At 43.4% G+C, this 60,948-nt stretch overlaps 2 long non-coding RNA genes and 1 pseudogene across 2 annotated transcripts; 1 reads left to right on the top strand and 2 right to left on the bottom strand.

Moving 5' to 3' along the window:
- Positions 1-2,022: 2,022 nt before the first annotated feature.
- Positions 2,023-4,855, bottom strand: LOC139079098 (uncharacterized). Its single transcript, XR_011532404.1, has 3 exons — positions 4,745-4,855; positions 3,787-4,028; positions 2,023-2,231 (listed from the first exon to the last, which is right to left on the bottom strand). It is a non-coding gene; the product is annotated as an uncharacterized lncRNA (long non-coding RNA).
- A 357-nt stretch (positions 4,856-5,212) lies between these two features.
- Positions 5,213-35,109, bottom strand: LOC139079099 (uncharacterized). Its single transcript, XR_011532405.1, has 3 exons — positions 34,387-35,109; positions 5,774-5,982; positions 5,213-5,537 (listed from the first exon to the last, which is right to left on the bottom strand). It is a non-coding gene; the product is annotated as an uncharacterized lncRNA (long non-coding RNA).
- Positions 27,723-28,490, top strand: LOC103555349 (bridging integrator 3 pseudogene; annotated as a pseudogene).
- Positions 35,110-60,948: the final 25,839 nt, after the last annotated feature.

The following is a 60,948-nucleotide window of genomic DNA, read 5'->3' as shown; positions in this document are numbered from 1 at the left end:
TTTATCTCCATATCTGACATGCCCAAGGGGCTTGTGATTTCTCTACTTCCTGTAGCCAAAGAGGGGCAAAGTCTTCAAATGATGCCAACATTGTGATAAACACAAACTCGTGATGGAACTTGTCCTTAGAGTGGACAACCTCTTTTTTAAAGATTAGGTTGTTGAGGGCTCTTCTATTTACCTTCCCAGAAGCTCAGCAAGATCGAGGACAGGAAGGCCAGATAGAATGACCAGGCCCTGTTGAATGGGCCTTGGGGCTTCTGGGCAAACGTCCCTGCAGTTCAACACCTGCTGTAGGAGTTGCTCTGAGGGGAAGAAGTAGACCTCGATGTGTGCGAATTCAGAATCACACCTTGAAGCATCAGCCACAAAGAGCACTTTGTTAGTAACACCGTGAGTGTAAGGCATGGCTTTTGTTTTTCCAGTTTGAAATGTTCTCCCCATTCCAAACCCATATAGACCTTGTGAACTCTCACCTGTCTTTTAAGACCTGCTTTTTTTGCTCTTGAAAAACCTAAGTTGTCAAAGAAAAATTCATCACTGTGCTTGTTGAGCCTCCACTCTCTGTGCTGACTTGACTGTAGAATGGCCATGGGAGCGTTTGTTTCCACGTTGGTCTTCCTGACTCCACTAGGGGCTCTTTCTGGATAAATCCATGTCTTATTCTTCTGCAATGCCCACTGCCTGGCACTGGGGTTGATGTAGAGAAAGTACTTAATAAATTGCTAGATAAATAATTATTTATACGGTTTTGAGAAAAAAATAAAAGCAGAAAGAACTTAAATGACTTTGAGGAAGAGAAGGGGAATATATCCAGTATTTATTGAATGCCTGATATATTTGTGACTTAACACGGGATAATTTATTTGTTCCTCACAGCACCTGTAGGAAAAGTTTTATTGTCTTTACTGGACAGAGGAGGAACTGAAGCTCAGAAAGTGTAATAAATATACTGAAGTCACACAAGCAAGAATTGGTGAATTCAGAATTCGATTGGGATCTGTGTCATTCTAAAATCTTTTTCTTTTATACTGTTCTTCCCTGCTTCTCATGAGCATGGAACTCGTGGCTGGTCTGTGCTCCCAATGGACAGGCTTTCTGGAAGTCTGTTTTACTCTATTTTGTCAGAAGAATATGTTCAACCACCTCTCAAACATCAGGCCTGTCTTCACTGGTGACTTCCTGGCTTCCCAGCTACTTCTAGGATAAAAATGGGTAGACCTACTGTGGAAAGCCCAAGATGTGATCAGGCTTTGGTTACTAGTGAGTGAAGAGACTGGCCTAAGTGGCACCTTTTTTTCAAACTTTATTGAGGTGTAACTGATGCACAATAACCACACACATTTGAAATGTTTACTTTGATAAATTTACAAATTTATCACAAAAAAATTTCCACAATCAACATAATGAAAAAAATCACCACAATCTAGATAATTGAATACCTGTCACTCTTAACTCCCTCAAGTTTCCTCAAGCCTCCAGGTAGAACGTCCAGGAGAAAGTGGAATAGAGGTCCAGGGTGGCCCCTTGACTTGTTCCTCATCCTGGGGGAAGCATTCAATCTTTTACTGTTAAGGACAATGTTGGCTTTAGGTCTTTGTGGATGCCGCTCATCAGGTTGAGGTCACTCCCTTTCATGCCTTGTGGGCTGAGACAGTTTTTCCCTTTTTTCAGGGTTGAATATTGGATATCATCTGAAGTTTTTTTGAATCTGTTGAGATGTTGTATGTTTCTTCTTGTTGATCTGTTAATAGAATGATGAATTACCCTCAAGACTTTTCTAACCTTTAAATTCTATGTATTCGTGATTACATGTTATTTAAAAACTTGGGTCCACCTTAGCAAAATTCTAGTATTTGGACACCATAAACATCTAGCTTTGGACATCATAAACCTCAAGGCTAATAACTAAAGATGGCATAAATACACATGTCTTACGTAGTGTAGTGAATCCATAGTTACAAGATACCTAGCTGAGTTCTTCTCATCACATCATGCAAACAAATAACACGGACTTTAAAGTTTTTATTTTGTTTTACATAAAATATAATTCAGAGCCAGCCTTGACAACCTAGTGGTTAAAGTTCGGTGCTCTCACTGCTTCAGCAGCCTGGGTTCGGTTCCTGGTCCTGGAACCACATGGTGCATCTGTCAGCTGCTGTGCTGTGGTGACGGCTCACATAGAAGAACCAGAAGGACTTACTACTGTGATATGCAACCATGCACTGGGGCTTTGGGGAGGAAAATAAATAAATCAATAAAGCACATCTTATAGTAAAAAATATACAGTTCCTTCCTGACTGTGTACTGTTCTGTGGGTTTGGTAAACATATGGAGTCATGCAAGCACTCCTAGCGTCGTGGTGGAGCCTCGTCTCCCTCTCTCCACCAAATTTCCTCTGGTGGTTTCTTGGCACACAAGCCCAGCACCCTTTCCAACCCTGGCAAACATTGGTGTGTCCTCTGTCCCCACAGATCTGCCTTTTTCTGGATATTGTGTGCATGGATTCACACAGTGTGTGTTCTTTGTGGGGGGGCTTATATTGTCTGGAAAAACACAGTTAAGATCTGTTGATGTTTCATGGATCGATAGCTTAGGAGAACATCTTCCCACTAACTTCCTGAAAGAAAAAGAGAATCAGCTGTTGGGAATGTAGTATATTTATCAAAAGAAAATGGACTCATACATGTAAGTGGTAAAGTGGGGAGGTGCCATTTGCTGTGCCTTAGTACAAAAGTCACATTTTTTTAATATGTGAAAAACAAAACAAAAACTGTGAACTTTTTAGCCCAACAGGTTGTAATATCCTTTGATCACAGTCAGGAGAGCCCTGGTTCAAATCCTTGTCATTGTCTCTGTCCATGCCCTGTGGTCACTCGCTGCCTATTTTGCACACCTGGTACTAATTCATTAAGTTCCTGCTTGGTGAATTCCACTGGATTAGATAGCACTGCTGTGCGTGTGGCCTCTACGGTATTGAGAACAACAGTTAAACAGAGATGGGGTAGGTGGGGTCACATTTAGAAAATGGATTTCTGTTTTTCTCCCCAAGGCAGGGATGTTTTCAGCTCAGGCCCACATTGGTCAGATGATCTGACAACAGGCAGTGAGTGAAAAGCGCAGCGTGAGGCCCAGAAGAAGAGTCTAAATAATGACATAGAAAAGGATAGATATAGGAGATCTCACTAACCTAGTCATTCACTCAAAAGTTTTCTCCAACCTTTTGGGGAAGTTGAATAGGACATAAATATCAGATTCCCATTGTATGTTGTGTACCACTGAATGTAAATTATGCTTTTGCTAACAGTATTGCAAACTGTTTATTTCTAGTTCATGATATTGATTCAGCTTTCAGCTGGTGCTTTGGTTTTATTTATAAGGTCTTGCAAAAAGCAAAGATCTCTTGGGCCAACCCTGGTTGCCTAGTGGTTAAGTTTGGTGCGCTCAACTTCAGCACCCCAGGTTTGGTTCCCAGGCACAGACCTACCCCACACTGTTCAGAGTGGATCTTCCTCAGCTGAAAAAAAAAAAAAAAAAAAGGCTCTCTAGATATTTCTGAAGTCTAGCAGGAGCATCTCAGGAAAGGCCTCACAAACACAGTACAAGTCACATCTGACCTGTAGCTAAGAGGCCTTCAGGTCAGGGCGCTGGTGCTGGTAGGGAGTGGCAAGCTCTGGGTGGATTAGGAGATGGACACTGACACTTTGTAGGGCATCTTGGAAAGTAAATTTCCCTCCCACATGACAGCAGGGGGCAAATTACGGGGCAAAAGAAGCCCAAACTTACAACAAAAGCTGCCAGGCTGGTTCACAGCAAATGCCAGACTCTAGACACCAACTGCTGCTGTGCCGGGAAACGCCGTGAGGATGACTGCAGCCGCTGTGCACATCCTGTCACCACTGTTAGGGAACTCTGAAGTGAGTTGATTCTCTTCCCACCAGCACTTGATGTTTTCTCTTGTACATTTCAAATCTGGGAGTGTCCACATTTACAAAATTCAGATGAGAGATATATTTATAACAAATACACTGTAAAAGAAAGAGCCAGGTATGTAACAAATACAAGCAGCAACTTTAGATCATATGTAGTGCATTAATTTTGGAATTGATTTGTACTATTTACATAAAAATAATATCCCTCTAACCTGGGTGAGTTCCAAGAGGGTGGAATTTTAATTTTGTTTTGTCAGTTGATATAAACCGAGCCCCCAGAACAGTTCACTGCATGCAACAAGCTCTCAGTAAATGTTGCTGAATTGAAGTGGAGACCAGAAAGTAAAGTAAAAATATAAATTTGCAAACCAGAGGGCTTATATAGTTGCTACAGTTGGACAAGAAATTTGACTCTAAAGTTCCTCGAAGGTAAAGTGCAAATGAAATGATACTTGGTTATATAGCTTATATTGTCAAGAGGAGAAAGAATTCCAATTCATCAAGGGGAAATTAAGCTTTCCAAGGGCTAAACTCCACAGAACTCCTCAGTGGAGAAATTTGGAAGAAGCAGCAGTGAATTTTAGGGTGATTTTTTCATAGCAATTTTCAAGAAAGTTGCGAGCACATGCTGAACTTTAACATATCAAAGATAATCATGAACGGGTTTAGGAAACATCCTTCCATAAGAAGATGGGGCGGTGTAACGGGGCAGTACAGGCAAAACTCTACTGTGGCTGGAAAAAAAAGGAAATTGTTTCCCATTTGTCTGTTTAGCCATTTCATGATCAATCTTGTTTTAACCATTTACTCACTCAAAATTGTTTATCAATCCCTTGTTATGCCTCAGATGCTGTGATGGATGCTGAGATATAAGATAAATTCAATGTAGTCTTGTCTTTAGAGAGTTCTGAACCTGGTGAGGGAGAAAAGCAAGTGGAGTGGCCCTTATGGAGAAGTGCAGTGAGTAAGGTTCCCAGGGTTTGTAGGAACAAAGAGGAGAGGCATCTATATTAAGCTGGAGTCAAGGCGGGCTTCCCAGAAGAGGAGACCATGGAGTCGATTTTCAGAGAGACGTTTGAGGTAACTGGATGAGAAAGGGGAGAAGTCACCCTACTTGGAGGAATGGCAGGGGTAGAGGGAAATTGCAATTACAGGCTGGGTGGACAGCAGTGCTGCAAAGTGAGATGTGATTCCGGGGATTAAACACAGAGGAAGGCAAAGGAGTAGGAAGACAGGTGATGAAGGGCCTTGTTGGTTAAAGCAAGAACTTGAAACTTTACCCTGAAATCTATGGGCAGCCATGATCATTGGAAAATGGAATCTTAGCGATTGCAAGGCACTTTTAATTCAATGATTAGTGGTTTTAATCTTGGTCAAAGAGGGGTTTTAATGCTGGTCCTTTGGCTCTGAGAGGCAGTCATCAACAATTCTTCTCACGGCAGACGAGCAGAGAATTCTTCCTCTTTGGTGTGTCACGGAACTAGAACGGCCCTGTTGTCTATCCTCAATATTTTGTAGAGAAGAAAAGGCTCAGAATGACTGGCTCGATGAAGGACGTCCAGCTGCCAAGAAGCAGAACCAGGATTCCAACCTCATAAGGAAACACTGTAATATGATGAAAAGAAGAGAAATATGAGTCAGGAGATATGAGTTCACATTTCAACTTTGAAACAAGTTTGTGACCTTAAGAAAGTCATGCAACCTTTCCTGGCTTCAGTGCCCCCATTATAAAATAGAGTCACTAACGACTGCCTTAGAATACAGATTTAATGTTGAAATAATGCGAAACAGCTCAGCTTACAGTGGCTGCTTAGTCAGTATTTGTTGATTCTGAAACTCACGTGCTCTGATTTCTCCTTTGGAGTTGGTTCCTGCAGCCTTCTGGAGGGCGGTGCCTATACCATGACCTTGTCTTGGCTCTTCCATTTAGTCCACAGTATTCCTGTGCCTCTGGCCTCACGTTCCCTTCATGTCTAAACGGATCCTTTGAGCTGGGGGAACTCGGGTCTGCAGAGAGTTTCTGAGGAGTCGCAGTGAGGCAGACGAGTTACTGGAATTAGAGAAAGCAGCAAAAACACGTGGCTCTCATTGAAACCTCTGGAGGAGAACATTCCAAAGTTCAACACAGCCAGGATCTGCCAGTGCAGCTGTGGATGGGGCCTGAGGTCATGAGGAACTAGACACTGCTCATTCAACATGAAAGCGCCACGAGAACGTGCTTTAAGGGGGAGGAGGGGAGAGTGGCTATGACTTAAATACGGACATGGAGGCAGAGGTGTACTTTTGAAATCAGTTTTCCTTAAAATCAACCCATCCAAGCTGTCATAAAGCTAACCAAGGATCACAGCTCTAGCAATCAAATCTTTTGCCTTCACAGTTGAGTGAAATCTTCCCTTTATAACCAAAACTGAGAGGGCAGTTTAATTTCCCAGTTAGAGGCAGGAGTCTTCTCTTGATGCCTTGCTCTTCATCTCCGCTGAATAGTTCACCCTATTTTAATGTTATGCTTTATTATTCCTATTATTATTTTTTAAATTTATTCCCAAAGGAAGAAGAATATAATGAGACTGTATCAGGCTTTTTATTTGAATTACTAATCAGATTTAAAGAAGACACACCAGTGTGCTGTAGGGTTTCTGGGCTAGAATGATCTGTTCCTCCCATGGTTATGGAAGTAGGTGTTTAACAGAGAATGAGTTCTGCTGGCTTCAGAGCGAAGGCTCCGAGAGGGAAGTGGAGGGCTCAGAGAAGGAGGTGGAGGGTCCTATTTAGTGGCAGCAGGAGGAATACCAGGCCCATGTTAAGGACATTCCCTTTTGAAAAACTGAATTATTATCCTAATAGCCGCAGAATATTAATTCTTCGATCTCATCACTGGAAGAAGTGAAGTTGTTGTGGAAGAGCTCTGCCTCAGAGAGGGTACCTGCATCTCAGCCAAGACAGGTTGATTTGGGTAACAAATTACACGTGGCATATTATATTTCACAAAGTGCACAGTACTACATTCATGAGACCAAATCAGATTCAGCCACATGCTAGGATCCCACCCATAATGGTCAAAAAACTGGCAAGAGAATGCAGGGTTCCCTATCTTATGTTGTGTAAGTATTTAAGAAGTTCCAAAATGAAGGTGAACTGAGCTTTCTGAATAAATACCTTATCTTCAGGACTTGAAAGAATCAAAGAAAGTGGTTAATAGGGCCTTCATGTTAAAACTAAAGAACTGGAGGCTAAAGATGGTATGATTTGCTGAAAGTCACAGAGGTTGTTAGGGCTAGTGACAGACTGAGAGACCTGGTCCTCAAATTGCAGTGCCAGCCTCTTTCTCACATTGCATTCTGGAGGAATTCCTTAACTATTCTGCCTTACTAAGGTCGTAACTTTGAGGGGTAGAGTAGAGAAGGAATCTAATATTTGTTGAACAGTTTGTAGATACTTAGAATGGAGTTTGAGGGTTTTAAATTTAGTATCTAATTTAATCCACAATAATCCTGTGAAATCATTATTACGCTCACTCTACAGATGTGGAAACCGAGGCTCAGAGAAATTAACCTGGTCCAGGTACCAAAGCCAATCCATTGACACTGCAGTCAGCTCCGAGGTCAACCAGGTCCCAAATTGTCACAAACCACTACCTAACACTCGGGTGGTATGAATTTATGAAATCACATGTTCTCAGAGTCGAAATTGAAATTAGAAGTAACCAACTTCTATTTTAAATTCAATGAATATTTTTCCCTACAGAATTCCAGACAGATTTTTGCTAGTTTCTGCTTTAGTATCTCCAATCATGAAGAACTGACTCCCTCACAAAATATTTAACCCCTGTAGATATATGGTAACAAATATTGCCACATTTGATTTCTTAGTTTATCCTTTTAAATCATATCCCCTGGATCATCCTCTGATATTTCACTCTTCATAATATACTCAATCATTCACTTAGTAATTCGAAGTAGTTATTGAGTATCTATTACATGCCAGATATTATGCCCTATTCTGAGAGAACAATGATGAATAAAGCAATTATCACCCTATCTTCATGGATTTTGCATTGTTTAAGCAAGGATTTGGATATAATTCATATTTGAGTAACTGGAAGAGGAGGTCATCAATAACAGAGCACATAGAATTTTTAAAAAGATAACCCAGGCTCTAAAATTTGGCTGCTCAACCCTATAATAAAATGTTTATGTAGAAGGCAGCTGACATGCCTTTGAGGATGACTAGGAAAATGATATATGGGGAGAATTTTTTCTCTGGGAAAGCAATGAAAAAGTTTGCTTAGGGCATCTAAATGGGTCCACAGAGATCTGGCTGAGTTATGGTGAGTGAAACAAAAAAATCCCCAGCAAACAAGGCTGGATGTTTGGCCACAGGCAAACCATGCTACATACTGGACTTTCCATTGTGAAAATATTGACTCCAAAACTTGGTGTGAACAGGGCCATGGTCTGATCCTGAAGTTGCAGGTGCTTAGAGTGACGCTCAGAGGACTCAGGAAGAAAGCTCAATTGATCCCAACAAATAGGATGCTGGCCTGGGGAAGGCTTGAAGGGGGCTGCGGGGGAAACACCTTCACATGGCACGACTGACAATCACTAAGCACCTACTATGTGCCAGGACTCCAGGACCCTATGTAGTTACCTCAGGAAATCCTCCAACAGTCCTCTGAGGGAAGAGTTACCATCCCTCTATTATAGATGAAGTAGACTAAGTGTCCTGTCCAAGGTTATAACTAGTAAGCCGAGAAGCTGGAACCCCAGTGTGTATCTGACTCCCAATTCTATGCATTTTGCATTACATCATGCTGTTCTCTTCACGTTTCTGTGAAGGCAACTGGCAGACTCCCTGAAACTCTGAGTTGAGATTCAATGAGAGGCAGGTTGAAGCCAGAGAAATTGAAGTTTCAGGGCCCTTCCTTTGCATGAGGACCATTCAAGGTCTTGGGAGGAGCCCTAGCAATAAGGTCTTAGAGTTTTGTAAACTCTGCAACACTGATATATTTGTATATTCTTTTTCTTAAAGAGAACCTCCAAAATTGCAAAAGCCTTTGGTTCCATAAAACTTGTTCTAAGCCTTAATTAGAGAACAGTAATTCATTCAACAAATATTTCTTGAATGCCTAATGTATGCTAGGCGTTGTGCTTGGTGCTTGGGATACGGCAATGAACAACCCAAAATGGAGATCTTTGTCCTCATGGAACTAATGGCCTAGAGACCAGGTGCATTGGCAGGGTCCTGGCAGGAAAGGCATGCCGCATTTAAACTGGATAATCTGAACAAAGTTTAATAAAGAGACTATTTGCCAAAGTGTGGTTGGGTACAGGTACACCACAAAGAACAGTGCAACGTTCTCTGGTTAGTATCAGGAAAGCAGTAGCTTGATGGGCAAGGGAGGGTGTGGTTACTAACCTGGAGACTGAGATAGCTGGGTGAAGAGAACTACTGGGTAGGGAATGAGACCTTCGATTGATAGCAACTAAACAGTCGTAAAGGGAGGGAGCAGGGCAGTAAACACTCATCCTCACTTTGCTCTTGCCCTCTGACATCCTGCTGGTGTTCCCCATTGACCCAACCCGATTGGACGTTAGAGAGTAGGTTAGCGCATTCATATATTTACTAGATCAGCCTCCTGGATCACACGGTGCAGAAGGGTGGAGAGTAGATCTGGAGGAGAAACATAACACTCAACACAACATATGTGTTCAGCTCAACCTTTAGAACTCCAGTGAGGATGTGGTCTGGGGAGAAGGGTTACATCAACTAGAATGCCAGTTCTCTGTGTTGATATTGCTCTTGAGAATAATAAAATAATAATAATAACAACAGCAAGAGAAAACGTTTATTGAAAGCATACTGTTGTAGACGTGAGCTAAGAATTTACAGCATCTGATATCACATAAGCTCTTGCCTTCAAAAATATTCCAAAGGCTCTAGAAGTTGGTCTTTTGCTAACTTTGAAGCATTTTTCACCAATATAGGAAGTTAAAGTTCCTGAGGGATCCTTTCATATTTCTTTGTGTTTTACATATTACAGCCTGTAAGAAAAAAAGAAAAACCATTGGGTAACTGTGCGTATGAAGAGTTCACATTAAATCAACCATAGTAAGGGTAATAAAAGATGGAGAAGCACTAACCGCTGAATTCAAATGGATACTCATTTGCAAATGCCTTAGAAATCCCCTGATTCTCTCTCAGAGGGGCACTTGCTAAAGGTCCATTGGACATAGGAGGCAGAGTGTGAAAGACACAAGGTATTGAATGGTTCCTATATCCTTCTTAAAATATTCCTAAGCAGAAAGGCTATTCCCAAAGAGAACCGATAGGGACTGACCTGCTTTTGAGAAAGAATTAATTTGTCCACCTGAGAGACTTGTTTCAAATCATTCAGGCCACTGAGATGGGATATGCAAATGAGTTCCCCAAAGGGACCAAAGTAAACTTTGAAAAGTTCACAAATTTCTACAGAGTTAACAATTCCTTTCTCCATGCCCATAACATCAGACATACATTAACCATACTTAACATCCAGAAGGTCTATTTTGGAGTAAATGAGGTGCCTGAAAGTATCAGAGAACTCCAGACCTCAAATTGCGCTTTGAATTAAGGAAGCTTTAAGCTGTAAATTGAGCTTACACATTATTCATTGAATGCTTTCATTTGGCAGACAAGAAAATTGTGACCTAGAAAAGGAAAATAACTTTTCAAGGTCACAGCATGAGTTAGTGGCAGAGCCGAGATCAGCAGCCTTTGGGTCCTGTCTCCAGCCCAGTGATCCTTACAGTTCCATCAGCCTGACTCCCAGAGACACAGACGGAGACCAGCAGTCCAAGGGTCCCTGGAGGTTACTTAGCCCATGGGAGAAGGAATATTGATCCCTTGTCTGATAATATGGAGGGAAAAAAAATCCAGTGTTAAGGACTTCAATTGGAAAAAAGTGAAGAAGAAAGGAAAGCTCCTAAAATAGTCTCATCTGTCTACACTAGAAAAGGAGGGTTTAACCATGCAACCTTTTTTAACATGACCAGGTGCTTTGCTTGATGGAATGTGGGCAGAACAATATTCACTTCTAGGCTATCTATCATATGGGCAAGTGACCTTGCTTCAAAGAGATGCTAAGAAGTTTAACAGCAGATCATACCTTACAACACTAGACTAAACAAGAAATGAATAAATGGAATCTAGGTTCTGATAATTTCTGGACAACTTCGCTCTTCAAGAGCCATTCAACTACACCATTGTATACCATTCAACTAACCTGCACAATTGATGCTTTGCTCCTTTTCCTGAGCAGGCATGGAAAACTTGAGAACTTTCTGCGTTCAGACTCCAGCTTTACCAAGACTCCACCATGTGAATTCAGCTTTGTAAAAAATAAGAAAATTTAGCTGTGCCCCTTTTAGCCACTATCTTTCCATTGAACTGGTTCCAGTCCCACTGAGCTGGCCTGAGCTGTGATCCAGTCACCCCTTGCTTTCGAAGGAACACTGACCTCACTAGCTGTTATCTGCCTAGCATCAATTGCCAACCGAGGCACAGATATTATGGACTTTTTGTCTGACATCACCAGGGATGAGAGGCACTTAATTGCTTTCATTGATGGCTAACATCTTGTTTATCTTCATATCTTTGTTGTTTTTATTGGCCAGGCAGTCATTTTCTATTCCTATGGAGTTCTCTAAGAACCTCCCTGACCACTTATTCTTCCAATAATCAATGCTCCCAATGTATTTTCAATTGGTTGGTGCTGACAAAGTCAACTTATATTAATGCTGAATCTTGAAACAGATTAAATGGGACAAGAATACTTCTGCCGGAATGGAGAATTGGTGAACTCCCTTCTACTGCAGGTTGTTATTCTCAACATTAGTTACATATGGAAATACTGTGGGGTAACTAGGAAGTTTCTCAAGAATCCTGTATGGCAGTTCCACATTTTGATGGAGAAAACTAATGTCTTTCTTAGTACTCTTTTGCTATTTTGAGTCCATGCCAGTTGTCTGTTCAGTTCCAGTTCTGTCCCATGACATGGAGAATCATTTATGGGTCCATGCTCTGGACTGCAGGCCACAATGAGTATCAAAGTTTAGGCTTATTTTTCTATGGCTATTAGTCATGAATTGAAGCATATTAAATAAGCTAAAGACAGGGAAAAAGTTGTTATCAACAGGGAAATCTGGCCCATAGTAGGTAAATGAATCTAATGTGAGTGACTTGTCAAGCCTACAAAAAGGTAATCTGGTGTTTGTCTTTTTACACATTTAGAGTGAAAACAAGTATCCCCTGGAAATCTATGAATATTGGCATGATACACCATCATGGATCCTTTGAAATTTCCCAAGTTACCTCAGATGAGGAAAATTCAGCTATGCCCGACCCATGTATTAAACTCGAATTCTGAAGGCTCATCTTTTAGCTACAGATTTACACAATTTTCAATATTTATATTCACTGCACTGAGGAAGAGCTGTGAGAAAGACTGGGGAGGCCTACTCAAATATCATTTAATAAATGTAGTTTGTACTTGATGTAGAATCAAGACTTCCAATGGGTGAACCAAGAGCAATGAGAAATGACAGATGGAAAAGTATACCAGGCCTCTTTGGATTGGCTGACTAATTGACCTATTGTATCATCAATAAGTACTAACTGAGTGCTTACCCAGTTTGATAAACTATATCCAGCGGTGACTAAAACATGTGGCTCATGCTCTTACAGAATACACAATCCAGTGGCCTTTAGATAGTACTTGTAGCAAAAGTATGAAGTACATTCCATGAGGGAACGATATGCCTTGTTGACCATACTTTTAGGTAAAAAAAAAAATAATCTTAGTATGGGCCAGAGGTCACCCAAGGGTGGGTACTTCCTACGTTGTCCCTTTGCCTCTGCTTCAAAGCAAGTGCTTGCTTTTTGGTTTGTTTGTTTGTTTTAAAGGTAAAAAAATACACATCAACTATTTAAATAAGTAACATTTTAATTTTGTACATTGATTTTGATGTGATTGCATTTTCATTGCAGTAGAAGAAATTTATTTTTAGGGTAGAATTATATAAAATATATTGTGATTTTTGTTTCTTGATTTTTAAAATAATTGTGGGTATCTAAACATATTTTCATGTCTGTCAGAAGAAAATTCCCAAGAACTCTATGAATTTCTGGTCCCGTTGGTTCTTTCTTCCTCAATCCTCTCCACATAGTATTACTTACCTACAATACTTTATTTAAGAGTCAGCTTGATATGTCTATTTCATTTCATGAAATTTTATTGTTTCATATTGCTTCCAAACATTTGGTCACTTTCAAGATTAGATACTTTTGCAAACAGGATGTTGTGGCTTGTATTTGCTGTAGAAGTTGATCTACTGCAATGGGCAAACCGAGAGCAATGACAAATGAGAAATAGAAGGGAGCCAGTCAGATAATTCCACCTCATTTATCTTTTTGGGGATTTCTCTGAGGTGAAAAATTTCTTTGTAAACCTTCCAAAGTCCTGCAGGTCAAGCAAACACATCTGACGACAGCCGCTGTAAGTCTTCCCTACTTACTGAGAAAAAGTGGCCAGTGGGATAAAATACACTTTATTACCTCTGTATTTCCTTGCCTCATTTCCCCTTTTCTTTTCCACCTTCACATCTCTAGGCTTGCTTCTTTGAAGTAAAGTATCATCACTTCAATCCTTGCCTCAGGCTCTGCTTCATAGAAACTTGGCTAAAATCAGAAGTGATTCTAGAAACAAGACTTTAAATTTGTGTTGCCATTTGGGCAATAAGTGGAAAGAACCATTGCTGGTGGTGAGAAGCTGTGCGATGCAGCTGCTTGTGCTTTCACCCGTGGATGAGTCGGGTGGTGCAGTTGGAGAGCAAGGCACTGGGAGACCAGGGTATTGTAGCCCTTAGTTGGTTTGGGAAGAAGGTCTTTTTATAAAGGTTGTAAAGTGGGGTGGCTGCTTTAGATAGTCAAAGAAAATGAAAGACAAAGGAGACTCAATTTCCACTTAAGGAAGAATATAAAACCAGAAGGTTTCTGGTTTAAAGGTCAGTCTTCTCTCCTGCAGTCTCAGGCCACAGCTGTGATGAAAATCAGCCCAGCAACTGATTCTACAGGGGACTCGGCTGCAAAGGTGACCCATCCAGTCTCAGTGGGTCTCCTATGCCAGGGACAGGGCCTTGATAGAAAATGAGTACAACTTGGAGTGGTAATGTTTGAGTTTCAGACCTGAGAATCTTGAATCCCCAAATTCTCTTGGACTTTTCTGACCAGTAAAAGCAGCACCTTCGTCTTTCCAGAGAACAGCCTCCCCTTCCCTGGGGATGTGTAATTTTTTCACCTGGAGCAGGTGCCTCAGAAAGCGACTCTATCTCAAGACTCTCTCCTGCCACCTCTCATTGCCTCTTGGCTGATAGAGTTAGGCCTCAGCACAGCCCTGATAGAATAGTACAAGCCTAGCTCCAAAAAGAAAAATCCTTAAGCCAAAGCACTTCCAGAATTTGTCTAGCAGTATCAGGAAGAACGAGGGTGAGGGGTAGTGGTTGGAATGTGCAATTCTAAGTTTCATGGTTAATGCCACCAGAGAGCACCCAATGCAGGAGGACAGAAAGACTTGTGCAAAGGATGTCAGCCATGTTCTTTCCTCAGCATCCCATAGCTTCTGCAACTTATGGATAGGCCATGGTAGCAGATATGCAGGTTATACACGGGCTCAACAACATAAGCTCCCCTCACTGAGGCTGGTCTAATCATTGTTACCACCAAGTGCAAATCTGCCAGCAGCAAAGACTAAGGAAGAATTCATTAAGGAGACCGGGCAGCCACCTGGTAACAAATCACATCAAAATCCTTCCACTTGTAGAAAGAGGTTGTTTATTTTTACTGGAATTGACACACACTCCACATATTGGTTTGACCTCCCTTCCTATAGAGCCTTTCCCATCAGCACCACCTAGAAGCTTATAAAAAGTCTTATCCAGGGGCTGGCCCCGTGGCCGAGTGGTTAAGTTCGCGCGCTCCGCTGCAGGCGGCCCAGTGTTTCGTCAGTTCGAATCCTGGGCGCGGACATGACACTGCTCATTAGACCACGCTGAGGCAGCGTCTCACATGCCACAACTAGAAAAACCCACAACGAAGAATACACAACTATGTACCGGGGGGCTTTGGGGAGAAAAAAGGAAAAAATAAAAATCTTTAAAAAAAAAAAAAAAAAAGTCTTATCCATTGGCGTGGGTCCAACACAACATTACCTCTGATCAAGGGACTCATTTTGTAGCAAAGAAAGTGTAACAGTGGGCTCATGATTACGGGTTTGTGGTCTTATATGTGCGCCATCACATAGAAACAGCCAGCCTGATAAAAGGGTGGAACAGCCTGTTAAGACTCAGCTAAGGTGCTGGCAATGGGACAATGCATGCAGGGTAGGATTCTGTCCTTCAAGATGTAGCATGTACCTTGAACTGCTGGTATTTTGTGCTGTTTGACCCAAATACATGGCTCCAGATAATAATGGGTATAATAATAAGCTCTCATGCCCAGTGATCTGTTTGTGGATCTGTGCTTCCATTCCCTTAATCTCAGGCTCTGCCAGGGTACAGAGCCCAGTTCTGTGGCAGGGGAAAGCTCTTTCCCAGGGGATAAAGTACTAAAGGGGTGAGGTAACTACCACAGAGTCACTTTGGACTCCTCATGTGTCAGTAGACCATTAGGCTAAGAAGGACATTATGGTACTGGCTGCAGTAATTTGTCCTGTCAGTCACTATAAGGAGGGAGGGCAACTACCACACTGAGGGAGCAGGTCTGGAATACAGAGGAGTCAGTGGGGTGTCTCTTCGTACTTCATGCCTGGCAATGACTAAGGGCAACTACAGCAAACATGCTTCAACAAGGGCAGAGCGACTAAGTACTCAGATCCATTAGGGGTTAAAGGCTGGGTCACCTCACTAGGCAAACAACTGGGACGAGGTAAGATGCTAGACAAGGGTGAGGGGAAGCTAGCATGCCGAGTTGATGAAGGATTGATGAATATCAATTTCGCCCTTGGGACAAACTGTAGCAGTAGGACTCTAGCTTGTTTTACAACCTCTCTTACTTTAGTCTTCCAGGATATCACAACTGGCCACCATATTGAATGTGAATTACTGGACTTGTATCTGTCTTCTCAGAGAAGGAGTGAGAAGACTTTCATTAAAAAAAAACAAATCACGGAGATATACTGTAGTTTTGCAGCTTCTTATAAAAGGATGTAACACATGGATCTGAGTGGTGCAAGAGGGTGTCAGCACCCAAACTGAACCTTCCTTCGGAGCTCAATGTTTCCTCGATGGATTTACCAGTCCCTGTTTGAACTTTGGCAATCCATCCTTGTGGTTTGCTGCTTTTACTGGGTCCTTGTGGACCCGTCGCAGGTGCTCCCAGTGCACTCACACCGCGACTGGCTGCCGGCAGACACAGACCTAAGTGTCTCTGGTTAGCGCACACTATCCATCAGCATCCTAGTTCAACCCCCTAACTCAAAATACACAACCTCGGTCTTAGAGGAGACTTAGAAATAAAACAGTACAACGGGAAAAGTAACACAGAACACTGACTTGGCTGGTGGTGCCTCACCAGACATTTTATTAAGCAATTATTATGTGCCAGACATTGAATTATATAAAAATACACAATACGGCATAGTTTCCACACTGAAGAAGGCAATAGTCTTGCAAGAGTCATAAGAAAAATAATAGCCTATAAGCTAAAAAGATTCACAGTCTCTTACAGAGTTGAGAACTAAGTAACTTTTGAATTTCTCAGTCTCAGGAAAGCCTAAGGAGGAGAGCTATTAAGAAAACCAGGAGCTGTAATTTTCACTTAATTGTTGGAGGTTTGAGAGATGACACAGAAATCCTAGGGTAGACAGAAAGTTCCTACTGTTCCGTTAGGACACCTTGGAGTGTTACCCAACCCTTCTGTTCTTTCGGGTGAGAACGCCTACTTTCTGCATGCTCCTCCAAGGACACTGAAATCTGAGGCAGCTGTGCCGTCTCAGCAAGCTGTGTGACTTGGTGAGTGGGGAAAGCGGGGCCCAGAGGCTCTCTGGACAGCAGTGACCTTTCTTTGAGCTGAGGAGACCTTCAGGTCCTCGGTTTGGAATCCTCATTAGCACCAATTGCTGGTAGCCATTTCAGACTGTTTTTCAGGTTTCATTGTGTGGGTACCAGCGTGGAGCTTTCATCCCTGCAGCTCACAGCTTACATGAAACTCCCCAAGAAGACAAAAAATATGGAAGGAAGTGTGGTACTAAGCATATCTTTCATTAAGTTAAGAAAAATAATTTTGCCTATTGTTTCTTGATATATTTTTCTAGTTTCTAGTTAGGCTTATGAATGTGTTTAAACGTTTACTTTTATTTCTCCTCCAACTCCTTTTTCATCATCATATACATTAGGTAATTAATTGCTGTTGGTTCTGTCCCTGCCTGGCCCAGCCAACTCCTAGAGAGAATGAGGAATCTCATGGAACCGAAAGAGACTGAAATAAAAAGGATGGAAATCTGCTCCTAGCTGTTTTAGGAAGCTTGTGCGTTATAGGAAAGCTACCAGGATATTGGTGCCTGCTTTGGGGTCGCGTGGCTGCTAGAGGAACACTCACCGTGTTCCAGGTTTACAGCATCGTAGCCGGCACGTTCTGAGAGTGAACCCAATGGTCCTCCTCTTTATACACTAGCCTCCCCTTTGAATGTGGGTAGAACCTGTGGACACGACGAGATGTCACTCCCACGATTATGTTCTATTACTTTGTGGCTAAAGGAGTTTATCTAGCTGAGTCTAATATAATCGTATTGGCCCTGTAAAAGCAGAGTGTTTTCTCTGGCTGGTATCAGAAGAAGTCAGAGGGATTAGAAGCATGAGGAAGATTCAATGTGCTGCTACTGGCTTGACGGGCCATGTGATGAGACTTGTGAGTGGTTTCTAGAAGCTAAGCACAGCTCCAGCTGACAGCCAGCAACGAAATGGGGACTTCAGCTACAACCCCAAGGAACTGAATTCCACTCGGCCAGGAATGAGCTTCATAGAAGTCCCTGAGCTCCAGGTGAGAACACCTCCAGCTGATACCTTAATTTCTGCCTGAGCAGAAAATAGCCACACAGTACCAAACGTCTGCCCCACAGAGCATGAGATAATGAGCGGTATTTTGTTACATTGCTAAAAATGCGTGTTTTTCAGCAATAGGAAACTAATGCAACATCTAAGGGTAGAAATAGTTTGAACTGCAGATTTACAGTCAAACATGTGTTTACCCTGAGCATTGTTTCTTATGTGCTAGGTGACTTTGGGTTTAATTACAGACATTTAGTTCCTCATCTGTAAAAGGGATAGAATAATACCCACCTGCCTCCTAGGATTGTTGCCACAATTAAATGAGACATAGCTGATAGAATGCTCAGCACACAATAAATGTTGTTTCACATTCCCCAGTAATATGGACTCTGGCAATCCATTCAGAACAGAAATAGTCTATGATGGTTACTATGACTTGAAGGAATTGAAACCATACACATCTCTGGAAGAGGAGGAGGATGGAGCTCAGGAAAGGAACATTTGGGAACTGGTTAGGGAGCACAGCAGGCTCCCATAGTTTGGAACCAGAGTAGAAACCAAGAATTCTAGGATCACTGCTAAGACTTAGTGACTCAAAGCCAGAGCCATGGGGTCCCACAGATCCCCGTCTAGATGTGACTGGGGAATCTATAGACTCCCAGAGGTGCCAACCTGCACTCCTAGGAACAGTCTTCTTATTTATTTATTTGTTCTATTCACCAAATATTAACTGAGCATTTCTGTGCAGGGTAATCGTTCAAGAGACTGGATTACAGCAGTGAACAAAACATGAAAATTTTTGCCCTCCTAGAGTTACATTTTAGTGAGGAGCCAGTGGAGAAGGTATTTTGTCAGATGATGGTAAGTGCTAAGGAGAAAAATATGTCCAAAAAGAGGGATAAGAAATGTAAGAAAAGACACCCCAACCACCACAATTTTCAATAGGGCAGTTAATGTATGTCTCACAATGAAGGGTCCATGAGGCAAAGACCCGGAGTAGCCAGATGGGGAAAGAACGCTCTTAAGAAGAGGGCCTGGCTTAAAGGCTCCACGTGAGCTGGCTCCTGCTGAGCAAATCAGCAGCATCAGGACAGTCCCCCCCCCCCCCCCCGCCAGTGCCCAGACAAACTTTACCAATCCACTGAAGCAGGCATTCAAGCTACACTTTATTTGACCCTCAGAGTTTGAATAGAGCCCAGCAAGGGATCAAGTCTGATAACATCTCAAAAGCCCATTTAGCTCAATATCTCCACTACCAGGCTATTTGTTAAACACTTACTAGGCGGCAGGCTGTAACTCCTCAGACAGACAGGGTCTCCTGTCCTTAAGGAGCTGATGTTCAAGGAGTAGAGGACACAAATGCTTTTAAAAAATCAACAACCTCATCACAAATTGTGATGGAGGAAAGAAACGAAGAAGAACCCAAGGCAGAGACTGGCAGGCGAGGAACCGCCTTCCATCGGATGGAGGAAGAGGGGCTCTGAGAAGATGAAACTGAGCCCAGTCCAGCAGTGGGGGGTGCAAAGAAGTGGGTCCCTGGGGCACTTAGCAAAAGTGCAGGCTCTTTACAACTTTCCTCAAGACCTGACAAATAGAGGCGGGCAGATCTACAGCGACCTCGGAGCAGCACTATGCACAGGAGCCTAAAGGTGGAAGCAACCCAGCCCTTCATCAGCTGGAGCATGTCCACACGATGGAACAGCATTCAGCCACATAAAGGAAGGAAGTACTGATTCAAGCTACAATGTGGGTGGAGATTGAACACACGAGGCCAAGTAAGGAAGATGCCAGCCTTGAAAGACCCTACGTCGTGTGGTCCCATTTGTATGAAACTAGATGGTGGTGACAGTGGCAAAACATTGTGAATGTATTTAATGCCACTGAACTGTACACTTCAAAATGGTTAAAATGGTAAATTTTATGTTATGTATGTTTTACCACAGTAAAAATTATATTAAAGAAATGATCTCAAAGGCAGGCTTCTCCAGGGGAATTAAAACCTTTACTATTATGTAGTAACCTTTTCTATTTTAAAAAATGCTTTTGGCCTTCACATCACTTTTATTTAATTTTGTCATAACTGACATAAATGTTTTTGCATAGTATTTGCCTGAGAAATCTCATTCTTCCCATTTTGTCCCAGTCTTTCAGAGTCCTGGTGCTTTACTTATATCACTTACAAGTACCAAGTATTAGTATTTAAAAAAATCCAATCTGAAAAATTTTACTTTTATTTAGAGATTTTAATCCAGTCATATTTTTGTGGTTATTGATATATTTGGATTTACTTTTAGCATCTTTTTTGTGATTTTTATTAATTTTACTTTTTCTATGTATTTGCCTTCTTTTGGATGGAATTTTTTTATCTCATACTATTTTTCTCCTTCTACTGATTTTGAAGTGATATTCTGTTTCTATTATTTTTATAGTGCATCTTGAAATTTAAGTATTTACACTTAAAGTCTAAATGATAATATCTTCACCCACCCTTTGAATAATATAAGCATCATAAAATATTCTAATTCTACTAGTTTATCCACCAGCTTACATGTGTCTTTTACAATATTTTAGCTTCAACTAGTTTCATTTTAAACCTACAAGTTGAAAATTATTTATGTTTTATAGAGTTAATGTTTGTTTTTATTTTCCACATCCTAACCATGTTCTTTGCTCAATATTTCTTCTTGTATTTCCAACTTTCCTTGTGGGACTAATCTTTCTTCCTGAAATACATCTTTTACAGGCCCCTTTATTGAGGGTCTGTTGGTGGTAAACTTACTTAGTTTTGTTGACCTAAAAATCTATTTTTTCCCATGATCTTGAAGAATAGTTTCTCTGGGAATACAACTGTAAGTTTCCAGTTATTTTCTCATGGTATTCTACATATATTTTTTCCCATCGTTTTAGTTTCTGTTATGGTTTCTGAGAAGCTAAGTGTCAGTCTAATTATTGCTCCCTTGTAGATGAGTTAACTCTTCCTTTCATTGTTTTTAAGATTGGTCTTTATCTTTGGGTTCTTTTGTGTTACTGTGATATGTCCGGGTGTGGATTTGTTCTATTTATCCAGCGTGGGATTCCTTGGACTGGTCTCATCAAGGTTGAAAAATTCTTAGCTATGTCTCTTCAAATACCCTTTCTTCTCCACTTTTTAAATCATCTTTTGACAGAACTATAATTAGAAATATATTGACCTCCCTCCTCATTTTAATGTCCAGGTCTCACAAACTCCATCTTTTATGTTGCCCATGTCTTAGTTTGTACTCCATTGTGGGCTGTTTCATTAGATGCTTCTCCAATTCCTTCAGTCACTCTTCAGCCATCTTATCTGACACTTGAAGTATTAAGTTTTTAATTTCAGTTATTATATATTCAACATTTAGAACTTATCTTTGATTCTTTTTCCAGTCTCTTGGTTCGTTTCTGCTGGGTGCCTGGCCCTTACTTGAAGTGCCTCTTCCACGCCCATCTCGTGTGTGAGCTCTTTGAGAGTATCTGCTGACTCTCACTCGTGGTGGCTGTGCTTTGTGCTGTGCATGATTTGTGCATTTTTGTTGTGAAATTGTTTGTTGGGCCTTTAAATTTGGGACTTCCATGAGATCTGGATTAAAAGTGTGTTTTTCAAGAGAGGATTTGCATTTGTTTATTTTAGGTGCTGGAAAATGTTCTTAACCAGAAACAGCTTTAAATTAAATTCTTAGGTTGTGGTTTTAGGAATGATGTTACTGTTGATACTGGCATCACTTCACATAGGAGACATTTTTCTCCTTCCATTCTTATCCAAATTAAAAGAGTTAACTTTCCATGTGGGACATTTTTCTTTTTTTCCCATTTTTTAGTTCACATTTCAATTAATGATAGAGTGATTTGAGGGTCTCAGCTATCTGAGGGGTCTCTGTTTGTACTTCCCACCTTGCACTTGCTCTGCATCTCATAATCTCACTCTGGGCGGGCAATAAGTTGTAATAAGATTTGGGTCCGCAAACAGACAAAGAGAAGTTGCCTTCTGAAGTGTTTGCTTGCCTGTGTGGATTCATGTGCTTTATTTATCATCATTAAGAATTTTACCTGTGGTCTTGTAAGCTCAGCTCTGCATTTGCAAATACCTTGTCTTAGTTTATTCCTTATTTCTGGGAGTTTTACAGTGAGAGGATTTATAGGGCTGCCAGTGCACCACATGCACAGAATAACATTCTGTTTCTTGAATCTACTTTTAAACCCATGTATTTCCCTAGAAAATAATCACTTTCATCCGGAATTTCAAAACTTATTGCAGTAGATTGCACAAATATTATTTGCAGTCATTTCCCCTGTAACATTAAGACATTTGTCTCCATTTCATTCCTAATTTTATATGTTTTATTTTCTCTCATTTATTTTTCTTAGAAAAACTGATGGCTGATTTATTTCATTTATTTCTTCAAGGGAACTCTCCTTGGATTTATTCAGCAATTAGACTGTTTAGTCTATTTTCTAAGTTTTCTTAAGTATATAATTAATATATTTTAATTTACTTAAATTCTGTGAATTTTTGTCTTAGCACCTCTCCGGCAAAGTAAATAGATTTGGATATTAGTCTTACATTCCGTAATTTTCCAGATGTTTCTAGGTATTTTCTAGATTTCCTCCTTTTTGACACACAAATTGAGAGACCACGTCCACCTCTCTAAACGAGTTTTTGTGTCTGCTTTGTTATTAGTTTTAAGTATTGTTACTCTTTTGCCAGAAAACGTAGAATGTGATAGTTTCATTTTCTGAGTTTCATGAGGTTTTTAATATTTTCTAACATGTGATCATTTTTAAAACTATTCCATGGCCGCTTGAAAAGAAAGTGTATTTTGTATTTAGAGATGATAAAGTTGGACTTAGCTCTGTTTTAATTTATATATCTATAGCTTTTTCTCTAGTTTTGCTTATATCTACGTATTACTTAAAATAGTTGTCGCGTTGTTTGAGTGCTCTGTGCCCACAGATTTTTTACCTATTTAACCTTCATTTTCATGAGTTTTGCTTCATATACTTTGGTTCTATTTATTTCAATACTTTGAAAGTCATTGGAGTTATAATCTTATTGTATGTTAAGTTTTTAGGAAGCCTCCCTGTGGAGGACATTTAATCAATTTTACCTTGACTCCGAGTCTGATAATAATAACAACAATATATTGCTTATTTTTTTTCTTAATCTAGCTTCCCCCCACCCTTTTTATCATCTTTTTTGGAAGACATTTTGTTTTAGGCATATGAGTTTTTATTTTGCTTTAATCTAAACATTTAAAATATAGTTCATTCTATTGTAATTACTAATTATTATTTTAACAAAATTGTTATAGTCTTACATCCTTATTTTACATTTTCTGTTATTTTTAAACATATGACCTTGCTTTTTGCTTTCCTTTAAAAAACTTTAGCTGTAGTTTGAGAATTTTGTCTTTGTTCTTCTCATCTAGAAATTTAAAAGGTATATAGTTTGCTTTTAACTACATTTCATAATTATGTTTATAATTTTATGTAACTTGCTCACATTTGTATTTCATAATATAGTATCTTCAACAACAGAATTCTGTCTATTGACTCTCTTGCGAAAAATGAGGACAATTATATAGTTTCACTTTCATCAACTTCTGCTCTTTTACTGTTACTTTTTGTTTTTGTTTCTATGACCTGGAAATTTTATGCCTTTATATTATAGTTAATTTATTGTTATTTTTATATTGATATATTTTTTAATTTTCCAGAGACAGTTTTGTAATTATAACTTCATTATTTATACTCAATTCTAGGCTGCATGGTTTAGTCTTCACTGCCATTTTCATATTAAACTTCCCCACTTTTGACTACTGAATTTCAATGTTTTTCTCTTTATATCTTTAAGTAGTTTCATATAAGTATATATCTTTTTTTAAGTATATATCTTTAAGTAGTTTTTTAAGGAAAGGTATATGAATAATATGTCTCCAAAAACTTCACTAATTAGAATGTTAAATTTTTTGTTGACTGTTATTAGAAAATCTACCAAATAAAGGTGCCTTAAATAAGACAGAAGTTTATTTCTTTTTTCTGTAAATCATAAAGGGTCTAGAATACAGCATAATAAGATGATCTAACATACTTTAGGAATTGCCTGAAACTGTGCTTTGCACGTGTAATCTCAGTGAATCTTCCCAGAAGCCCCTGAGGTGGACTTAGCACCCCCGTTCAAGAGTCAGACAGCTGCCCTCAAGGGTAGAATCATCGGCCTGAGGCTAGTAAGTGACCGAGGTCAGCATTGCCTGGCTCTCATGTCCTCTTCCTGAGACGGTGGAGGAGGTGAGAGTAAAGTGCTGTAGGGACAGATCTGAGAAGATTCCTCCTGGAAGGATCTTCAGGAAAGCATCAGGCAGCAGGTGATACTTGAGTATTAACACAAGTTTTCCAGGTGAGCAGAGAAAAAAAGCATGAAAAAGACAACATGAGCAGAAGGTATGTAGGCTTTTGTTCCTTGAAGGAATTAATCAAAGCCTTCTCTTCCTTACTCTCTAGACACAAACAGGTATTTAATAAAGGCTTACTGGCTTCATCTTTTCAGGCATTCTCTTTGTTCCATCCAGCAGACATGCTACCCGCCTCTCTAATACTGTCCTCCCCTTCCTTCTCTGCAGGAAAACTCCAGTTTATTGGAGGCAGCGTGTGCCCGGCTAAGGGACTATGGTTCCCAGCTGCACTTGCAGGTTGAGGATATGAACAGAAATTGTTGGGAGGACTTCTGGAAAGTCCCGTAAGAGATGGCTAGACAGCTGGCCTGTCCTTTTTTGACTTTTGCCCTTATGTTCTGATTTCTGCTCAGAATCATGAGTTCACAGTCATAGGTCCAGGGCTGTCTGAGACCGTAGCCCAGCCTTGAGGATGGAAGCCACATGATAGTGACGATGAACTGGAAAGCCGAAGGAGACTGGGTCCCTGATGACAGCGTGAGGTCCCCATACAAACCCTGAATGCCTAGTTAAAGATGCATTTTATGTGAAAAGAATATACTTCTATCTTGTTTAGGCCACTGTTATTTCTGTCCCTGCTAGTAGTAGCCAAGTACAATTCCTAGCTGATGTATTGATAAGGAACCTGAAGTGAGTTTGCTCACTCATTGAGCAGCAAGATAATCTCTGACACCGGGGGTGGTGGAAGGAAGTAGGAATTTTATTATTGCACAGCACTTAGCAAGGAGAGAGGGAAGCTAATGCTGAAATCCCAAACTCCCCGAAAAGCTAAAAGGAAGGGTTTTTATTTGGGGTTTTAGGTAGGGGAGGAGGAGCATATGGCCTTGCTGGTCAGAGCTTTCCCACCAGCCTGTCTTTGGCCTTGAGACACTTGCAGAGAGGAGGGAGCCTGTGACCTTGCTGTTCACCAACTTTTCCACCAGCCTGTATCTCTTTGCTGGGAGGAGATAATCCAGGTGCTTGTCCTTGACGGTGTCTGTCTCCATGAAGGATAGTGGATTCTGGAGCCAGGAAGTCAGAGAGTAAGCAGGGAATGAGTGTTTTGGTTTTAACCCCATATATGCTAGGTTTAATGTGGGGAAACTGATATCAGGGTCGGTATCAGTGTCCCAAATTCCACACAAAGGCAGGAATGTGGTGACTGGTACTCACCAACACTTAGCTGGAAATGACTATCTGGAAAATGCACGGAAATAGTCAGAGAATTTCCCAGCTGCACCTCTTAGCAAAGGTGCATCTCTAAGAGGGTTTCATATCAACGTATAAGCTGGAGGAATCCCAGGAGCCTTTCAGGAAGAGAAAGTGGCTGCCGCTCCTGCTGAGATTGCTACAGTTTAGTGGAAACTGAAAGGCTGGCGTGATGACCTTTCAAGAAGAACAAATGTTATTAAATAATGGATTTTGTCCCACCTCCTACAACAGTCAAAAGCAAAGGATGAAAAGGGAATCCTCTTCTTCTATTAATATCTCCTCAGTCAGGTTCATGCTGAAAAAGCAGAAAGCAATTGTAAAATTAGCAATTTTGCCTGCAAATTAGCCCCTTGCAAAGCCATAAAAAGAGAGAAAGAATTAAGATAAATTCATTAATGGACGCAAGGATGGAAAAACCAAGAGCGACGGAGCATAAATACCCAGAAAACTGATATATATTTTAAGGAGGACATTATCCAGATTATAAATAGCTGCTTATAGCTGTGTATGAAGAAAGTGTTAATTCATAGCCCTTGGATCAGTGGCCTTTCTTAATGGCTTCTTGGAGCAAATCTATCAGAACTTGAAGAGCACAGGTTTAGGCTGATGTTAATAAAATGTGTCCATCCGCCCTGGCTGAGAGATTTCTATCCCCCCTAGAAGGGAAGTGCAGTCAGAGGTGGGTCTGCACCCCGCTCTTCCCTTTCGCCAGGCTTGTGAAAGCCTTTCGCCATCCTGGGCCTCTATTTTGTCTTCTATCAGAGCAGAGTGTGATTGTGCGTCATTGTGTTAATAGCTTTAAATTAAGTCACATGCAGAGAATTTGGTCCCTCAGAGGTTGTCGGCAAATGTTAGTCCCTTTCTGCTTTCCCCTCCCATCAGAGGGCAGGGACATCAAACTCGTGCAAAGCAATTAAACGTAGCTCTGTGAGATTCTCCCGCAGGACCAGTCCCTACAGAAGGCCGGACACATTTTCATGATTTATGACTGGTCTCGGGCAACAGGCTCCCATTTGCAATTTTATGAAAAGGATAAATCAATATCTAAGAGTGGGGGATAATCAGAAGAAAGGACCCAGCTCCTCTAACGATCACAGGCAGAGGGTCCATTTCCAGCAAGGAGCACACAGGAGGAGAGATTTGAAACAGGCGCAGTTTGCTTCATGTGTAGCTTTGTGGCTTCCACAGTCAGAGCCACCTGCTACTTCCTACATCCAAGAGCAGGTGAGGAGCTTGGGGTGGTGGGAGGCCCGGTGAGTCTCGTCACTCCTGCTTTCTTAGTTCAAGAGGATATTTCATACCTGAAACACACGTTTCACTCCTATGGATGAAAAATGGCCACATATAGACAGTAATAAAATCCACGCGGCACAGGGAGGTGAACGCAGTTCGCAGGTGGATAAATCACTGAGGAGGACCGAGCAGCGCTTAAAGAACCTTTCCTAATTGACGGCAGCAGCTTACAGTCTGGGCGCATTTACGAAAATCCAACTTTCCTAGCAACACTAGTCAGAGTCACTTCCCAACGTTGTAATGGAATCCCAGAATCATTCCCCTCCAAGCTCTCCGTAGCTTAAGACCCTGGTACCCTGTTTCGGTGGGACTCAGAAATAATTTAACAACATGACCATGAGTGCTCTTTCCACTTGTGTTTGAGCACCTCCAGTGGCAAGAAGAACACTCTCCCCAGCGCAGTTTAGTTCAGTATGTGTGCAAGGCAATTATTGGTGCAGAGGATGTGCATTAATTTCCTAGGGTTACCATAACAGAGCACCGCAAACTGGACGGCTTAAGGCCCCAGTAGTTTACTGCATCACAGTTCTCAAGACTCAAAGCTTGAAATCAAGGTGTGGGCAGGGCCTGCTCCCTCTGAAGCCAGCAGGGGAGAATCCCTCCTTGCTCCTGGCTCCTTGCCTCTGCGTTGATGCACCCCTCTCCAAGCATTCTTTGTGTAAGTAATGTTCCATACAATCGTCTGTGTTGACTTTGATCTTGGCATATTTTCCCCTCTATGTAACACAGATCTCCTTAAATAAAAAAAGGGAGGACAGAGTTACAGCTGAGGACCCTGGCGGCAGGGCCAGTTTTGGGACCATGAGGTGGATTCCTTCCAAGACTGAGCACCCCAGGAAACAGATTGTCCCCAAAACAGTGGAGAGAGACTTTGAAAGGGAATATGGAAAACTCCAGCAGCTAGAAGAACAGGCCAAGAGGCTGCAGAAGGACATGAGGAGGAGTGCTGGTGCTGACCCTGCCACATCTAAATCTGCTGTGAGGATATCCTTGGACTTATCTCCAGTCCCCTCTGTGAGCAAGAACAGAACTTTCTGAACATGGTGACAGCCCTGGACATGGCCATGAAGCAGATGGATGCATTCTGCCAGGAAAAGGTGAACCAGATCCCAGAGACCATGACTGAGCCCTTGACAAAGCTCGGCAGTTTCTTCCTGAGCCGCTACATGGCTGTGAGCAGGCTTGCAGGACTTTAGGAGATTGCAGCCAAGGGGGAGAAGTACAGGGAGAAGGAGAGACAGGCCACTGCTGGCCGAACTCCACCAAGAAGTGCCTTGGCCTGCGCGCTGACTGAACCCAAGAACAAGCAGCCCCAGGAGGAGACGCTACAGTTCCACCACAGCCGATTCGAGCACGGCCAGCCCAGCTTTGAGTTCCTGACCCCAGCACAGGTAGGATATTACGCCCAAATGCGTGAGATGTTTGGAGACTTGACCCCACAGCTTGACCAGCCTGGCCTTCCAGACCAGCAGAGGGAGTACGAGAATGAGGCCAAACTGAGCAAGCGCAGAGCCCTCTACAGTGGCTGATGACTGAGTCCTCGTCCCCCTTGGAGGCAGTCAGTCTCTCCAGCCCTCTCGAGCTTAGGCTCAGGCATCAGCCCAGCAAAAGGCCCTCACCTGGGGGAACGATGGCAGCCGGCAGGTTGGGGGCCGAGGCGGCTCCTGCTCTGCCTCACGAGCCTGTTGGAATGAGCCTGGCACCAGGAGTTTCAAGCAGGCCGCTGTCTCCCCACCCAGTAGCAAGAGCTGCAGACACTGGTAAGCAGTGTAGAAAAACCCCAGGGGCTTTCTTATTTCCAACAGAACTGCCCCGAGTGCATCCTGGCCTAGGGCAGGGCCTTTGTCAGCTCACTTGAGGTCTTGGCCTTGCTCGCGTGGTCAGGATCACATCTTCCTCCAAAACCCCATCCTAGGGACTCCACCCACCTTCATTTTCTCTCCACTTCAAAGACTCGTGGTTTTTCTGGAAGAGGCTCTGCCCTCCCAGGGCCTGTGAATCTGGGAAGTCGGCCTGCCCTGAGGAACGTGAGAGCTGTGGTCCTCCAGCCTTCACAGGCCCCTCACTCCAGCCTCCCAGCACGACAAAGGCTGGTTTAGCCATTCTATCCTTAGGTCAAGTGCCGGGAAGAGCCCCAAGTCTTACAGGTTCCCTAGGTAATCGAGACTCAGCTCATGTAAATGTCCTGCCACATGAAATGTCACAGATCAATTCACAGGCCTGGATGCAGAAACAGTGGGATTGTGCTTGTAGTGGGTTCAGGCTGGGTCAGAGAGAGCAGTGCCCTGAGGCTTCTCTTCAGGGGAAAGCCTTGAGGAACAGGCTGTGACTAGCTCCTGGGATGAACTCTAGACACCTCGCAGCTGCCAGGGGGAACAGCTGCCCCTAAGATGTGCAGTGGAACAGGGCATTTGGGCAGCTGTGGCCTGGGACCTTGGCAGACATTGGCTTGGGGTTCTGTGCCAGAAGGCTTCATCGCTGCCCCGGGGACTTCGGCCTCTTGTGTTCAGTTGCCTGAAGACAACCAAGGAGGTTTCTGGCTGAAAAGCCAAACCTCCCCTTTGCAGAGGTCAGCCCCAAAGGGTCTGGACTGAATGGACAGCTTGCCTCACTTTTGCCCCCACCCCACAACTTAGGGCCAACAGAGGAAAGTTGAGATATGCCCCTCATGGATTAGGTAGGACACCTCTTCTACCCAGCCCTCCGCCAGTTTCCCGGCACCAACGACCTTGTGGATGGACGACCTTTCGGCCACCATAGGGCTTTCCTACTCCTCCGCCTGCCTTCAGTTAGACCCTCCACCAAAGGTGAGTGGCGGTTGTGGCAGGTGTGCCATCAGTAAGCGGGGCTTGCTCACAGCTGGGTGATCGTTGTTTATCTCCAGGTTCTTAGTTCGAGGAGCAAGTAAAGCACTCAGAATAATCCCTCCCCCAGAGAAAATATCCAGACAGGTTTTTGTTACACTTTGCCTATTGATGGAAGAGTTCCATTTATAAAGTTTTATACATCAAAAAGCTTTGAATTTGACCAGGCTGTCCATTAATTCATCTCTAAAAAAGTAAATAGCATTTAATTTTAGCTACTCTATTCTACAGCATTAGAAAGCTTCTCAAAATGTTATTCTACGCACAATGGCGTTTAGCAGACAAAGCAGAGTCCATCATCTCACCCAGATTCACATGGATGGGTCTCATCTGAGAGCAGTATGGGAAATAGGTGGTACTTCGTGACAAAAGCACTCCTAACTTGAGTTTCCTACCACCAATATGGACTTCTTACTCTGTGAGCCTGTCTTCTTTGGCACATTTTATATGCCAGTGAAGGCACGCCAGCAATTGCCCCATATGTAACATTGGTGCACCAGGTCTGTCTGATGATGGGAGCAGGCACTATTATTATATCCAGGTAAAGAAACACTCATTTTTTAAAATGCCAATTTGAGATACAAATCAAGGGTACAGCATCCCCAGAACTAAGTTTTGAGCCATCTGGTGTCCTGAATGCTTCCCGTCTTCTGCTGTGTGCCAGCCATCTGTGGCACTCCTTGGCTTGTAGATGCCTCACTCCAGTCTCTGCCTCCATCATCACATGGCCATCTTCTTCCTTGTGTCTCCCTCTTCCAATAGGGACACTGGTCATATTGGATCAAGGGTCCACCCTATTGCAGCATAACCTTGTTTTAACTAAGTTCATCTGCAATGACTCTGTTTCCAGATAAGCTCACATTCTGAGGTACTGGGGGTTAGGACTTCAACATATCTGTCTTGGGACACACTGTAGCTTATAATAGGATATAAAGATGATTAAGGATGGCCCCGGGTTTGCATAGCTCCCAGTCATACACCTTACAGAGGTGCAGGCTCAGATGTGAGGCAAACTTGGCTTTGAAGCTCAGCCAAGCCCACTTCGTAGCCAAAAGACCCTAGCCAAGTTACTTAAGCCACAATTTCATCTTCCAAGAAATAGGGCTGAAATTTGAGAAAATCAAATCAGTGGCCGGAGAGTGTATATCAAGATGATTGGCACAGGGTAGACTCTGAATAAATGCTATTTTTCCTTTCCCAATACCAAGACTTTTTACCTGATCAATCTATTCATTCGTATATTGATTTTTTCAGCACAGATTTATTGAACATCTAAGAACACCAAGGACTAAGGCATCACTCACATAAGAAAGAAAAAGAGACACAGAGGTTACTGTCCAACTCAGTCCGGGATTTTAATTGAAGAGTTCACTTACAAAATGCCAGAAGACCTTCAAGGAAGGAGAAAGCTCAAGAGCCCACAGCCTGACCACTGAAGAGCGATAGACGAGGAAGAACCAACAATCACTGAGTGTTTACCACGTGGCAGACACTGGATGAGTCATGTATTATCTCACTGGATCCTAACACAACCTGGGGAAGTAATTGTTCAATTAAGTGATCTGGGACTCAGAGAAGTGAAGAAACCTGCCTAGGAGCCCTCAGCTGATTTTGCTGAGCCTCCTTCTCCTCTGCCGGGAGCCTGTGGCGCTGGTCAGGCATTTAGTCATCAAGTTGCACATGCAGGACACAGAGATGAATGAGGAAGAACAATGGAGCAACCCTCCTTTCTAAAACCCTCGACTCTACGCATCGGATGGCAGTTGATCTCAAAGCAAATTTCCAGCCCATTTTTCTGTCCAGTGCCAACTTCTTTTCTTTCCATACACATATAAGAGCAATTAAAGCAAAATTTAAATTGTGTCAAATTCTGCTCTAACTCTATGCTGAATGGGTTTGGGGAGAACCACTTGCAGCCTCTAACCATGGTCTCTTGAACTCAGAGGGATAGAGTAAGGGATGCAGTCAGTGGCCCCATATGGGGACCCATTACAAGATTTCGACTCCCTTGATTCTGTTCTGAGAAACCAGACACCTAGGCATTAGCTGAAAATGATTCCTCCAGCCTTGCAGTCTTCCCCATTGACGGCCTGAATCTCCCACAGCCCTGCATCAGCACCCACGGACTCACACACTTGAGTGCCGGCTGCCAGCTCTCCATGTGGTTCATCTTTTCAGAGCAATCCCAGGAGATTAGAAGCTCGAAAGACCGTGATAGCCAGGAAGTTGATGGCTGTTTCTGTTCCTTCCTTCATTTTACTGTCTGTGTGGATCATATATTCTCTCGGACACCAGCAGGAATCCTAAAATCCTTTCAGAATAACATATCTCCTCTTGTTCTTTTGGTTAACCTACTGCAAAACTGTTAGAGGTATTTTATCCTGAATTTGCTGAGGTTTAATAGGTAAGTTATACTTGATCCGTTTGTCCACACATGGTTGTAAATCGAAGTCTGTTCAGGGTTGAAAAGGATGATTTCTTACTGGCATTGCTGCCAGCGAAGATCTGCTTTCAGAATCCAGGTGCAGGAACCCTCCAGAGTAGCGGTTCTCGACCAAGGGCAACTGTGTCACCCCCCTGTCCCCAACCCAGGGGACATTGAGCAATGTGTGGAGATATTTTTGGTCATCGTAACTGGTGGTGTGGGGGTTGCTATTGGCATCTATTGGGTGGAGGCAAAGGGCGCTGCTGAACATCCTACAGCCAACTCTCCCACGAGGAAGAGTCCTCTGGTCCAACTATCGAAAGCATGTACTAAGATTGAGAAACCCTGACCTAGAGGAATATTTTTCTCCTACAACCTTTCGGCATCACCTTGGAGAGCATATGACCTGTGTTCCAGGCTCAGATCAACTACTTATTAGTTATTTTAACATGGTCAAAGGCTTAATGCTTTTGGACTTTGGCTTGCTTGTATGTAAAATGAGGGAAGTGGCTTTTGGGAAAGAAATCAGAACATGTTGAGCTACTAATTGCATTTTTTGGTCAAAAGAAAGAAAAAATGTTTAGTATTCAAAGATGTTCCTTGGAGAGTTATTTATAAAAATGAATATTATAAAACAGTATTTAAATAAATGATAGCTCATCTATTTTATAGAACATTATGAAGATCTTACAAAAACTCATAACTTAGACAATGCCTCTATTATAATGTTAAGAAAAAGAGTAATGGGATTCAAATTTGTATGTAAAGTAGACCAGGGGGATTTGTTACTTTGTTTTCTGAGCTGCTTTTACCCATATTTCTCACTGTTGCTCTCAACACAGTGACTAAGACTCACTTGCTTATGTGTGTGTGTCTTATGACCAGACTGTGTACTCCATGTGAACGATGGTGGGGCCTTAGTTACTTCTGTGTCCCCAGTGTCTTGTGCATAACTAGCTTATGGTCTCTCGGGAGACAGGTAGGAGCTCCATGTTTTGGTTTTCTCATCTGAAGAATGCAGGCAAAAATGTGCATATCTCAGAGCTGTTGAGAGTGATAACTGAGGCAATGGTCCTAAAGATCATAACACACTATACCTGAGACCTAATAACCATTCAACAAAATTAGTTATTCTTACTACTTTCATCTCAGTTCTGCCGGTAACAAGATGCACAACCTTGGGAAAGTAAATTTGGGTCTTGTCTTTTTCCTTTTCTGTTTTCCCCTCTGTAAACAACGATTTGTACTGGACTGTCTCACTTCTCCTTTCCAGATTCTGGATTCTTATATCCTTTGATTCTAAGAATTAAAGGCTTCGGGAGACTTGTTGGAGGTCAAGTCCTGTGCAGACTCTATAGAGCTGAAATGCCATTGACAGTGGTCTAGCGAGGCTTTGAGGTTGGGCATCATCAGGAGGAGGGTGGTGGTGAGTGGGCAGGAGATGGTGTGGTGTAGGGGAAAGAGCACAGGGTTAGGTGTCAGAGAGCCTAGCCCGGGTACTGTGGGCTGCACACATTTCTCCATGGCAGCTTCCAACTTCTCACCAGGAATATCAGAGACAAATGGCTAGAAAACATAAGAATTCTTCCAGCTCTTATGTTGTATGGCTTTGACCTATTCATGTCTTGCCAGGCATGCTCTTCTGAATTTATCCTTCTGTGCAATGGTTGCTCCCCAACCCACCAGGAGGCTGCCTTCCTCCTTCAATCTTTCTGTGACTCTAGGTTTTGAAGACAACTTGTGGTGTCTTCCCATTTAAATACTAGCTTATTAACCACTCTTGTCTACTGGTTAGAAATCCCAGAATAATGCAAGATATGTGTCTGAATGTCTTAGGGTCCCTTCTGCATCAGAATGACCATAATGAGGCTCATGGGACTAACCGAAGGTGAAGGAAAAACTATCTGGTACTGAGGAAACAAAGACAGTGGTAAAATCCTTCATAGGAACCAGAGAGGCTGGAGAAATAACAGATCAGAAGCCTCTGGGAAACAGATTAATAATGGTGAATAAATCATTTAATCTGACTTATCCAGTCTTGCTCCAGAAAGAACAGACAAATGAAGGCAAATTTAGACTCAGCATTTGAATCAAATTTACAACAACTGTAACCTGTCCAATAATGAAATTCAGTACCTGAAGGTAGAGGGCCTCCAGCTGGTGGGGGGAAATCTACTGCTGGGAAGATTCTGCTTCTGATGAGAGAAGATTTAATCATCTCCACATTCTTCACAACTCGGAGACGGTGGTTCTGCCACAAATGCAGCAACAGTGAGAGAGGACCAACACCATGGAGCGGGCACCGTCCTAGACGCCTTTATGTTCTCACAGCGACTCTCAAAAGAGGGCCTTAACAATTCCATTCTGCAGATAGGGACATTGTGGCTCAGGCAGGAAAACAGTGTTTTTCTCAAGCTTGTAAGAGGTGCAATAGGGTTTGGCTTTGTATCTGGTGAGGAATCCTTAAGAAGCCAGAGATCAACTGCACTGGTTTGGGCTCCTGACTCCTCCGCAGGCACACTGTTAAGGCCGACTGTCAGCTGCTTTGCGTGTAGAAGGGAGAGAAGAAGGAACAGGTGACTCCACTCCTTGACAAGAGGAGGAGAGAGGATGTCTGTGGGGAGAGCTCCTGCCACCTGCGCCAGTCACCTCGCCCTCCTGGAAGCTGGGCACAGACCCCGTGGCAGCCTGTCAGTGGGGAAGGGGCGAGGAGAGAACTCACTCCCAGGCTGTCAGACCAGCAGCCTGCCCGCGGGTTACACTGCGAGGGTCCTCAGCAGCGGGAGCCATGGCCAATCTCAGCCGTCAGCGGAGGGAGGGGGCCCGAAATGTACCGTGCGTCTGCTTTCATTTCCTCTCAACAGTCCTCTTAAGTGGACATTCTTTTCTTCATTTTTCCAAATGACTAAGCTAAGACCAAAACAATTAAGTAAATTGTCTTACATTATTCAGTAGACCTTTGATATTAAGCCAATTTTGTCTGACTCCAAATTCCACGTTTTCTACCAAATTATGGTTTCCCAATTGTATTCACTGGTGTTCCCTTTCACATTTTGGCCAAACCTGCATAGCACTTGTACTTTTGACAATTTTTCTATAAATCAATTCCTCTCCTTAAATTGTATTTACGTGAATATATTTTAAAAGGAAGCTGCATAATAAATGGAAAGAAATTTCACTTGCCATAAATAGATGATAATAACAAAAATAAATTAATTAAACCAAAATAGTATTCTTGAATTCTTGCTTTAGAGTCTTGTGTCTGGAAGGCTCTGTGCCTAAGGCATACTTTCTTTGTGAAAAATGAAGATTAGCAAAGTGTTAGAGAAATGCCAAAGATACAGAGAACCAAAATGATGTTTTTTTCTTTAGTATAATCAAATAGATTGAAAGATGATTGAAATTCTTGTTTTGTGTTTTAAGGCAATTTAACGCCCTCTATCTAGCCCAACACACACCATCTCCACGGCCATCAGTTCTCCACGCCCAGACTTCGGGAAGCACATCAAGACAGTGGTGACATTAGTAGTTTCTGTTCTGAAATCAAGCAAGTGCTCTCTTTGGATATTATCTCCTCAAGTGAGACAACACAGGTTACTAGCTAGAAACAAAGAGAAGGATGCAGAAAATAAATGGATCCTCCTAAATGGTTTTCCGACCACAAGACTTCCATCCAATGTATCATAATTAAACAGCACGACAATTTTCTGCTAAGAAACCTGAAATACTTTCTTGTTGCAGATATAAAAATTCTCGATTCCTTATCCTGGAATTTAAGGCCTTTCAAAATTCTATTACACCCCACCACAACATTATAGCTGGACCAAAGTGACCCAGACTGAACCACTCATCATTTCTCTTAAATGACCTCAAAATGCCCTGCCTCTACACGGTTGATAATCCGTTCTTGTGCTTAGAGAGCCTCTCCTGTTCCCACAACACATGTACGTGTGTGAGGGTGGTGGGCAGAGACCCCGCCCTGGAAAATAAGAGCAAGAGCAGTGTAGGTCGTGAAGGTCAGAAGACACCTGTTGGCTTTGGCAGCACGAAAGCTCTGACAAACTGTGCTGGGAGCGTCTTGGTTGTGTGTTGGGGATGTAGGTGGACTGAGGCAAAAAGGAGAGTTGAGTAACTAGAGACAGAAAGAACACATTACTGACTGAGATAAGAGGTGAAAACAAAGTGTTGGACAGAGAGGAACACAGGGTTTGGCTCCTTTTTTCAGGAGGCAAAAGCTTGGAGAGGAATAGGCTTACGATCTGAACCTGGAGAATACGGGAACAAACAGACCAAGGAGACACGTGAGGGGGCTTGGCCTTGTACATGAGGAAGAAGACATGGAGAAGCCCACAGTAAAGTGATGACTTTCTGTAAATGGGATGGAATTAGCAGAGTGAACTCATAGCACACATTTACCACTAAGCAGCTGGACAGTTAGGATCGCTCTGGATTTTTGCATTTGCTACGTAGTATTAGGAGAGTCAGCCTGCGCATGTACACATATAAGGAGTCACAGCACATATAAGGTCGAAGGAAGTCCAGTCCTCTGCCTTACCCTTGGATCCACTTCAGACAGAGAGGAGGTCTTCTCCCTCCGCTTTAATGGCAGGAGATTAATGTCTATGCGAAAGAGAAAATCCCACCTCCAGAAAGCCTCAAGTCCAGGAGTCGTCTTCTAAATGGCCAGATGGTGCCAGTTTTGCCAATAAGAATCCTTTGAGATTTTAATTCCTCTTCAAATATGTGTAGAGTGATGGATTTTTCCCCTTAAACTATTAGGTTATTTAATCATTTTTTATACAAAATGATTTCAAAACCTGCCATTGTCTCACGGATTCTTTTTATGTGCCAACACCTGTTTAAATTGTGATGTCCAAAAATGAAAATATCATCCGAGGCTTGGTCTGATCGGTGAAAGGCCGTGAGGAGTTCATTTTAGGCACCAGGCTCTGTCGGTCCAGCCAAGTCGCTGATTGAGATTTATGGAAGACTCATTATACACAGGCCATTTCTTAAGAGTTTTGATACATCATCTTATTTAATCTCTTCAATAACCCTGTGAGGTAGGAACTATTAATATGCCATTTTACAAATTGATAATTAGAAGCCAAGATGGGCTATGTGATTTTCCCAGCGTAACTCAGCTCACCAGCTGCCGAGTAGGATTTGAACTTAGGTTTGCTTGACCTCCTCGTGTGCTGGTCTGTTTCACCTACCTCCCTTCCATCCTGTACTTGGACAGGTAGGTTTCTTGAACCAAGGGCTGTGCCAGGATTACAGCATACGAGGTTCTTGTTAAACAAGGGTTGAATCCACGTGGTATCCACATTACAGCTCCCATTTTACAGATGAGAACACTGAGGCTCAGATAAACAGTGAATATTTATGAAGAGCCTGGTAGATACCAGACAGAGTTGTTGCCAACGGTGTGACAAGCCAGCACGGAGTTATGTGGAAAGAAAGAGTCCCATCTGTGGACTCGAAGTCAACATTATTCCTTAACACCACAGCTTTGACATTAAGCAAAACTGCTTAGAATCAATCTAGGAGAATGGGGTTTGCCCCCAGCAAAAATCCCCATTCAGAAAAGCAAGATAGATGTCCTTGGAGAAAAAGGGGCTCTGGGGAGGAAAACATAACGATTATGTCAGGGCGGAAAGGATCTCTACCCATTCCCCACAAATCTAAAATTTTGTTTTATTAATGCCCTGCCCTCACCAGCAAATGTAGCATTCTTTTAAATGTGTCCTAAATGTGTAAATCAGAGCAAAGACCGTATTTCTCACCAAGAGGTTTGTATATCTCTCAGGTATTTATGGCGCTGACGTCAGCCAGCTCTTCCATCTGGGGTGGCTGCAGCCATCTTTCGTCTGGCACACGTAGAGGAACTCTGAGCCGTCAGTAACTACTGGAGCTCCCCTGGCAGGAGGGAGGGTCCAGAGGTTTCCCATCAAGCCCGTTTCCCGAGCAGTTGTGGACATGATAATGTCTTCAGGGGGAAGCTCATCCTTTCTGTCAAGGAGAAAAGAGGACACCCTCTTGACTGTTGTGCTGTCTGAGGAGGAGCCGTCTGCTGAAGCACAAGGGTCTGTGTCATCTGCAAGTTACAGAGGGAAAAATCGCAGCTCCTCTCTGCAGCCCCCAAAGCAGAAAGCTCCAGCCCAGAGGAGGGCTCTTTATCCTCTGTAAACCGGGTGGTGAGTCCCTGCTGTGACCTAGAACCAGTTTAAAGATGTAGCAGATGCTCTCGTAAGCACAGTCAAATACTCCTGGAGCCTCGTGTCCCCTACACGCTCCAGCCTCACCTGCTCGAGCAAACGTGAAATCTCACATCTGAACATGAGCCTCCTTTTTTAAAAGATAATCATTTTCGAAAGAGATGAATGCATTGCTGGGAAAAAGTAACAGCTTTAATTGTCACTTTGAACTCGGCAGTGCTATCTCATTAATCCCTCAGGCTCGTTGTTGAAATACCATGTGGGAGCACGCAGCCTAAAAGAGCCAGGAGACAAACTCACTGCTGAAATGTTCCGGAATGTCTCAGAGAGAAGAGCCTCCAGAACTTTCATCCGCTCCAGTCACAGACACTGTCCACGAGGAGCTGTGCTTCATCTGGACACCGCTGCTCAGAGGGCTCAAAACCCACAGCTGTGCTGCAGACCACTCTGACTGCCCCTCCTTGGCCGGGACCCTAGGGCCGCGAGTGTCCCCATCGATTAGAGGTTCAGAGCAGCAGAGGGCTGGTCAAACGATTGGGTGAGGAGGCAGCAGGGTTTTATGCCTTACTAATTGAACATTGCTATTTAAACTCTAGAAGCTTCCAAATGGCTTTGGCATGTGGTCAGAACCATAAAATAAATCAACTCGAGAAGTGCAAAGGAATGCTGTGAGCTGGGCCATTTCCTGTTCCTCCCTAGAATCCCAAACTGCATCTGGTACCAGAAGTTTAAGCTCCAATCTCAGCTGAATATCAGCCAGCCTTTACACACCGCTGCAGTGATAATCGAGACCCTTCTTCTCCTCCCTTTGGTTCTGGCCTCTTTGGGGGGCGGTGGCATGAATAAATAACCACCTTCATTTTCCATCGGCCAACACGTAGGCGTCTGCTAAAAGAATTTGCAGAGCAAAATAAAACCTCACTTGCGTTTTGTCTTTTTTGTGGCTAGTATTAGTCAAGCGGCAGTGCCTCTCTGCCTGGTTCCAGTCTTCCCAAGTGAATCATCCTCAAAAGTTTGCCTCTGGCACTAAACACGGGAGAGGCTCTGCTTCTGGGCTTGGAGGTGGCGGGAGAGGTCAGGGTGGGTTTCTTTCTGTCTTTGCTTCCTTGAGAATCAAGATGGTCTTCTGAGACCTGACAGCTTTACCCCACGAAAGTGAGCTGAGAGGCGACAAAGCTGAGTCTCTGCCGTCTGCGTCACCCCCATCACCACCCTCCTCGCACTTGTCGGCAGGTTCCCCATTCATGTCTGGTCAGCGGGTGGCAGGCCAAGGGGGTCCTCCTGGAGGAGAAGAGTGGGGGAGCCAGGTTATGAATTGGTGCCGTGCTGTTTGGAGTGAAAGGAGGCAAGTTGGCGAGAACTATTGGGAGAGGTGGGGATGAGAACACTGCCTCCAAGAACAGCTCTGAGGTCCCAGTAGGGGCTGCGCTGAGGGGCATTAGGGCAGGGAGAAAGGAGCCGCCTGCTGGGCGCCAGGTGGCCTCTTCAGAGCTTCACAGAGGCTGTCGCCTTTGAATCTCACATTGACACTTTGAGGGGGTGTGGCTGGCCCCTCTTTACAGAGGACACTGAGGCTTAGAGACTTTAAAGGATGTGCTCCAGGCACACGGTATGAACTCTAAGTTTGAAGGCTATGTCTGTACAGCCCCCAGATAAACCCCAAATCCAGGGTTCTTTGTGCCACTTCACATGGACAACTGAGCCCCCGTGTCTACTGCCTTCTGGGGGTTCACCAGCCAGCTCCCTGCTCAGCACTCCACTCGGGGGTCTGCTCAGCGCTCCACAAGGGGGTCTGCTCAGCATGTCAGTTCTTACCCTGGGCCTCTGCGCACTGTCTTGGCCTTGATAAACAATATTCTTCTTCCTCTGACTGAAACCTCGTTGGTTTTGGCTCACACTAGTGTTGGCTCACCAGGGGGAAGCACGAGCAGCCCAGGCAGCAGGCGGAGGAGAGGCCAGTGAGCTGACAGTCTTCCTCCACGTCCCTTTATTAATTTAAGGTGCAATTTAGTATTGAGAGTGTGGACTTTGGATTCACTCAGAACTGGTTCAAATCCTGGCATCCCTTCTCGTTAGGCGGGTCACCTTGAGCGAGTCTCTCGCATCCATTAGCCTCGGTGTTCTCATCCACAAAATGGGGGCAGGAATGCCTTCCCCACAGTTTGTGGTTAGGATTATGCGAGATGACGCATGACAGCACGGAGCACAGCGTGGGGAGCCTGGTGAGTGCGCAGTGAGTGGAAGCTATCACTTAGGGTAGATGTTTGAAGTTAAATGGTCTCTGACCTTGTTTTAGATGGATGAAGGCAGCTAAGATCCCCGGGGAGGAAGGAGGCGGCACTGTCAGAGCTCTAGGCCCATCCTACCCATGGTGGAAATGTTCCTTGCTCTGCGATTTTTCATGTCTTGCAAGGTTCAATCAATACAGTTGATTTAATGATTAATTTATTGTGTTCCTCGGTAAAAACCCTGCATTGACATCTAAAAATGGAATCTTACTGCATTTTAGACAAACGAAACTAATTGGCAGCAATCATTTGCAGGGGAAGCAGAGCCTTTTAACACTCACACAGTCAAGACAAACAAGGAGAAAAAGAGCCAAGAACGCAGAAATGGAGAGTGGGCTGGGGGCTGGCGTCCCCAGAGTTGCCCAGGGAGGGTGCTGTCTGTGGGCTGATGCTGCTCAGGACCTTGGTGTCCAGCCCGCTCCTTGAGGACCTCGGGAGACTTTTCCTGCTGTTAGTGTGAGGGGCAGCTGTGTCCTCTTTGCTTCCTGGTGTGTTTTATCGCGTAGACGTGCCCAGGGAGGCCTCGCCCCTCCCATTGTCGTGTAAAAGGCCCGGAGACAAGTCGGGCCCCATCCTCGTCCTTGGCGTATCTCCAGTCCTGCAGGTTGGGTGTCATTTCATTTCAGGATTTCTCCCTTGTTGCCCTTTACATCATCTTTCCCACCACATTATGCAAGGGGTCACATAACTGAATGGCAATGTGTCTTTTTAAGTTGCTTGTCAGTATATTCAGAGGAAAGTAAGGGACATATAAAGCGATAAATGAACAAATACAGAAACTAGAAATAAAGTTTGATTTCCTGTTCTCCACACCAGGAGCCCGATTCGCCGTCGGTCACAGCAGTGTTGGCCTTCTGATGGGAGCAAGATGGACGCTGCCAGCGGCTGTCCCAGCTCAGGGGTGATTCTTCTCAGTGACTCTGTGTCCGCAGCACCCTTCCACAGAGTCTGAGAGGGCTGGTGGGCTCCCTGGCTCAGGGAGGGGATTGCGGAGGGCCTGGGAGGGGACTGGCCACAGGGTGTCAGTGTTGCCGCGCTGGAGGGAGGCCGCAGACCTTGTCTTGGCAGCAGGACACACTCCCTGCTCCTCTCACACAGCAAGCCCTCCGGTCAACCAGGATGAATAGCATGCATCAGAGTTTGTCCTGCTCCAGAGGGAAGCGACAAGAACTCTCCTTGATAAATACTTTCCCAGCTGCTGTGAGTGTTAAGTTTAAGGCAATGGAGGGATCAGTGACTGTTAAAATTAATTTTCCCCAGCAGGAAGTTCTTGATGGAGTTGTCTACCCAGCACCACATGGACAGAGCTGCTGGGACAGACAAGCGCCTGGGTGAAACCCTGGGCTTAGAGCCCAACAGACCTGGGTTGCAACTCTTCCCTCCACCACAGCACCCTCATGAGCTGTGTGACCACAAACACTTTTAAAACTTTTGCGCCTCAGTTTCCTTGTCTCCCAAATGAATTTCATACCCCCTATTTCAGAGGAGTGTTGTGCGGGTTGAATTGGGCTGGACATGTGGAGCAGGCGCTCATGAGAGGTGCTCAATGAGTGAGAGCTGTTACCGATAAGCTACACGGCTCAGACCGCAGTCTGGTAACTCAGAATAAACCTGGCACATTTTTACAGTGACCACAGAAACTAGGTGGAGGGTGTGTGTGTGAGAGAAAGAGAAAGAGACAGAGAGAGAGAGAGGAAGGTGGGAGGGAGAGAGGAAGGTGGGCAGGAGAGAGGAAGGTGGGATGAGCTGCAGGCGTGTAAGCGAGACCCCTGGTGATGTGCAGGGGAGCACAGTGCTCCAACGGCGTCACAGGAGGCTTTGTGAACCTGCATCCGAACACCTGCTTTCGTGCCTGACGGCCCTAGAGCTTCCTTCTGGTGCGAGTCAGCACTTCTGAGATGCTCTCTCGTGCAGGGAGACAGCGCAGAGCAAGGCGCAGCCGCTGGGCAGGACCAGAGCTCACCAGCCCTGTGGTCCAGCATCGTTACACCGATGCTCTGACACGCTCGGGCTGGACACAGCCCTGTCAAAAGAATGTGGGCTTTGGAGCCAAGTGCAGGTAGGCACTCCAGCTCCAGACTTAGTTGCTGTGTGACCTTGAGTAATCGTTCACCCCTTCAGAGTTTCACTTTTCATCATTTGTAAAAATGGGGATAATGACACAATTATTAGTGATTTTTATTAGAGATTAAATAAGGTAGTACAAGTGAAAGCACAGTGGACAAAAGAAACTGAAGCACTGGTAATGCTCCCCGTCTGCTCAGACAAACACTTCAGGCTGCCCGAGCTGATGGAGAAGTTGCCTCCCAGACCTGGGGTCTCTTGGAAACGTCGTGCTTCAGAGATACGCAGACAAGGGAAAACACAAGCTCTGTCTTCAACATGTTAGGTGGGAGGTGTCTGTCAGACAGGAGGGTGGAGATGTTCATGGACAGTTGGGTACGTGGCACACAGATTCGAAAGAACTCTGGCTGGAAGTTTGAAAGTCCCCTGAATTGGTCAAATTGCACTTAAGTTATTAGCTTTCCTCCTGGGCTTCCCTCACCCACTGCCCTCCTTCAACCCAATTTAACACAAGCTCCCTGTCTGTTAGACCTTGTTTTCTTTCTAAGAAGCTTAGGCCAGATGGAGATGCCACTCTCCTTTCCCTCGGCTCCTCCGTTCTTTCTGGGAACCTCACATCACTGCCCAGGTATCACCAAATTGGAATCCGCCTGAAACTACAACATTCTGTTCCATCAATAGTGGCTTCCAGCCTCATCAAATTCCGAGGTCTGAGACTGAGCGTTCTCTAGGTTGACCTAGAATACCATATTGTAGAAGCTTAGAAGAGTGCTGATAGATGATGCATAACAATATCCTGTTTTTCAAAATTGGAAAGCGAGGCCCAGAGAATCTAAGTGATTTTTCTCATTACCGTGAAGCCCAGAGCCAACACATCAGGCTGGCTTCTTACAGCAAGGCGATGGGTTATGATCCAGACAGTAGTTCAAATACTTGAGAGGCCAGAGATTGAAGCGCAGCCCCCTCACAGCCAGATGTTCTAAGGCTTGAAGGGGACTCTTCGGTGACCTTACACACACAGAACCCTAATCACTATGGGTCATTGTGGCACCAGCGATGCTTTCTCATGGGATAAAAAATCCTGTCTTTCAAACATGGTGATGAATTAATGAAACACAGTTTCCCAAAAGGTAAGAATCAGATGGATTAGAGCCATGCCGGGTGTCCTATAAGCTCTTCCAGTCTTGGCCAATACTTCCCAGTGTGATCACGGAACATGAGTCCTTTGGGATGCTTAGTTAGATAAAAATAAAAGGTTTGGAAAAGCTGAATGTACTCTCCCTCATACCCTTAAAGGTCCATGCGGAAAATTAGCATCTTCAAAGCTGTTGTTCTAAAGAAATCTACTCAAAGTTCGTACTTAGTTCAACTCCGTATTTCCAAATCCTAACTGACCATGGATCTTAAAATAAAACATCTGTTAACCTCCCATAGAATAAGTGCTTTATGAATGATCTTACTTTGGGTTTCTGATATAAACAATTCTGGGTCCTTTCTTGGTTTTCATCTTTAATCTTTGCAACCAGCCAGTGACTAGACCTTGTTTATAATCCCTTTGTGACAAGGAAAAGGCTCAGACAGGCAAAGGCGTTTGCCCAGGCTCACGGTCAGCGTGCCCTGCTCTCCGCTCCGTGTGGTTGGTAATTTTCCGTACGTCCACCATGTGTCCTTCCTCTGTCCTCCACTCATCATGTTCTCAGTGCCTGGAACTCAAATCTCACCGTCCTGCTGGGACGTCCCCCTTATCTCTTAGGATCCAGATTGGAAACCCCTCGGCTGTGCTAAGTGTTTCTCCTGGTGCCCCCACAGCATCCGCCTTACCTCTACCTTAAATTGGCCACTTCATTGTGAGAGTGCCTGTTTATGTGTGAGCTCCTTCAGAGCAGGTGCTATGTCTTCATTCTTCTTTGTTTGCCACCCACAATCTCAGTGCTGATCTCACAGTGAGTACACACTTATTAAAATTCCTGACATAGAGACTCGCTGCCTCTGCGGCACTGGATTGAAGAGAACTGAACTGAAGCCAGTTTTTGCTAACTTTAAAGCCCCAACATTTCCCATTATACTGCACTGCCTCCGGTTCCAGCAGTAAAAACTCTATTACCTTTTGGCCCAAATAAGCAATGGACCTATTTTTGCTCCCATGGTAGTTGGTAATGCTGTGGAGAATTACAGGGAGCAAATCTGGGAGGAGAAGAGGCACCTAAACTCAAATTTACATTACAGCAAAGATTGCATTAGCAGTCTACATAGAAATCCCTCAGTACGGGGCTGGGACCAAGAAAGCTCTCAGTAAATGTGAGCTATTATCTAAAGTATTACAGTTTTCGGAGAATGGGTTCATTCATTGTCAATAATACTTTTGTTTCATGCCTTGAGTTTCAGATTATATTCCAGCATTTTGTTGCTGAGTACCTTGGCTGGGTAGATGGAACCTGAAAATTAAGATTCTGTGCTCAGAGCAGATGCAGGAAAGTAGAAGCCTGGTGGGGCAGGCAGCATAGACAGCTTTGTTCCCTCTGGGTGGGCTGTGACCCACACTGGACACTGGGGCCTGCAATGGGATATTCTCAGGACTCGGACAGAAGAGTGCTGCCTGGACGTCAGGTGAAATGTCTCTCTTCCTACACTGCCACTGTGTCCAGCGTGTCCACCCACTAGGAGAACAGGAGTCTGAAGCTTAAGCTTGCCATAATTTTTGCAACTTTGCCATTATAATTCTTTAATAAAAGATCTATAGGATTTTACAGTTTGTGTCACTCTCTCTTCCATCGAAGGCTTTGAGGTCTGCTCTTCTCCCCTGCCTCCTCTCTCCCCATATCTGACCCTATGTCCTGAAGGTCATTATCCGTAAATAGGCTCCAGGTTGAGTCTCCGGCTCATTCACAACCTCACACTCTCTGAAAATTGAAATAGGCTCTTGACTTGTCTTCCAGCCCCGATCATGTTAAATCATGCCAGTTCCGTGCTCCAAGTTCTCCCACGAAAAATCAGAACTATTCAACTTGGCAAGCAAACTGCTTTATAATCCACCCCAATTGGGTCTATAGCCGGGTCTCTTATCTCTGCCCCTTTCTCCCCATCCAGGTGCCCAGGTGCACACGGGATTTCCTACTGGTTCCAGTTCTTGCCTCTGTAATCCCTGCTGTCAGGAATTCTCTTCCCCGTGCGTTGGACATTTCCTTCTTGTCGCTCAAACAGCCCCTCCTTTCTGAGGCCGCTCCTCCCCTCGGAGGCCGCGTGCAGAGCCATTCTTCTGGCTTCCATGGCACCTCCACAGTCCTCTGTTACATTGGCAGAGTCCTCTGTTTTCTTTAACCTGAGGAGCATTCAGTGATACATGAAGGACCTTTTGGTGGAGAACAAAGGAGTCATGAAGCCCACTAGCCATGTGACACTCTCTCCCTTTCTCTGTGGCTCGAGTGTAAAATTTAGGCTGGGTAGACCTTTTGCTAGGAAGTTCCCAAGACTGAGAGGTCCCAATGGGATCAGGTGGGAACCATGAGAGAATGAAAAAGGGGGACAGTTGGTGGGATTGATCTGAGCTCCATCGTAGGGTTCTTTCTGGAAATTTGCCTTTGATTCACTTGTTCCACATGGGATCTATTCCAGCTCCCCCTAGCCGGCAGCTATTCAGAAGGAAACCGTGGCAGGAACAGCAGGTGTGCCTGTGGTTGGTATCTTCTGTGCTCTGCTTTCTCAGGAGCTTTAAGTGGCTAAGCAGGGATTTGGGAACCAGGCTGTCACAGCTCCTCAGCATAAAACCCAGCACTCTGAATGGTGTTTGTTCCCATATCGCTCTTCGCGGTTAGACTCAGATTTCTGTGTCCAGCACGTTGGATGGTGTTTGTTCCTGTCTTTCTTCCCTGTTAGACCACAAGCTTTCTGTGTCCAGGGTCTGGAGTACCTTCACCCTGTTCCAGTCCTGTGCTGGGCCTTGTAGCCTCTCAGTGAAGCAGAGCAGAGCAAGCCTGGCCGCTGAGAGTGTGGACTTTGGAGCCAGCTTAGGTCGAAATCTCACTCGTACCACTTAATGAGGGGTGACCTCTGGCACGTTACATAAGCTTTTTTTTTTTTTTTTTTTAAAGATTTTATTTTTTCCTTTTTTTCCCCAAAGCCCCCCGGTACATAGTTGTGTATTCTTCGTTGTGGGTTCCTCTAGTTGTGGCATGTGGGACGCTGCCTCAGCGTGGTCTGACGAGCAGTGCCATGTCCGCGCCCAGGATTCGAACTGACGAAACACTGGGCCGCCTGCAGCAGAGCGTGCGAACTTAACCACTCGGCCACGGGGCCAGCCCCTACGTTACATAAGCTTTTGTGCCTCAGTTTCTTCATGCATTTAGTGAGGATAATAATAATATCTCTCCTACATTGTTGTTGAGATGATCCGATGAGCCAATGTGTACAGAAAATCTATGCCTGTCACATGGCAAGCATTAAACAGATGCTAATTATACAGAATTTTATTTCTCCAGGGCATAATATTTTATCAGCATATAGTAGACCTTAATAAACGGAAACAAATAATAAAGCATTGGGTGGAGAGCTTTCCAGGGACCCTGTGAATTGGCTTGAGGGAGGTGGTGTTCTCTGAAGACAACGGGTTGGGAGTCAGAACGATGAGTTTGAATTATGGCTCTGCCACCACTGACTTTCATCAGCACCAATGAGTCATTAATCTGTCTCAGCCTCAATAACATCTTACTTAATGCCAGAGGTAGGTATTATTTCCACCTTCTATGGTGTCTCTACACAGCATCTGGCGCTCTGTTCTCCTTATGCACTGGAGCTTTGTGACAGGAAACACCAGAGTGGGGAGCAGAGGCAGCGCGGTGAGAGCCTGCAATGACCAGGAGCCCCGAGGATTCCTGAGTTCTACCTTCTACATGGACCCTTTGTGTGACTATGACCCATGTTTTGGTTTTACTAAAACAGTAAACAGATAAGTGTTACGTACCTTACTTGTCTCTAGTATTTCAGGTATTCGGGGCCCCATTTAGCAAAATCATTAATTTCAATATATTTGGATAAAAGATCTTTTGATTTAGTTAATACATCTGAATTTTGAGAATTAAAAAAATAAATGTAGTTATTTTAATTTCGACCATATCCAGAAATTTCCAAGTGGAGGTTTTTCTAGGATCTATTTTGATGAAGATCCGAAACAATGAAGGCTAATTCGGGCCTGGAGGTGGGCGTAGGCAGTGGTTGAGTGTTAAAATCTATCGAGGGCTTTTTTTTTCTTTTGGTGAGGGAGATTGGCCCTGAGCTAACATCTGTTGCCAATCTTCCTCTTTTTGCTTGAGGAAGATTGTCATTGAGCTAACATCTGTGCCAATCTTCCTCTATTTTGTATATGGGATGCTGTCACAGCATGGCTTGATGAGCGGTGTGTAGGTCCTTACCTAGGATCCAAACCAGTGAACACTGGGCAGCTGAAGCAGAGTGCATGAACTTAACCACTGTGCCACAGGGCTGGCCCCTGAGAGCTTATTTTACTCCAAGCTGTTTCATCATCTGTCGTCCTAACAACCACCCTGTTAGGCATTATTAGGCCCATTTTATAGATTAGGAAACTGACACAAAATCACAGTCTCGAAGAGTAGCAGTTCCAGAATTTGAAACCCGATTCATGCTCTTTGGACGATGCCACACTGCTTTATGAAGCAGTGACAATGACTCCCAGACAGGGCCTGGCACATAGGAGGGGCTCAGTAAACATTTCTGACTTGATGGATGCATGGACTGATGGATGCATGCACAGATGGATGGATGGATACTCCCAAAGTCCCCAGAAAGTTAAAATATGTTAAAAGTCACCAGAAGTGTGAAAAGTTTTAAGGAGGTTAGGGGGGCAGAAAGTGTTTCAGCCTCTGGGTTAAGTGCCAAGTGACTGAGAGGAGGACGGTCCCATCAACAATCGCCTGCTGAACCCAGAGACGCCTGTAAGAAAGAACAAATGCTTCCGATGCCTGCCCTCCGGCCCCGTTTGCTGAGCTGACAAGTTAATTTCTCAGCTATCAGGAGATGACTTGGTAGCAGTAACATGTGTAACTGTGTAATTATCAGGGGTTTCAGTAGTCGCTGTGTAATTATCAAGTAGTTTTCATGAAACAACATGTGTTTGCTTGTAAATATACAATTAAGCGGTGTCACCACCATTAGCTATAAAACAAAACCAGCATCTGGCACTTAAGGTACCAGCTGTGGGTCCCTACAATTAAACTTTTCTTCAAATAGGACTAACTTTCCAAAAGGCGCCAAGTCACAAACCCACAGAAGCACATCTGATACCACGATCATTCTATTCTTTTTGCCTGAAATGACGCTTTCCTATTTTCTCATCATACCTTTAAAAGTCTGATCTGGTCTTCAAGGTCAAGCTCAAATGCCCACCCTTTCTTTGTATTTTGCAGATTCCTTTAGAGAAGATGTAGATTCTGCCTCCCTAAATTCCCTAAACCTCTTCACAGCTCTTATGACTTTTAATCAACTCTACCTGGCTGGGAATTTGGGGCTAATCCATCCATCGATCATGCCGCAATGTTCGGGCCCTGTGGTGTGGTAGGCCCTGGGCAAGGCAACGGGAACACAGCCATCGATAAGACACTCTGCAGTACAGAAGGAAAGGCTTGTCTACGCAAACAATCTCCAGTGTGGTAGATCCGGAAAAGGGAGAAGCAAAGTCTGTGCTGTGGGTGCTGTTCTCAGTTGGTCTAGGTTGTGTGAGGGTGGTGGTCCCAAGTCCCATTTCCTCGTTTATTTAATAATTATTTAGCACAGACTTTGTGCTATTTGCTGTGTTGTGTGCAGGGTTTTACAATAAGCACAACAGACGTTATTCCTGCTTATACTCTGAACTCCCCAGTTAGCCGGCTCAGGACCTGGGGCATCTCCAGGACTCAGGGTGCACTCGCTCCTCCAGTGACATCAGTGGACAGCCGAATACGAAATTGTTAGCATCCACATCTTCTGCCGTCCTGGAGACTCCAGTGACTCATCGCGTGAGTGTTATCACCCAGTAGAAGTATTCTTACTGGTCATACAAAGTATCACCCCAGAAGTGAAGACTTAGATTAATTATTTGCTAATATGTTTTCTTAAAATTCCAATTCTGATTATAAAAGTCTCCAAAGAAAACTTGGAAAATATGCAAAATAATCATACAAAACTCTCCCATTCAGAGGGGCCTGTCAAGAATCATTTCCTCTCTGATATTTTAACTCATATTTTCAAAATTTCATGTCCTGCTTTTTTTCCACTTAGCATTAGAGCATGAGGATTTCTCTATATTATTAAAAAATCACCTCAGTTTTAACAACTGTTTAATATTCCATCAGATGTAGCATAGGTCTTAAGCATTTCCTCAATTCCTGAATATATCATTCATTCATTCAACCTATATTTATTGAGTGACTACTTCTTTTTTTTAGCATTGTTCTGGGCACTGAAAATATAGTAAAAATTATACTAAAATATAATAAAAAGGACCCATAAAGAGCTTACATTCTGGAAGACAGATAATAAATAAAGAAGTAACTCCTGATGCCGGCAAATGATGTGTGAGAGAAGGAGGGTCAGAGGGCAGAGTCCTGGGGGCACTCTTTTTCAGGGAATGGTCAGGGGGACTATCACCAGTAAGGGGATACTTGAGTGAGACCTGGAGGGGATGGAGTGCACATGCAGGACTCTGGGGCAGCAGAGGGAAGAGCAAGTGCAAAGGCCCTGAAGTGGAGTTTGCTTGGTTTGTTCAGATGACAGAAGGCCAGTGTGGCTGAGGGAGAGTCAGCAAAGAGGAGGGGAGGTAGACAGTCTCAGCAGTAAGTGTGGTGGTGCATGGATCGCCTAGGGTCTTGTTGGCCATGGGTCAAACAGGAAGCTGAAATGCTTACACTTAATAGATCCCCTAGTTGTCATGCTGAGAATAGATTGTGGGAAAGAAAAATGGGAGCAAGAAGTCCAGCTAGAGACTGTAGCAATGATGCAGAACTACCATATTCTGGCCTTTGACTCAGAAATCTCTAGAAAAAGATCTTTATTATAAAAATCCTACAGTGTAAAGAAAACAGTATAATGAACCCCCATACTCAGCTTCAACATAAAAAACACATGGCTAATTTTGGTTCATTTACACACTTACCCATTACCAACCCCCATATCCTGTTGGAATTTTTTTAAAACACATTCCAGACATACACTTTTATCTCTAAAGGAGGAAAATCTTATTAAACAAAAAATAGCAGTGAAGAAATCCCAAAGGAAAATCTTAGAGAATTTCCATAAACTAGAACTAAAAGTTCTGGTTCTGAAATACTATACTTTGGAAAGAATTTGCATTAAATATACATGTAGTTTATATTGTCATATGTAAAGGATTTATAGAAATAGATAAGAAAAATTACTAATACCCTAACATATATTTGGGCAAAGTAAATAAAAGTAATACCCTAACGTATATTTGGATAAAATTTTAAAAATATTAAAAAATAGGAGGTATTTAGAAGTACAGTTGAATCGCATACACGCACGTTAACTCTATTGTGTCCAGTGTTCTATGAGTCTTTCATCTATGCTAGGTCTGCCTTCCCACTGAATCCGTCTCGTTGTATGATAGTGCCTTCCCTGGAGAAAGCCGCCTCTTCGATACTTGTCTGGATCTCCCAAATCTCCATTTGGAAATTAATCTGTAGTTCCTGGTTCCTCTTTTTGTTCCCAGCCTATCGCCCAGTCAACAGATAACCTCTCATCAGAATTAAAGCAGACACTCAGTGCATCCACGACATGTAACGTGTGTGTCTCTCTTCCTTTGAGCCCTGAGACCCAGCATCCCAATGTTCACAGTTTCACATGAATGGGACCACCGTCCATCTGTCAGGCAAGGCAGAAGTCTTGATGCCTCTCAGGGCTCCCCTCCCCATCCAATCCATCAACAGTTCCTAGTGATTTTACCTCCTAAAAATCTCCAGTCTGCTCCTTGTCTTTACCTCTACCCAACTCTGCTCATCATCATTTCTTTTCTACCTTACCATCTACCTGGGTTTATCTACCTGCATGCAGCCATCGCTTCAATCCTTCTCCATATTGCAGCTGAAAAAAGCTTTTAAATGCAAATCTCAGCGGGTTGCTCCCCCACTCATAACCATTCAGTGTCCTTCCATGGCTCTTGGATAAGAGTCATGGCCTTAACTCAACTTGTGGCAGCCTTCGCCTGCCTCTAAGGCCGTCCCACACCCATCCACTTGCAGCCTCAGCTGGCTGTGACCATCCTGCATTTCTTTCAGTCCCTCGCCCTGGCAAAGCCCTACTCCACCACAGGAGCAGCGCATATGTTGGAACACTGCCTTCGTCTAGTGTAGAGGACAGCGTTGGTCCTTGCCGCCATCTCCTGAGAGCCATTTCTATTGGTTCTTTGCACCTCTCCTTCTATGTGCTTTTAATCCACACAGCACCTTCAGTGCCTTTGTGTAAGATTGCCCCCTGGTTACGGCAGCCACTTTGCTGGCAGAAAGTGCCCGTGACTTCCAGCCCGTCTCCCACGGGGTCCTTTAACCAGTGGCTCCAAGTGAGAGTTTGCAAGACCAGCAAGCTTGCCTCGGGCCAGGACAACTCCAGAGCAAGTTGCAGTCCAGACCCAAGACCACACTACTCTTGACTTCCTCCCCTCCTACTTCCTCCTCCCACAGACCTTACCCATCTCTGGGGTAAACCTCTAGTGCAAGAACTTGGGTTTTGAGGCCTGCCTTAGGGAACCCTATCCAAACACCCAGATAGTTTGTACTCATTGTCCAGATCTCATGTCAGCTGTCACTGCTTAGGAATTCCTGCTATCTAAAGTTCTCCCTTCTCCAGCTGATGAGAACCTCCCCTTCATAGCATGTCCCAATAAACATTTTACGAGTGCTGATGAGAGTCTGTCTGTAAGCCACAAAGGCATGAACCACATGTGCATGACTTACCACAGTGCCCCCTTTGCTCAGCATAGGAGCTCAAGAACAATCAATGAGGATTTATTAAATGAGTAAATAAAAGTTGACATATTATAAGTGTGATGAACATGAGTTTAAGACCAGATGAAAAAACTGCATTATTCAAACTGTCTTTTATTGAGCAGCTGCTATATGGCAGGTACTGAAGTAGTAAACGTAAGTTTTCATAGTGTCTTATCCGTGGTAGGCACTCAATGAATATTTGTGAAACAAGTGAATGAATACATGATGTATGAATGGATTGTACAACAGAAAATTACATTCCAGTTGGAGAAAATAAAACATAGATATGGGAAAATTTTTTTAAAAATCAGGTCTTGTTGACACATCCCAGAGGTTGTCTAGTTGGTCTCCAAGTCACCTTAACAAAGGAAGAGTTTCTTCTCTTTGAATTTTAGCCAGATGGGCCATTGCCAGTGTTAGTAGAATATTTTGGCTGAAACTAAGGTAGCTGTAAGAAACCAAGACAACTTACAGCCCAACTATTTTCTGTACCTCTACCCTTACTCCTGAGGTTTTCCTTGGCACAGTCTCCTTTCACAACTGCTTAGAATTGAAAACAGTTGAAGTTTCATAGTTTTATAGTCAGTTTACTTTTAAAGGGTGTAGGGAGGTCCCCAGTTTGACAAACCTTAAGTTGTAAGATCCCATAACCCATATTTTAGTGTCTTCTGATTGCTAAGGGTTCATAAACTAAAATCACCATCTTAAGGTGGAAGATGTTCTCAAGTGGAGGCTGTTTTGAATTTAAAATTTCTTACTCCAAGGTCTGTCCCTCCCCAAAGTTAGACAAGAATAAGCTCTTGCCTTATCACAATAGTATCACAGAGTCAATTTGCCTTTTAAAAGCCCCAATTCCAAAATTGGTTGGTTTTTAGATGAAGGAATTAACACATTTAGTGTACTGAGATCAAACAACTGAAGTGAAGGTAGGTAGGATGAATTCGAAGCCAACTCTTATAAAACTCTTATTCTGGAATATCATGCATTATACAAAGAAAAAAAGGCATTTGGCCAGCTGAATAATGAATTGCTTTGATTTATGCTCTATTTTGAATTTCTTGTTCTTACTCAGATTATGTTTCACAATATATACTTCAATCATAACATCAACAAAAATTGTTGGGCATAAGCCAAGTGTGGCACCTCATGGTATTAACCTAGACAGAAAAACAGGAAAGCATCAAAAACATTTCATAAACCACATGAAGCATCAATTCCACCATGCTCCAGTTTTTAGCCCTCCCCTCACCAACTCAACTGGCTCCAGCCAAAGGAGGCCCAACAGCCTTTGGTGCTTCCTTTAGAATTGCATTTAGGGTTCTGAGAAGTACTGTGGTACAGTGGCCAAGGGTGTGGACTCGGCAGGTTCAAATCCCACCTCCCCACTATTTCCTGAGTTCAGAGGCAAATGGTTGAATCTCTCATTATTTCTCTGTCCTTGGAAAAATCATCTACCTTTTTTGGTCCCAAACTTCCTCATCTGAAAGCTGATGATAATAGGAGTAATCACCTCAAAGCCTTTTTTTTCAAGGATTAAGTGAATTTGATACACGTGAAATGCTTAAAATAGTGCCTGCAAAATAAGCACTCTATAAAAATATCTTTACAGTAAAAAAATATATTTATTAGCTCACTTTTTGACTGACCTTTGTGTGACTGTGCCGAAATTCCTTAATGTCTGTAAGTTCTGCTTTTCTTATCTGTAATATGGGCCTAACGGCAAAGTATCCCCACAGTTTTCCATGAAGACTGAAAGAGATAATCTAGAAGAAAATTGCCATAGCAACCTTGAAGCACGTGGTCTTTACATATAAGCATTTAGAAATATTTATTGTATGAGTGTTTGAGGGAGTTGAGTGAAAGAACAATTAATTTCTATGCCACCCCCTGTCATTTTCATTGATTCATTTCACAAAAATTATTGAGTATCTTCCAGGTGCCAGGTACGATATTAGACCCTAGAGGATGCTGGGATGAACAACTCAGTCTCTCATGGAAATTTAGAATCTGATGTGAGAGATACATATTAATCAAATAAGTAAGTAATCCATTATAACTGCGACACGTGCTACAAACCCTATAAAATAGGATGTGTGACTGTTAGATTCATTAAGTACATTTCTCTCACTTTGCAGGTAAGGAAAGATGCAGACCAAACAGTTGGGGCTGGGCTAAGGTCACAGTGTTACTTTTTTTTAAATTAAGACTATTATTTTGTTTAGAGTATTTATTATTATTTAGAGTAGTTTAAGTTTCACAGCAAAATTAAAGGGAAGATCTGATATACTTCCTGCCCTCACTCATGCGCAGCCTCCCCCATTATCAACACCCCCACCAGACAGTACATCTGTTACAATCGATGAACCTACACTGACGAGTCATCATCACCCAGAGTCCATAGCTTACCTTGGGGTTCACTCTTGGTGTTGTACATTGTATGGATTTGGACAAATTTCTAATGACATGTGTCCACCATTATAGCATCATACAGAGCAGTTTCATTGCCCTAAAATCCTCTGTGCTCCGCCAGCCTTCCCTTCCCCACACCCCAAGCTCCTGGCAAACACTGTCTCCATAGTTTTGCCTTTTCCAGAATGTCATAGAGTTGGAATCATACAGTGTGTGGCCTTTTCATATTGGCTTATTTCACTTAGTAATATGCACTTAAGTTCCTGGGTGAATTTTCATGGTTTGATAGCTCATTTCTTTTTGGCACTAAATAATATCTCATTGTCTGGATGGACCACAGTTTACGCATATGTTCATCTAATGGAGGACGCATTGATGAACATCAGTCTTTTACACTGAATTCCATGTTGGATAAAATTGACTGATGGCTACTTATCCTGCTTACAAGGTAGAGTTAAATTCCATTTTTCAAGTCAAAGTGTGGGGCTTAGTAACAGATAAAATAGTGAGGAAAAACCCCACCTCAAATAAAAATATTCATGGTTTCCAAGTGTTGACTACCTCCACATACCAAACACTTTATATCCATCATTTGATTCAATCCTCACAAACCATGGGTAAGTCTGATTGCAAACTAAGGCTCAAAGGAACTCTGAGCAAGATTGCTTCAAGATCGCACAGTTGGAACGTGCTGCAAGCATGGTCTGCTTAACAATAAAATTCATGCTCTTTCTCATGCAGCAAGCTGTTTCTACGTGGGAATAATATGAGCTCAAATCTTAGCCTCAGAGTGTGCAATCTTGTAGACCTTTTTGTCTCAGAATCAGCTCCTGAATTTCTGGCTAAGGAAGATGATATATACTTAAATGTACATCCTACTGCTTTCTCCCTTTGGATACATTACTTTTGTGCCTTCCTATGAAACACCTGTTTGATGAGTTGGGATAAAGGGAAAAAGGAGGAAAAAAAAGAAAATTCGGATATCAGAGAGTAACATAGAGAATTTGGGAAGTGAATGCGATATTTTTTGTGTTCTAAAATTCCTTAATTTTTCTAGCTGGCTCCAAATTCATAGACAATGGGGACTATAGTTGAGAGAAAATCACCGACATCCACCCGAGGAGGCCAATCTCCCCTAATTTTCAGAGACCCTATTTCCAGAGGGCTGCCCAGTACATGAGAGATTATGTGTCAGGGGAGTTGTGTTGGTCACTTGCCCATGGGAGCCTCTGAAGAAGGGCACAAGGACCTTCATTCTGAGGGGACCCACAGGTCAACTATGGAGAAGGGGCAGGAACATATAAGATACCCATGTGTGGAGTCGGGGGCCAAGCCCTGTACTGAGATTTCACAGGCGTACTTGCTCACCTTATTTTCTCAATAACTCACTATAGCCCCATTGACAGATGGGGAAACTGAAGCACAGAGATGCGACTTGTTCAGACAAGCTGACGTTCAGCTCATAGAGGCCGAGCTGAGAATCAAACCTGGGTCTGAGTGACTCCGAATCCAGCCTTTTTTCCACTGGAGCACATTCAACAAACACCAGGTTAACTAGGAACGAAGGAAAGAAGGAAGACAAATCTGACCCAGTGGCAGGTTGTTTATTTGTCCTGAGGTCTGTGGTTTTGTTTTTGCCCCACATTTCATGCTGGTCAGCTGCTCCACTAACAAACACAAATTTAAAAGCTCCTAGAATGTTGGACTGACTCAGTGACGTCATCATTAAAAGGACACTGAGGGGGGAGGCAAGAGTGGAGTTTCCCAAGATCCATTGCTATGCACACACTGCCCTCTCTCACTTCTCTCCTGAAATATCTCGCCCATTCAGTTTCATGCTATCACAGTAGCAATAAAGCAGCTCTCTGCAAGATACATGGAACATCCATCATTCTCTGCCAGACGAGAGGACTTTAAGGTACAAAGCCAAAAGGAAGAGCCATCACTATGGTAACTTTAAGCTCAGAGAAAAAGTGCATATATAATGATAATATTTACACACATTTCACACATAAACATTTAAAATGATCATGCCAGTTTTTAAGTAGAAAAATATGGTAGAACTTGGTCTCCCTGTTAACAAGACTTGTTTGAGCATGGAAAAGAAAAAGCAAAAACAAACCCAGAAGCAATACTCACTGTAACTGTTTTCGTGATGAGAGTCATTTTGAGAGGACTACACATGCATGAGAAAGATTTGAGGTGAGAATAAATGATTGCAAGTTTCTGTAGTGATGTGAATGATTAGTGTGCACTGAAGTATTGAGGCATACATGGGAAGTCATTTACAGGAAGGAAGCAGTGAACATTATCTGTGCTCCGTGGTTCCAGCATCCCTGGAGCCAGCTGGGGAAAGAAGCAGTTGTGGGGAGAAGCCCAGGTACTGGAGGGAGCAGCAGTTTCTATCTTCCTGTTGTTTTTTATGCTGTTGTGTGGAGTTGAGCACTGTTCCACTCACCTGCCTCCTAACAGACCTGATCTCCACCTGCATGCCCTGCACCATTTCCTAGGAAGAGCCACACAAAATCCCCAGATGACACTGGCACTGAAAGTTCGTTGCCTTGGAGAGGAGCTTCCTGTTCCAGTGGGTGCGTGGTGTGGTATATCGATGGTCCTCAAACCCTGGCCTGCAGCAGAATCACCTGAAGGCCTTGAGAAAACACTGGCTGATGGGCCCAAGCCCCAGCGTCTCTGGTTCACAACGTTTGGGGTGTGGCCCAAGATTTTATGTTTTGAACAAGTTCTCACATGGTGCTGATGTGGTGGTCTGGGGACTGCAGTTTGAGGACCTCTGAAGCAGAGGCTAATTAAAACCACAGGCTCTGATGTCAGACAGACCTGGGTTCTAACTGCAGTCTCTCAGCTCTGGACAGGCCCAGCTCACAGCACTCTTGTGTGGGTACAATAGGATAACAGGAGCACATTTTTCGTCATTGTGCTTGGAGTTTAGGAAGCATTTTATAAATGTTAGTGAATTTTTAATAATATTTTGTTGCCTTTCTTGGCAAAATATTGCCTACAAGTTGTTTTCAGCAGCTCCCAGCCAGAGAGGAAGAACCGAGGCTGGGCGCCCCTGGCTGAGTGGCAGATGTGGCTCACCTCTAGAGCACCGTGAGAGGGCAGAGTTCACTGCGTGTTGGCACTGTGCAGCCTGTATACGAAGCAACCAGAAACATGCCAAAGATGCATACTCTGGTCCCCACTCCCAGAAATTCTGGTTCGGTGGCTCTGAGACAGGCTCTGGAATCTTTGTGTCCGAAAAAGCTTCCCAGACAACTCGGATGTGCTTCCAGAAGCTGAATGTCAGCAGAAGAAAGCAGAGGACTTGTTCTCGACGACAGGCAGGAAGTCGTGTCTCTTCTCCTTTCCTAGGAAGAGATGAAGCCTCAGCTCAAAAAGTCCTTGGTAGCTTTGCTCACTGCGCGTCTGAGAAATAGTCCTGGAAAGAATGTGGCTTTTATTAAATTGATTCACTTACTTCCTTAGATATTTGATTGGCCTCGAAGTTTTCATCATCTTCTCACCATTTACAACATTGGACATAAAAATAAAAAATTTTATTGAACAGTAAAAATGCTCTAATAAAGTAAAGGTGGTAAATCCTTCCAAGTGTCAGCACAGATAGCAATTCCATGGGCCTGCGTCAGGAAATGGAATCTTAGTTATGGATGATATCATCATTATTTGTTTATTTATTTAGTTTTTGGGGAGGAAGATTGTCCCTGAGCTAACATCTGTGCCAATCTTCATCTCTATTGTATGTGGGACACCACAGCATGGCCTGATGAGCTGTGTGTAGGTCTGCAGCCCAGATCCAAACCCACGAACCCCAGACCACCAAAATGGAGCACGCGAACTTAACCACTACACCACCGGGCTCGCCCATATAGAATCTTATTTTTAAAATGCAAAACAGATAGAAAACACTTGCATATTTAGACCTATAGGAGAGATACGAAGTGCAGTCTGTGAGGGACCCACCGAGGCCTCAGAGTGTACAGACCAGGCCTCACTCTTTCCACGTCTGTGTGTCCTGCATTGGTGCCGACATTCAAAGCTATCTCAAGCCACTTGGTGGAGGGATTTATGGGGTATTTGGTGGTAGGTTGCTTTAAATAGGTCTCTGCAAATATACTTGGTATAAACTTACCTGTCATAGATATGGCAATGTTTTAAGAGGGTTTTCGTCAGATTCATCATAGTTTCTACGGTCTTTTCCTTTAATAATGCGTCTTGAAAAATAAGACATTTAGCTAAGGCTGCTAATTCTTTAAAACTCTAATCATTTAAGCTGTCCAGGCTTGTTTAGGGTAATTATTTCTATCCATTATCCATCTTGCTGAGAAATGACAGCTCAGGGACAAGGAGACTTTCCAAGCAAATGCTTTAAGACAGTGTTTTAGTTGCAGGCACTGGCCAATGTTAATTAAATTATATAAACAATGACTCATGGTTTAAATACAGTACAGAGTAGCTTGAAAGAAGATAAAAGACAGTTCTATAACTTTAAAAGTATTGATACGCTCCAAAAGGTGATAAAATGGGGGCTCCATTTTCTTGACTTTATATTCATATTACTAAAATTCAGGTCAAAATACATCGTCTTTGAAAGTCTTGCTTCTGAGATCACAGGGGAATCTTTCTGGACTCTACTTCTGGGATCTATTCTGGAGACACACTCTTTTAAAGGGAGGAAAGGAAGCTCCTTTAGGAGCCACAGAACCATGAGTCAAGCCCCCAGTAATTTGCAAAGTGGAAACAAATCCCAGTGGGTAAGAGTTGTAACTAATGTTAGTGTGACTGCCAATATCTCTCTGATACACATGGTTGTTGAGCATGTCTGCTAATATCTGATACATATCCCCTTTTTCTGGCAAATTTTAGAAGGTTGCCGTTTTCTGAAATTTTGTCCCCTGAGATGGACAGGAATCTCAGAACTAGTGGCACAGATGAAAGTGCAGAGCTATCACCCAGCGCTCACTTTCCACCTTCTCTACCTTTAGGAGAAAAGTATCTGACAGCCTATCTGTGTCCTTTAATTGGTGGTAAAATCAAGAGCTTGTCAACTGCCTAGAAATTCGGAATTTTAGAGTGCTGAATTGACAGCTATAAAAGGGAAAGAAGCTACCGGGTCACCCTTACTTCCTGCTTATTTCTCTTTGCCCTTTGGCCTTGTGGAGCCACAGGAAGAACTGGTGCTTCACAAACACATCGGTGACCTTTACTGTATGAACACATTTAAGGGATTTAGGTAAAGGAACTTGCAAGCTGCTTGAGGTCAGAGGCCATGTAGCGCCCATGTTTGCACGGCCGCAGAGCCCCCCGCTGCTTCTCAGGACCCAACAGGAATAACACACGTAGCAGCTGTTGCAGCCTGAGCTACATGGGATCACCACAGGACTCAACCATGTCTTCAAGTCGTAAGAAAAGGGCCCCAAGAGTGTATTGATTGAGGACTCGGTAAACTTGAAAAGAACACCTTCTAAAGGAACAGAAAGTCAAGAACCACAAGCTGGATCAAAACTAAGCATTGGAGTAGAAGGTGAGTAAGTATAACTTCACGTCCCTCATTCAGATTTTTCATTCACCCAATTCCCATCATTTTATGGCTGAATCCCAGCTTTATAGAACTCCAATAAAACAATGAGTAATACATAAGGAAGAGGCAAGTAAGTAAACAAACAGCTATAAGCTACAGTGCGGACAGCAACTCCTGCAGTGAGCGGAAAC

Source organism: Equus przewalskii, chromosome 24 (assembly GCF_037783145.1).
Source record: "Equus przewalskii isolate Varuska chromosome 24, EquPr2, whole genome shotgun sequence".
NCBI lineage: Eukaryota > Metazoa > Chordata > Mammalia > Perissodactyla > Equidae > Equus > Equus przewalskii.
This window is presented reverse-complemented; position numbering and strand designations above follow the sequence as displayed.